We start from the raw sequence: 54852 nt of genomic DNA, 5'->3' as shown, positions 1-54852 counted from the left end.
ACCAAAGGTGTCTTCTGCAGATCATGTTCCACATTGTCATATATTTTTGTCGACATACGCCCATATCCCCCACCCACACACATATATACAAATATATATATATGCACACACTGCACATTCCATTGCTCCCACAGTACAGACATGCATACACACACATACCTCATCCTCTACACACGCACAGCTCTTCTGACACATGTGTACACTTACACACTCGGGCACAGACACACACACACAGAGGCTGCCACTGACTGGCCGCAAGAGGGGTGGGAAAAGACCTCCGATGCCAGGAATGTGCACGATGCTTTGCAAATCAAACGAATATCAGCATCATTTCCAAACCAACATTGCGCAGATTTCTTCAAAACAGAACAGAGTCTCTGTGGGCTTTTCCAAATAGACTGAGCAAGCAAACTTATGCAGATGACCTCTGACCAGCGGTCATCTCCATTGTAAAAAGTACAGTAGTACTCTGGATACCCTAATAAGTTAAATAGTCAAAATTTACAAATTCGTTAAAGAGTCAGAATCTGACATTTTTGGTCAAAGTGATCACTTTTCATTGACCACCGGTCATCAACATTGTACAAGGTACAGTAGCACACAGAAGACACAGATAAGCTGTTAAAACCAGTTTCTTTGGTTTAGCTTGGCTGGGGGTCGAACTTGAGAGCTTCCACTCCCCAGGTGATCATCTTAACCACTAGGCCACATGTGTCTGTGTGGGAGTGGTCATTGTTTATTCACCTTTTCAGACTTGACGGAAAACGGTGTATTCATGTGTGACAAATTGTACCACAGCCGACATAAATATACAGCAATGTGGAGCACAATGTTACAAATTGTAATGCTGTGACATTTTGTACTGTGCACACCTTTTGCAGGGTTGCGACATCACACCAACATCACATGCAAGTGTTCTTTAATTAAAAGATGAATTATGCAATAAAACATCAAACAAATGAGTGGAGTGTTTGGGGTTCCAGTCACACAGTGTCCTTCCACACCACAGACCAGCTTCCTCTTCCCTTGTCCTGTGCACTTGCTTTTTTTCTCTTTTCCACAGTCTATGAAGTACTGTCTGTGTTGTTTTGCTCCGGCGATTAGGTAGTAAGATTGTAAACACTGGGATGGGTACTTGCTGTCCATTCTGCAGTGTTATTTATCTTACGGTCTTTTTATGTTTTTGTTTGGCTTTGAAGAAATGTTTTTCCTTTTTTTTTTTTTTACTATTTTTAGAAATCTGGAGATGATAAATTGAGTGAAATGGCTGGCATCCTAAGCACGGCCTAATCTTATTTGCCATAAAGGGCTAAATGGTCATTTCATGAACTGTGTTTATCTTGTAGGTTTTTTGTGTGTGTATACAGCATGTGTTTTGAGTTGAAGCAGTTGAGCACTTGTATGGTTTGAGAGTCCTGATATGGCCCTGTGCGGTCGGCTGGACTTTAAGCAAGAATTAACAATTAGCCGACTGCACAGGGCATATCAGGACTGCCCAACAACACAAATGTCCAACAATTTTAAACACAAACTGTCACGTATATGAAAAATAAAACCATTAGGATAAACCTACAAAAACAATTCATGACACTTTATCCTAACCATTTAGTTCCTTAGGGCAAATAAGATCAGGCCATGCTGAGGACTTCAGCTAAATTTATCATCCCCAGATGTAAAAAAGTTAGAAAACAATACTTTTAAAGCCTAAACAAAAAAATACAGAAAAAAGCCACGCAGGCAAATAACACTGCAGAAGGGACAGATGTGCCCATCCCAGTGTTTATAATTTCACTACCTAATTACCAGAGCTTATTGGGTTTTCAGATAATCAGTGAGTTGGTCTCGTTTCATGTTTCTTTTTTTCCACAACTACCACCACAAAATCGGTTTATATCACCTCGTCAGCACCATACTTATTAAAAATGCAGCGTCTAGCCTCCTGTCTTCCTCACAGACAAAAAGTGTTTGGATAAAAATGAACACCTTTTCCCCTATCCGTATGTTTTCTTTCATGCGAGCATGGCGGTCTTGTGAAGCAGTATGAATGTAGTCTTCAAATTTACAGCAAGGCAAACATGGACCCAATGTATCATGTCAGACAAACCCCCTCCATGGCCAGCAGAACAGAGAAAAAACCTAGTCTGAAGGTCTGGCAGGTCCTCTGACAGCAGGGGAGGGGGGTGTGGGGGGAACACTGACAGTATCTGGAATCTATTCTATTTTCCTGTCATTCAATTATTCAATTACAATCCGATTAACTTGTTTCTCCACTCTGGATATACAGGTTAATGACATGCACTGACAATTTCAATCCACTATCCAAAAGAGCAGTTGTTCCAGCATAGATTACAAATATACACATCTGTCCATCATAATATAAACACTGATAAATAAATTTAAAAAAATAAAAATAAAACATGCCAAAAGCCATGCATTACAGCATCACAAAACCACTGACATTTCCAAAGTGAACCTCTGACATAAGCAGACGTACAAACTTTTACGGACATGCAAATCTTATTTCAGCAACTAAATGGAAAAATATACTTCAATAAAAATAGTATAGTAGTAAACATTTCAATTACAATACTTCTGTTTAAGTTTGACACTTCTGTCAAGTGAAACGTTTCAGTAATGGTCGCAGTTTGAATTCCAGGACATGACCAACCTCATCCAATCATAATGCAAAGGGTCAACAATTTGCATTCTGAGAAAAATGGTGGGACCCTGTTTTGTCAAACAGAAAAAGACAGATTTCAAAGGAGTCTGCTCTCATCTTGTAACATTGGCATGGATTAAATGACAAGATCCAGTGTTGCACATTATCACCAAAGCCTGACATTTTCTTTTTGGCTAACTTGGCTAACACACTGCAAAAATTCAGCACTTTGGATCTACATGGCTAATCTGAAACTTGAATAAATGAAACAAAAACCAGTAGCGCACACACACAAATTAAAGGAATATGATTCAATACATTCCTGAACTGGAAGGATGATAAATCAACAGCTGAGGTGTGATTCAGTTTGACTGATGGAACTTGGTGCCCAGAGCATTAATAGCAAGAAAAATCACACAAATACACATCAAGTCCCTAAATGTACCTGAGAGATTCAATGTAATGCCATGAGGGAACAAGTCACAGAAAACAACACTGCTGTCCTTGCCCCAACCTACTTTCTCCTTCCACAGGTCTCACTTGTGTTAAACAATTCTCCTTCCACAGGTCTCACTTGCGTTAAACAACGAAGGGAAATAGTCACAGCATCTGTATTAAAGTCATGGAACATTTCCTTGCCACCTCCATGCTTCTGTTCTTCCCTAGTATAGTGCACGATAACCTGTATTCACCAATGATACCACTTTCATCCAACACTGGTGTCTCACAGCAAAATGCCACAGCCAGCAAGCAAACCTAAAACCCAGGACTGGGTTGCACCAACAATCTTCACACTGCTAAGTCTGCTTCGTGTTGAAAATTTTCCTTACTCTTTGTAATTCTTCTTCTTTCGTGAGCTGCAACTCTCCTACGTTCACTCGTATGTACTTGAGTGGGGTTTTATGTGTCTGACTGTTTTTACCCCACCATGTAGGCTGCCATACTCTGTTTTCAGAGGGCTCTATGGAATTAATGCAGACTTAAGAAAATTCTTAATGTTAAAATACAATTGCTATGATCACTCATGTAACCCCACCCAGTATACAACACATATTGAAAGGATGCCTCTCTGAGAGCTTTCAACAAGAAAGTTGATCTTTCAACAACAAAGGTCTATTTCTATCTCTAGATACCTCACCTTACCAGCAAGAAAAACACATTTTAATGGAAAAATGCATCTCTCTGTACACTTGAAAGTGTTCATTTACACCTGGTTTTCATCACCTGCAGCTAAAACTTATGTAATCAATAATACACTCCTAAGGCACCTGCAGCATACACACTGTCATATATAAAGTGTAGACAGGAGATAATCTGCCACACAAACACCCCCTGCCCCCTCCTACCTACGATACATGTGCTTGGTGTTTGGCAAATACTATTGGCAATGCACCTGTAACCAATCAGGTTTCACACTCTGAAAAGGACACAAAATTTACACACTTTTACAAACCATTCGAACATTCTACCAGAGGACAGGTCTTATTGCTATACAGCAAAGCAAAGGTACAATTCACTTCAATCAAGAATGAGTGATTATAAATAAGATTATGCTAAAAGAAATTTACTTGCATCGTAGTGCATACATATAATAAATACAGCTGTCATAATTTCTATTGCTTTAACAAAGTACTGGGGGAAAAAAAGTTAGAATATTTCATTAAAACAAATACACTTTTGTTTGGCAGAAATAATGAAAGCAATCAACATTTCTTAACGGAATGTAGACAGAGTAACACACTGCCATTTCAGCAGAAAAGTGCACATCCTTTCTGTCCACATATAATGAGTTCAATAACATGAAAAGAAATCAATTCAAGGTATTGGGGAAAATAATCCAAATCTGCAATTTCTTTGGTGAAGATTATGAAAAAAAAGTAAACTGACATGGTTGTCGTCCTAACTGAAGACGATCATCTGACAGGCACTGACAGATCTCATATACAGTTGGTACAGAAAAAAAAAATAAACAAAAACAAACCACAATATCTTTGTGAGCAAAACCATAGTATAATCTGTGCTACAGCAGTGATCTCTAAAGAGCCCCTAAGGAAAAAAAAAGATTACAATGGGCTTTGTAAACACACACATACACAATTATGGCCCCAACAGGTTGCTCACACATTCACTGTCTTTTCGCACATAAGCAAATATGGGTCTTCTCATTTGTATCACAGCAGTCATTTCTATGTTTTACACACACACACACACACAATAAGGCACACTAGTTTCTACATAGTAGAAAAAATGTTTGAAACAATGGCAACATTATTTACCAACAGCAGCAATTATAATATTGTAAAAAAAATAAAATAAAAAAATGGAAAGAAAAAAGTTTAAAAAATGCACACATAAACTGTGACGTTTTATGAAGTGTGTATCAATAAGAGCTGTAAGCCTCACAGTGTATTCATCCAGTGTGTGAAAGCACACACACACAACACAGCCATTCATGTGCACCACTAACGTTCACACTTCACATTTACACACCACAAAAATACTGTGTAATGCAGATATTTTGTGTTCAATCAACACTTGAAGTTAGTACAAAATAGTTCATTGGGAAGATCAACCCATGACAGCATTATCTCCCCTATTCATCTGGTAATGAACAGCAGCCGTTTCATTATTTATCACTGAACAGATCAGTCAGATCAAATCAAATCATGGTGCTTAGAGCCTCGCCAACCACTAAAGACATCTCAAGGCTATCTCCACCAATCAGAGACAGCAAATCAGACAGCAGCTGTTTTATAATCAAATAGATCAAGTACAACAGCTGTTAATTATTGAATAAATCAAATACAGCAGCTGTTTATTATTGATTAGATCAAACACAGCAGCTGTTTTATTATTGAACAGATCAAATACAACAGCTGTTAATTATTGAATAAATCAAATACAGCAGCTGTTTATTATTGATTAGATCAAACACAGCAGCTGTTTTATTATTGAACAGATCAAATACAACAGCTGTTTTTATCACAGAACAGATCAAATGTTGCAGCTGTTTGTTATTGAATACAGCAACTAATTTATTGAATAAATCAACTACAACAGCTGTTTTTATTATCAAATAGATCAAATACAGCAACAAAATTATTTCTTACTGAATAAATCAAAGACTACCAGATATTGTTGTGGTTTTTTTAACTAAACAAATCAAAAACATTGTTTTTTTTTACTGAATAGATGAAAACAGCAGATATTTTATTAATGAATAGACGCTTATTATTAAATAAATCAAATAAGCAGCTGTTTTATTATTGAACAGATCAAACACAACAGCTGTTTTTATCCTTTATTACTCAACAGATCAAATACAGCAGCTGTTTATCATTCATAACTGAGCAGATCAAATACAGCAGCTGTTTATCATTCATAACTGAGCAGATCAAATACAGCAGCTGTTTATCATTCATAACTGAGCAGATCATAACTGAGCAGATCAAATACAGCAGCTGTTTATCATTCATAACTGAGCAGATCAAATACAGCAGCTGTTTTATTATTGAAGAGATCAAATACAGCAGCTGTTTCATTTGTTATTTTGTATTTGTATTTCTTTTTATCACAACAGATTTCTCTGTGTGAAATTCAGACTGCTCTCTCCAGGGAGAATGTGTCGCTACATTACAGCGCCACCCATATTATTGAATAAATCAGACTACCCACTGTTTCATTAATAAACAAATCAAACACAGCAGCTGTTTTATAACTGAACAGATCAAATATAGCAACTGTTTTATTGTTGAATAGCTCAAATACAGCAGCTGTTTCATTGTTGAATAGATCATATACAGCAACTGTTTTCTATTGAATAAATGAAATACAGCAGCTATTTTATTACTGAGTAAATCAAATACAGCAGCTGTTTTATTACTGAGTAAATCAAATACAGCAGCTGTTTTAGCTTTGAATAGACCAAATACAGCAGCTGTTTCAGTTTTGAATAGACCAAATACAGCAGCTGTTTCAGTTTTGAATAGACCAAATACAGCAGCTGTTTCAGTTTTGAATAGACCAAATACAGCAGCTGTTTCGTAATTGAACAGATAAAATACAGCAGCTGTTTTGTAATTGAACAGATAAAATACAGCAGCTGTTTTATTATTCATCATTGAACAGATCAAAGACAGCAACTATTTCAGTTCTGAACAGATCAAAGACAGCAACTGTTTTATCATTCATCATTGAACAGATCAAAGACAGCAACTATTTCATTACTGAATAGACCAAATACAGCAGCTGTTTAATTATACATTTCTGGATAAACTAAAGATTACAGACTGTTTTCTTACCTAACAGAGCAGGGAAAACAGCGGTGTTACCATTTACAGCAGCTGTTTTACCACTTATCACTGAACAGATCAGCCAGTGATACCAAACAGTCACCAGGTAACTGCAGGTCAAGTCGTCTATCACAGCATCAGGGAGACATGATGTCACCACAGTGTTTTACAACTGGAGCCCAGTTTCATCCATTGTTATGACACTTTAATCTACTTATGTATTCAGTTTGTTTATATATTCTATATCATCTTATGTTAACATTATTGTTATCATAAAGTATCTACTTATGTGTTTATTTTGTTTATAGCTTCTACTTAATTTTATGTTAACATTTTATACAAACTTTGGCTACTGTTGGCTCAAATTTTACTTTAAACTATATACTTCTGTATTTATTTTGTTTATATATTCTATCCCACGTCATGTTATTATACTATAAAGTATCTACTTCTGTATATATTTTGTTGATACATTCCATCTTATGTTAACATTATTGTTATTACACATTAAATTATCTATTTCTCTATTTATTTGGTTTATATATTCTATCTAACTTTGTGTCATTATTGTAACCATACTATAAAGTGTCTACTTCTGTATATAGTTTGTTTATATATTCTTAGTTTAACACTATTGTTATCAGACTTTAAAATATCTACTTCTGTATCTATTTAGCTTACATATTTCATTTAATTTCATGTTAACATTTTACACAAACTCTGGGTAGGCTTTCAAGGCCTGACCATCGGAAAGGGTTTACACATTGGTCAGGCATCTGCCTCTAGGTTTTTTTTCAGATGTGTGGTCTGGTACATGGATCACACTTATAATAATAATAATAATGGGCATTTGTGGCGCTTAATCTTACCAAAGCCCTAAGCGCTTACAAAAACAAAAATAGGACAAGTATACTGGGGCGAAACAGCACAGGCATCAAGGGACAGTCACCACTTCCACCACGCTTTTGCCATTCTCTTATCACGCACACACCAGACGCACACGCAGAAGGGACACACGAACTGGAGAGGAATGAAATAGGCATGCCAATCAGGATGTGAAAAGAGTAGTTTTAAGAGAAGATTTGAAGGATGACAGAGAAACCGAACTGCAGAGGGAAAGAGGAAGCTAATTCCATGAGGACGGGACCTGGAAAGAGAATGAGCGTTGGCCCGCAGTCTTGGTTATTAAAGTGCGGGATACGGAGAAGGTGAGTGTCAGATGAGGAGCGTGACTGTCGCGATGGAGTCTACACTTTGACACCACCTTGAAAATGAAACTGTAGCCTACTGATGGACACATCACCACGCTTTGTTCAATTCTTTCTGGGTCAGTTTGTTTCCATTTCAAGTGGCCTCAAACCACATGGACTGATCCATACATGCAACACCACATCTGCTTTGGAAAAACAAAAACAATCCACACTGGTCAGCCCCCCTCCCTCCCCCTGCTCCATTGCGCCTCTTTGTGTGTGACACATCCAGGGAACTCACCCCAAGGAGATCCAGCACCTCTTTAGATTCACCAACACACACACAGTGCACACACACACACATGGAGTATATACACTGAATCAGAACAGGCAGCACTGTACACCACCAGACTGACTGGGGAACAATGTGGGTGCAGGTCTCCTCTGGCAGGTGGCCTGTATGTGACCTGACACAGTTTTCCATGCACTGCCAGCACACACACTGTAACAAAAATCCTCCCAGTATCAGTATCAGTAGCTCAAGGAGGCGTCACTGCATTTGGACAAATCCATATATGCTACAACACATCTGCCAAGCAGATGCCCAACCAGCAGCGTAACCCAACGTGCTCAGTCAGGCCTTGAGATCCTCACAGTGCCACAATCCTCACGGTGCCACAATCATCCTCATGGTGCCACAATCCTCACGGTGCCACAATCCTCACAGTGCCACAATCCTCACGGTGCCACAATCCTCACGGTGCCACAATCCTCACAGTGCCACAATCCTCACGGTGCCACAATCCTCACAGTGCCACAATCCTCACGGTGCCACAATCCTCACAGTGCCACAATCCTCACAGTGCCACAATCCTCACAGTGCCACAATCCTCACGGTGCCACAATCCTCACGGTGCCACAATCCTCACAGTGCCACAATCATCCTCATGGTGCCACAATCCTCATGGTGCCACAATCCTCACGGTGCCACAATCCTCACAGTGCCACAATCCTCACGGTGCCACAATCCTCATGGTGCCACAATCCTCACAGTGCCACAATCCTCACAGTGCCACAATCCTCATGGTGCCACAATCCTCATGGTGCCACAATCCTCACAGTGCCACAATCCTCACGGTGCCACAATCATCCTCATGGTGCCACAATCCTCACAGTGCCACAATCCTCATGGTGCCACAATCCTCATGGTGCCACAATCCTCACGGTGCCACAATCATCCTCATGGTGCCACAATCCTCATGGTGCCACAATCCTCACGGTGCCACAATCCTCATGGTGCACAATCCTCATGGTGCCACAATCCTCATGGTGCCACAATCCTCACGGTGCCACAATCCTCATGGTGCCACAATCCTCACGGTGCCACAATCCTCATGGTGCCACAATCCTCATGGTGCCACAATCCTCATGGTGCCACAATCCTCACAGTGCCACAATCCTCATGGTGCCACAATCCTCACAGTGCCACAATCCTCATGGTGCCACAATCCTCATCGGTGCCACAATCCTCACAGTGCCACAATCCTCATGGTGCCACAATCCTCATGGTGCCACAATCCTCATGGTGCCACAATCCTCACAATCCTCATGGTGCCACAATCCTCATGGTGCCACAATCCTCAATCCTCATGGTGCCACAATCCTCATGGTGCCACAATCCTCACGGTGCCACAATCCTCATGGTGCCACAATCCTCACGGTGCCACAATCCTCACAATGCCACAATCCTCATGGTGCCACAATCCTCATGGTGCCACAATCCTCATGGTGCCACAATCCTCACAGTGCCACAATCATCCTCATGGTGCCACAATCCTCACGGTGCCACAATCCTCATGGTGCCACAATCCTCACAGTGCCACAATCCTCACAGTGCCACAATCCTCATGGTGCCACAATCCTCACAGTGCCACAATCCTCACAGTGCCACAATCCTCATGGTGCCACAATCCTCATGGTGCCACAATCCTCACAGTGCCACAATCCTCACAGTGCCACAATCCTCATGGTGCCACAATCCTCACAGTGCCACAATCCTCACAGTGCCACAATCCTCATGGTGCCACAATCCTCACAGTGCCACAATCCTCACGGTGCCACAATCCTCATGGTGCCACAATCCTCATGGTGCCACAATCCTCACAGTGCCACAATCCTCACGGTGCCACAATCCTCACAGTGCCACAATCCTCATGGTGCCACAATCCTCACAGTGCCACAATCCTCATGGTGCCACAATCCTCATGGTGCCACAATCCTCACAGTGCCACACAGCAGCTGGGAACAAAGCCACTGGAACTGAACACAACATGGGGCAGAAAAAAAAAAAGAGGAAAAAAAAAGGCTGTGATCTGAGCGCAGCCACATAAAGAACAACAACAGCAATAATACAAATGGTCATCCCTTGTTGGTAGGAGGACAAGATGCTGACAAAAACATGCGAACAGCCGATGCCTAATGTATCTGAACCATGAAGATGACAGTGAAGAGATGGCCCCAGTTGTCCCCCTTGTTCCCTGAGGGTCCACACACACACACACACACACACACACTGCAGGGAGGTCCTGTCTCCTGCTCCCTGTCCTCCCACTCACATCACTTCAGCTGTCCATGATTGTCAGACGACTAAAACCAACAGATGGCGGACTGCCCTGTGCCACTGACACCCCACCCCACCCACAACCTCCACACTGTGGCTGGATGTGGGTGTGGGGTGGGGGTGGGGGGGGGGGGTGGGGAGGCAGTGTTGTCTGGCTTTCATCTCCTGAACTTCCTGCTCATCTGGGAACAAAGATGGTGACAATGATGAGTGAATGTTGTTATGACAATGATGAGTGAATGTCGTTATGACAATGATGAGTGAATGTTGTTATGACGACAAAGAGTGATTGTTGTTATGACGACAAAGAGTGAATGTTGTTATGACAATGATGAGTGAATGTTGTTATGACGACAAAGAGTGAATGTTGTCATGACAATGATGAGTGAATGTTGTTATGACGACAAAGAGTGAATGTTGTTATGACAATGATGAGTGAATTTCGTTATGACGACAAAGAGTGAATGTTGTTATGACAATGATGAGTGAATGTTATTATGATGACAAAGAGTGAATGTTGTTATGACAATGATGAGTGAATGTTGTTATGACGACAAAGAGTGAATGTTGTTATGACAATGATGAGTGAATGTTGTTATGACGACAAAGAGTGAATGTTGTTATGACGACAAAGAGTGAATGTTGTTATGACGACAAAGAGTGAATGTTGTTATGACAATGATGAGTGAATGTTGTTATGACGACATAGTGAATGTTGTTATGACAATGATGAGTGAATGTTATTATGATGACAAAGAGTGAATGTTGTTATGACAATGATGAGTGAATGTTGTTATGACGACAAAGAGTGAATGTTGTTATGACAATGATGAGTGAATGTTATTATGACGACAAAGAGTGAATGTTGTTATGACAATGATGAGTGAATGTTGTTATGACGACATAGTGAATGTTGTTATGACAATGATGAGTGAATGTTATTATGACGACAAAGAGTGAATGTTGTTATGACAATGATGAGTGAATGTTATTATGATGACAAAGAGTGAATGTTGTTATGACAATGTCTGTGATGGGTTCATGGTTTATAAAACGTTACATTAATGTGACATATTCATACTGATAATATTCACTAAAGTGAAAGAAAATTCATGACAAGATGTCTACCTCAGCATGCAGGCATGTATGTGTATTTGTGTATTACGTGAGAACACACACACACACACACACACACACACAACATACACATCTCACACAAAAAACCAACAAACAAATCCTCAATTCAAACATGCACACATCATACACTCACTGTCACAGACAAAACACACACACACAAACAACACACATACTAACTCACTCTCTCTCTCACACACACACAAATGTGTAAAATACAATATTTACAGACAGAGATTCCAAATCAATATCTGTTGTCCAAAAGCCAAGCCTAGTTAACTGATCTTACTAAAAGAATTACAGCCAAGGCTAGTGAAATTTGTTCACAAATGTTTCTTTTCTTACTATGCTCATGTTTATGTTTTATTGTGTCTTATAAACCTGAAGGTTTTATGACAATAAAATGTTCTAGACTATTCTATAAAATGTTCTATTCACATGCTCACTCTCATACACACACACACACACACTCACTCTCACACACAAACACAACATAACACAACACCCCCACCCCCACACACCTTACTAAAGGCCCCTTTCTTCTGGTCCTGCTGAGCACGGAGGTCGTCGATCTCGTCTTTCTGCTGAGCCAGTCTGTCGTTCATGCCGCTCAGGTGGTCGCTCAGCATGCTCAGCTGTTGCTCGTAGCTCTGAGCCGTGGTGTGCAGCTCATCCTGACACCAACACACAGCACATCATCATCTGTGTCCCACTGCTGAAGCCTTGGTGCTGTGCTGCTATCACTAAGTGATCAACACTAACTCACACATCACTTCTTACTTCTTTAAACAGCAAGTTATATTTAGATCAATTATGACAAAAATAGCAGATTCTTGTATACAGCTCTATCTAGGAAACTACTAAAGTGCTCTTCATTAAAAAAAAAGAAAAGAAAAATGCTAAAATTAGTACATGCATAAACTACAACTCAGTATTCTAGATCTCTTCACACATGACAATATAACACATCAAAATGCACCAAACAAATTTTGTACAAATACATACATGAGCCAGTCCATCAACTAACCTGCCTGACCAGCATGTTATTTAGCTGCTGGGGTGCCCATAGATGTGTGTGTGTGTGTGTGTGTGTGTGTGTGTGTGTGTGTGTGTGTGTGTGCCAGATATAAGAACTCATGGCAACAAAAAAAAAAGAGGACTTGTCTCCGGAAAAATTGTGAAATACAGCACACACACACTAGCATACAGAAAGAGGAATACAGGTGGCCCTGCGCTGAGGTGATGTGCTCCCCCCCCCCCAGGGGAGAGCAGACTGGATTTCACACAGAGTAATCTATTGTGACAAAGATTAATGCAATACAAAAAAGCAACAACAACACAATGCAATATATTCTCTCTCAGAAGATAAACATGGTGGGTTGACAGGTTTTAGAAACATAAAACATCCAGAACACACACACACACTCGCACACACACACTCGCACACACACACACACACACACACACACACACTCGCACACACACACACACTCAAACACACTTCCACCAACTCCTCAAAGGCACGGAAACATGTAAGTATGTGGTGTGGGGTGGGGGTGTGGTGTGGGTATACCTGAAGCTGTAGTATGGTCTGGGAAACAAGTAGGTGTGTGTGTGGGGGAGGGTGGGGGGTGATGGGTGTGGGTATACCTGGAGCTGCAGAATGGTCTGGGTGGTGCTCTTCAACTCCTCCTCAGCGTGACTCCGCCCCCTCTCCACCTGCCTCAGCTGTTTGTGCAGGGCCCGCACCTGTCCACACCACACCACACCACACCACACACCTGTCTTTACCTTGTGACAGTGATGTATACTGCACACTACCAGACAGAAATGCTGACTTTCTCCGCACAAGTCTCTCTTACATCCAATCATATTTCTCCCACACGTCTCTCCTCACAAGTCTCTCTAACATCCAATCATATTCCTCCCACACGTCTCTCCGCACAAGTCTCTCTTACATCCAATCATATTTCTCCCACACGTCTCTCCGCACAAGTCTCTCTTTCATCCAATCATATTTCTCCCACACGTCTCTCCTCACAAGTCTCTCTAACATCCAATCATATTTCTCCCATACTTCTCTCCTCAAGTCTCCCTACATCCAATCATATTTCTCCCACACGTCTCTCCTCACAAGTCTCCCTACATCCAATCATATTTCTCCCACACGTCTCTCCTCACAAGTCTCTCTTACATCCAATCATATTTCTCCCACACGTCTCTCCTCACAAGTCTCTCTTACATCCAATCATATTTCTCCCACACATCTCTCCTCACAAGTCTCTCTAACATCCAATCATATTTCTCCCACACGTCTCTCCCCACACGTCTCCCTACATCCAATCATATTTCTCCCACACGTCTCTCCTCACAAGTCTCCCTACATCCAATCATATTTCTCCCACACGTCTCTCCCCACAAGTCTCCCTACATCCAATCATATTTCTCCCACACGTCTCTCCTCACAAGTCTCTCTTACATCCAATCATATTTCTCCCACACGTCTCTCCCCACAAGTCTCCCTACATCCAATCATATTTCTCCCACACGTCTCTCCTCACAAGTCTCTCTTACATCCAATCATATTTCTCCCACACGTCTCTCCCCACAAGTCTCCCTACATCCAATCATATTTCTCCCACACGTCTCTCCCCACAAGTCTTTCTTACATCCAATCATATTTCTCCCATACGTCTCTCAACACAAGTCTCCCTACATCCAATCATATTTCTCCCGCATGTCTCTCCCCACAAGTCTCCCTACATCCAATCATATTTCTCCCACACGTGTCTCTCACAAGTCTCCCTACATCCAATCATATTTCTCCCACACGTGTCTCTCACAAGTCTCCCTACATCCAATCATATTTCTCCCACACGTCTCTCCCCACAAGTCTCCCTACATCCAATCATATTTCTCCCACACGTGTCTCTCACAAGTCTCCCTACATCCAATCATATTTCTCCCACACGTCTCTCCCCACAAGTCTCTCTAACATCCAATCATATTTCTCCCACACGTGTCTCTCACAAGTCTCCCTACATCCAATCATATTTCTCCCACACGTGTCTCCCCACAAGTCTCTCTTACATCCAATCATATTTCTCCCACACGTCTCTCCTCACAAGTCTCCCTACATCCAATCATATTTCTCCCACACGTGTCTCTCACAAGTCTCCCTACATCCAATCATATTTCTCCCACACATCTCTCCCCACAAGTCTCTCTAACATCTTATCATACTTCTCCCATACTTCTCTCTAAATCCAATGACATTGCCAACTAGTTAATATCACAAACTACCTGTTCTTTTTTTTTTTCTTCCTCTTCTTCTTTTTTCCCCAGAAGAGAAAGTATCGCTGACCTTGTCACCTTTTAGAAATTAATGAAAACTTAGTCATCCACATTCATACATTACAGGGTTCTGTACGTTAAATAAAAATATATATAAAAAAATGTGCAAGAATTGCATGTGATGTTCATTTAACATGAACATAAATGTTCCCTAACATTTTGCAAAGATCACGACAAATGAATGACAACACTTCATGATTAAGTTCAACTTGTGTTCAGTCTTCCTCTCAACCTGTCTGCAAGTCTGTTTATTGATGTTCTTATGGGTGTGTGGTTTTTTCCTGTTTTCTTTTCTTTTAAATGAAGTGCTAGTTTTTCATGTGAACTCTACATATTGAAATCAAACTCAATATGGAGTTGTTTGTTTATGTTTTCCATCGCTTTCCAAATTGATTGCTTTGTAAAATTTTGACCTATCAAAATTGAATAAAAATGCTAAATAAAAATCTGGCAAATAAATCCTCTGTTGCCAAGACATGGAAGACCATACACCAAAACTCCTGTGATCCTGGGTTCAAATTCCACCTGTGTTTAGTAGATAAAGGTGGAGATTTTTCAAATCTCCCTGATCAACTGATTTTAGTGCCTAAACCCTGTTGTGTATTTTCAGATGCAGAACAACAAATACGCACGTTCAAGATCCTGTAATCCGTGTCAGCGTTCTGTGGGTTATGGAAATACCAACATACCCAGCATGCACACCCCCCAATTTTTGTTTGAGTATGTCTGCCTAAATGGTAGGATAAAAATGGCCATACACATAAAAGCCCGACTGTAGGTATGAGTCGATGTGGGAGCCAGAGCCAACAAATGGGGAAAAAAACACATACACAAAACAACATCAACAGCAAAATACTGTGCCACTGCTAAAAAAAAAAGAAAAAGAAACACCAAACAAAAAAGGAGAGACAGAAAGGAAAGCAAAGAATCAGAAGGGACAGACAGCCAGACAGAGTGCAGACAGACAGCCAGAGAATAGACCGAGAGAGGAGACAGGCAGACAGACATGAAGAGAAGAGACAGAGAGGACACACACACACACACACACACACACACACACACACACACACACAAACACACACACACACACACAGAGGAGACAGACAGACAGGAGATAGAGAGAGGAGGTTGACAGTTTCAGTTTCAGTTTCAGTAGCTCAAGGAGGCGTCACTGCGTTCGGACAAAACCATATACGCTACACCACATCTGCCAAGCAGATGCCCGACCAGCAGCGTAACCCAACGCGCTTAGTCAGGCCTTGAGAACACACACACACACACACACACAGAAAACAACAACAACAAAAAAAAAACAACAACAACAAAAAAAAACACAAAAAAAAAAACAAACAAACAAAAAAACGGGGGAATAAATAATAGATAAGCTTGCATAAATAAATAAATAAATAATAATTATAATATAGAAAAAGGTAGTAGTAATAATATTAGTAATACTAATAAAATGATAATAATAAAACATAAATAAATAAATAAATAAGACAACAATGGTGATAAATAAGCAAATAAATGTAAAATATGAAGACACACATTCACACATACACCCACACATGCATAACAGAAATGCACCAGACATGCAGTTTCACATATATGAAAGCACAGTCAAATACATATAAACGTACATGAGCTCCAACACACACACACACACACGCATTACCGTGCACCTCCTCTACCCCCCTCCTCCACACACTCATGTCTAGTCTAAGTATCGCAGCTTCCACGGCACACACACACACACACACAAACACACACTCACAGAGATGAACACTTACTTGTACAAGCACATATGAAAGCACAGTCAAATACATATAAACGTACATGAGCTCCAACACACACACACACACACACACACACACACACACATTACCTTGCACCTCCTCTACCCCCTCCTCCACACACTCATTTCTAGTCTACGTATCGCAGCTTCCACGGCACACACACACACACACACAAACACACACTCACAGAGATGAACACTTACTTGTACAAGCACACACACATACGCCCATATCTCCCACCCCCAACCCCATACACGTACATACAAAGATATATATATATATATATATACACGTTCCAATATCCTGTTGCTCCCACAGTGTAGGCATGCATACACTCACATACCTCATCCTCTACCCCACCTCCCCCCGCACTCCCACCTCCCCTCACACACACACACACACACACACACGTACACATATCTCTCCTGACACTTGTGTACAATTTCACTCTCGCGCATTCACAAACGCACTCAAAAGCACAGACCCACACATACACACAAACACACACAGCCGCCACTGACTGGCCGCAAGAGGGATGGGAAAAGATCTCTGATGCCAAGAACGTGGCGTCTAGTGTGTTGCTCGGTCTATTGTATTTGGAAAGGCCCACAGAGACTCTGTTCCGTTTTGAAGAAATTTGCGCAATGTTGGTTTGGAAATGATGCCGATATTTGTTTGATTTGCAAAGCATCGTGCTCTACCTTTCATGTTAGATTTGCGGCCGCTCCCTCTCTCTGCTTCTATTTCTTTGAGGCGATCGATGGTGTGATGGCCTTGTACCTGTTCTTTTTGGTATTCTTTGACTTTTCTGAGGATTTCCGATTTTCCTAGATGTAGGCTGCTCGTTGGTGTTGCGTTACCAGCAAGTCTGTCAGCTCGCTCATTTCCCTTAACACCTGCATGTCCCGGGCAGTATGACCATGTGAGTTTTTTAATCTGAAAGTTGCGCATTGCGTTATGCCACTCTGGGCTTCCCATTCCGTTTTCAATTTTCTGTATGAGGTTCATTGAGTCGGTTAGAATCATGGCATGTTGGTTTCCGGGCGTATGGAAGGACGATAGCCACTGGAGGGCATGTGTCACGGCTTCAACTTCCATCGTTAGGCTGGAGGTTGTGACTTTGTAGGCAGCATTCTCTTCCCAAATTGTTTTTCCATTTTGTTTCGCAGTGAATCCCCAGCCAGACTGGTCTTTGGTGACTGAGCCATCTGTGTATATGATGATGTCCTCTTCTTTACTGTTTTCTTCTATAAGCAGCTTCACTTCCGCATCAGTTTTGCCCTCTGGCCATTCCCGACAATGTCTTCCTAGAGTGGGTGAAATGACTGTGTTGAATAGATGGTTGAGGTTTTGGGGTTTTTTCTCCCATTCTTTTGTTTCTTTCAGGTCTTGAAGTCGGCATACTAGCTGGATTGTGTCTTCTGCTTGCCCCATCCATGATCTTCCTCGTCCTAGACGGCTGCCTTTTTGTTCTTTTTGTCTACACGAAGGGCCTTGCAGACTTAAACAACAATGGAATTGCTCGGGTGCTTACCCTTGCGGATGATGGCCTGGTCTTCAAAACTTCGAAAAATGCTCAGGAAAGAACTGAAGCCGTCCAGAAACAACTAAACAATATTGCTCAATGGTGCAAAGACACAGGATCTTCCATCAATCCAGCGAAAGCCCAAACGTTGCTGTGCACCCTCAACAACAAAACCGCGAGCAAATCACCACCTTCTGTGTCATTCGATGGGATTCAAATTGAGAAAACTGAATGCCTACGCTACCTAGGAATACACTTCGACAGGATGCTGACCTTCAGAAAACATACGGAAAACACTGTTCTCAAATGCAAAAAGGGCCTTTCAGTCTTAAAAGCAATGGCAACCAAAGGAATTGAACAACGCCACCTCTTCCTGCTATACCAATCACTCGTCCTCAGTGTGATCGACTACGGACTTGGGCTAACAACACCGTCTCAAAGCAACCTCCTAAAATTAGAGTCCAAAATGAAGCTATGAGGCTGATCCTTGGAACAACAAAAGACACACCCACAGAAACCATGCGATACCTGCTTGACCTTCCTTCAGTGCAGGCCAGAAACAAGTTAGAACAGGTCAAGACCTACTTCAAAGCATTAGAAAACCCTCAAAACCCACTGCATGACGCAGTCAAAGAACAAAAAAAAAAGTTGACAGACAGAGAGGAGACAGAGAAAGAAGACAGACAGACAGACAGACACAAAGAGAAGGACAGAGAGGAGTGAAAGACAGACTTACACACACACACACAGTGGAGACAGACAGAGTGGAGAGACAGACAGACAGGCAGACAGACAGAGAGGGGAAAGACAGACACACACACACACACAACACACAGAGTGGAGACAGACAGACAGAGAGTGGAGACAGCCAGCCAGCCAGACTGAATACAGACCTCAGCGTGTGAGGCGACGGCCCTGCTGTCAGCCTGCTGTATGAGGTGTGTCATGGTGTTGAGTCGCTGTGTGAAGTGCTCCTTCAGTCTCTCCTCCTCCCTCCTCTCCACGTCACCCCCTCCCTCTCCGCCCCTCCCCTCCACCTCCACCCGCCCCACCTGGGGACAAGGCACATTGTCCATGAGCAGTGCAGCACACACTGCCGGCCTCAATAACATTTACAAAGCTTATGATGATAATGACAACAAGGAGGGTTTGCAGGCCGGCTTTCGTGGTGAATCTTTCATGGCTTGCAGAGTGAGAAGTAGGTCACATGTCGTCATGGGCAGCCCACCACTGTAACTATCTTTTCTAGTTTTGCACTGCCTCTGTTCGGACAACTTTTTAGCACAGCTTATAAATGGGTCAGTTGCTAACACGTAATGGCTGAGATGTGACAAGAAACAAACTTAAGGTAAACACAGAAGACTACAGCAAATGATGGGAGTAATTATAAAACCCAATACATCTCGTAAACTTGCAAGAACAGTCACCAAAATTATTCAGAGTCCTTTTGTCAGGATACTGATTTCCACAATGAAATTTGAGCCTTTTGGGGAACTGGAAAAAAACAAGAAATGGAGACGAGCATGGGCATGCAGTTCTCACTAAAAACACTTGGGGAATCTCCAAGAAAATCAGATGAAAGTGGGTCTGAAAACCCTCCCTTTTAATCATGTACATTTGTATTGCGCACTTTCTAAGAGCTCAATGCACTTTACATGAAAGAAAATGTTACAATTTACTCATGAACACTCTCTCTCTCCACTTCCCCCCCCCCCACCTCTCTCATCCTTCATACAAGCAAAGCAAGTTGGCAGGCATGGGGAGGTGTTGTACAGGTAAGCTTTCAAACTCTTGAAGAAAAACCCCATCAAACAGTGATTAAGCGAAAAAATATTGTGAAAATGTTCAAAACCACACTCGTTTTTGACAAAGCAGTGGGTTAAACTTAAAAGTAGTATTTGTATTTGTATTCCTTTTTATCACAACAGATTTCTCTGTGTGAAATTTGGGCTGCTCTCCCCAGGGAGAGCGTGTCGCTACACTACAGCGCCACCCATTTTTTTGTATTTTTTCCTGCGTGCAGTTTTATTTGTTTTTCCTGTCGAAGTGGATTTTTCTACAGAATTTTGCCAGGAACAACCCTTTTGTTGCCGTGGGTTCTTTTACGTGCGCTAAGTGCATGCTGCACACGGGACCTCGGTTTATTGTCTCATCCGAATGACTAGTGTCCAGACCACCACTCAAGGTCTAATGGAGGGGGAGAAAATATTGGCGGCTGAGCCGTGATTCGAAACAGCGCCCTCAGATTCTCTCTCTTCCTAGGCGGACGCGTTACCTCTAGGCCATCACTCCACTGTTGACATACATATCTCTGAACATAACATATTCAGTTATCAACACAGTATCTGATAGGCACAACAGCCCAGTAGTTACACAGCACTGGACTTTCAATCTGAGGGTTCAAATTCTGGTCATGGTGTTGGGGGGTAGAAAGGAGGGGGTTGGGGGGGGGAGTGATGGTCCCAGGTCAACAGATGTGCAGATCTGCCAGTGCCTGAACCTCCTTTGTGTGTATATACACGCAGAAGACAAAATGTGCACACTAAAGATCTTGTAATCCATGTCAGCATTCGCTGGGTTATGGAAACACGAACATGCCCAGCATGCACACCCCACAAAATAAGAGTACGGCTGCCTACATGGCTGGGTGAAAATGGTCATTCATACATATGAACAAAAAAAGGAGTTGCAGCCCATGAATTCAGAAGGAAGAAGAAATTCAACACTTTAGAGCACTTCTTATAAAAAACAAAAAGTGACCCAGCCACTTCACGGTGACGACGACGAACTGAACCAAGCAGCGGGTGCAATAGCCGAGTGGTTAAAGCGTTGGACTTTCAATATGAGGGTCATGGGTTCAAATGTTGGTAACAGTGCCTGGTGGGTAAAGGGCAGAGATTTTTCCGATCTCCCAGGTCAACATATGTGCAGGCCTGTTAGTGCTTGAACCCCCTTCATGTGTATACGCACGCAGAAGATCAAATATCATGGGCAGAGATTTTTCCAATCTCCCAGGTCAACATATATGCAGGCCTGTTAGTGCCTGAACCCCCTTCATGTATATACGCACGCAGAAGATCAAATATGCACATTAAAGATCATGTCATCCATGTCGCCGTTTGCTGGGTTATGGAGACAATAACATACCCAGCATGCACACCAGAGTATGGCTACCAACATGGTGGGATAAATAAAGAAAACGGTCATAAGCGTAAAATGCTGCATGTCTGTATGAGTGTATGTGTGTGTGGCTGAAACCTGATTGAATGACACAGGAAATGAATGATGAGTGTCCAAATAGCAGCCATCAGTCAGGTCTACCCAGGTAGGCAGCCTGTTGTGTAAATGACCCCGTGTTTGTAAAGCGCTTTTTAGCTTGGTCTCCAACGGAAGATAGGCACTATATAGTATCCATATGATCATCATCATCATCACTCACAATGACAGGTTCCACAGGACCGCTGGACCAGGTTGACTGTCGACGCCGATCTGTGGAGGGGGAGGAGGAAGGGAGAGGGGGAGGGCCAAGCTCCTTGCTGACATCACCGATGTCCCCGACACCCACAGTCCCCCCGGTCACCCCACCACTGCTGTGTAGTGCTGCCAGCTCTTGTTCCAACATCTTCGCTTTCTGTCCGACACAGTACACAGCCCGAGTGTCGACTTGACACACTCCAACATAGTACACACCCTGTGTGTCAACTTGGCACACTCCACCACAGTACACACCCTGTGTGTCAACTTGGCACACTCCACCACAGTACACACCCTGTGTGTCAACTTGGCACACTCCACCACAGTACACACCCTGTGTGTCAACTTGGCACACTCCACCACAGTACACACCCTGTGTGTCAACTTGGCACACTCCACCACAGTACACACCCTGTGTGTCAACTTGGCACACTCCACCACAGTACACACCCTGTGTGTCAACTTGACACATTCAAACACATACTGTGGGCAATAACACAATTAATACAGTTTTTTAATTAAAAAAATTGAATAACTTTTTCAAAAACCTTTAAATCCCATTAAGGTCAAACTGCTGACTAAAGCGTGTTGGTTATGCTGCTGGTCACGTATCTGCCCAGCAGATGCGGTGTAACATAAACGGATTCGTCTGAATGCAGTGACGCCTCTTTGAGAAACTGATACTGATACTTCAGGAACCTGGAAGAAAGGCATGGTATTCTGAGTGCCAGCTTTTGCCTTTGGAATGAATAATCATCTACTACTACATGAGAACCTAATTTCAGTCAAACAGATCCCAGCACTGAACCTTGTGCATTAGTTTCTGGCACACGATTCCGGGATATGTAAACTGTATCATACTGCGTTACTTTTTTTCTCTGTATGAAATCTGCCAGCTCTGTGGGGAGAGCATGTCACCACAGCGCAGCACCGCCCATATTTTTTGTATTATCTTTAATATTAACATTATCAGTATGATCATTACTGGGTTTTTTGTCATCAAAAACATCACCACTTTACCCACCCCTCAGCATTAAATCACCAATCCACTTTCTCTTTCCTGGCTTCATCCTCATGGAACACACTCCCGTTTCCTGTCCACCATGCTGTTTCTTGCCCTTCTTTCAAAACCTCTTTGAAAACTATTTCCAGCCATTCAAATCAGTAACAAATTTCTTGTCTTCACTTTTATGTTTTATTCTAATTTTTACTTCTATTGTTACTATTTTTAAATGTGCACATGTTTATATACCTTGAGTGGCCAAGGTGTGCTTGTATCTGAGTGTGTGTGTGTCTACATCTTGTGTGGAGAGGGTAAGGGTTTGTGGGTTGGAGTTGGAGCAGGAGGATCTGTGCATGCAGGTATACTGTGTGTGTTTTTAGTATGCATATGTCATTGTGCTTTTCATTGTAAATGGCTAAGGATTTCGTATCATCAAATTGGGCGTACCAAATGTCTTCTCATTATTATTATTAATCCTACCCCAAGCCCCACCAGCCCCATGTATGAATGTATGATAGTCAGTCATGTTTGACAGCAGAGGAGGCAACTGCTGTCCCACTATCTGGGCCAGAATTTGATTATGGTGGAGAGTGTCTTGCCCAAGTCACATCCCCACTCTCTCAGCCAAGAAGGTGTTAGGACAGTCGGCGTTGAGGGTTGTTCCCAAAGGCCAACTAGCCCGCAAGACTGCAGCATTAAGAGCCAGTGCAATCTTGCCTACTAGTTTGAGAGTCATAGTCCTTCACAAAACACTAAACTATAAATGACTTCCCATTGCAATAGAGCAACACAGCTCTCACTTTGCTGTTGGCCCAACAGTAAACTGATGTCAATCTGTGACATAAGCTGAGTGTTGGATACCTACCTGTCGGTAAGCGTCGTACTTGACCTTGAGGAGTTGCAGCTCCAACACCAGGTGTTCCTTGTCCTGCTCCACACGACCTGCGCGACCTTGCAGCAGCGCCATCTGGCGGCCCAGACCTTCCCGGCTCTCCACAGAGTTGGCCATCACTCGCCGGTTCTCCACCGCTGTCTGGTGGGGTACTGAGTCCGGCCGGGCCTGGGGGGAAGGGATGGGGGGAAATAATGATGATGAGAATAAGAATAATTATCATGATGACAATTGTATGATACTACTACTTCAACTAGTACGATGATACTACTACTACTACAAATATTCCTAATAATAATAATCATCATCATTATAATAATAATAATAATAATGTAAATCATGATTTACTAGTAATAATTCTAATAATGATAATAACAACATTATTAACAATAAAAATAATGATTACAGCAACAATAATCATAATAATGTAACTATATTTATAATAACAAAACTACTATTACTACTACAATGATATGGAGTATTTATATTGAGCAAACTCTCCATACAGTGGGCTCTAAGCATCTCTCATGAAACAATACATGTAAAAAATACACAATAGTGCATAAAGATACATAACAGTACGAGCAGCCATGACAAAAACATATGATATGAATATACTTCAAGAGAATAATACAAACTGCTTCTGTGTTTTGTAGTAATTCTGTGTGGATAGTACATGCGTGGATATGTATGTGTGTTGGGGGGGGGGAGGTGTGTTGGGAGGGGGTGGAGGAAGATGCGCAAGAGCCACTGTTTTTTTGGTTTTTTTTAATGATTTTTAAATGTGAAATGGCTGATGATTAAATATCATTTTTAATACCACAAGCACATACCAAATTATTCTGTTTGAAGCTAACATCAGAAAAAGCACAAAATAAGCCTGTCACCCACACTTATATCACACGCAAACCCTCTGTCAATAAAATCATGATGAACAAAGTTTTTCCTGGCAATGAACTTTTCAATCATGTGTCCATCTTTCAGCTGACAACTGAAGCTGAACTTACATCTGTAGACCAGGTACAAGAATTGTTTGGCCAGCAATAAGATGAGATACAGGAGGTTCTGTGGCAGAACTGGTTAGGCACTGGACCTCTGATCCAGTCTTCACCAGTTGAAGGCCCCAATTTGGCTTGGTGCTGTATCCTTGAAAAGGAAATTGTCTTCCTAAAATTACATTTAAGTAACATACTTACCATGACCCACTAGTGCAGACTCTGGCAGGGGTCCGACGTTCCTATCCTGTGCAAACTACTATCCGCCTATGCAGAGAAAACGAAAGTAGCTACGGCCGATAACCTCCTGGAAGTAGGTAACCTCCCCTTTGCCCCCCTGACTAGCGCCCTCTTTTTCCAGCAGCCATCTTGACTCCTGTTCCTGTGCTCTTCATACGGCTATTTTTTTTTTGTATTTTCTGTCTGTCTGTCGATTCTCTGGCGTTCTTGTTTTTTGTCAAATTATGTCTTCAACCAGGTCACAAAATTATATGGCTCGACTGGGCGATCGGGCTAATATTAAGGCGCAATTGCAATCTATTCGCGGACACTCTGGGCCCTCTACTTCTGGCTCTCTCAACAACACCAACCCGCCGCCTCCTCCACTTCACTCCCACTTTACTCCCAATTTCCTCACTCCATCCAGTTGTGAAAAGGAACCCGACTTTGACTGGGGAAGGTAAATGTGGGCAAAGGAGAGGACTGGGCCCCAGCCTTCCTATGCTGTGTCCAGGACACAGTGGATGCTAATTCACTGCCCTGATGGCCATGGAAGGTTGATGGGACCTTTAACTTTCATGCTGTAACAAATGGTGGAGTGGGGGGGGATCAAAGTCTGTACTTCCAGAGATGCCAACCCCTGTCAAGTGTTTGTAGGAACAATCAGGAAATTTGGCAGGAACATTCTAAATTTGGAAGGAACACTTCGACTCCGAGTCACATCAGCAAACGTATGTTCTATCTACAAGGCATAGAATTACTTGGGCCTACCTGCACCACGGTGTAACTGCTTCGATTAAGCTGATTGGTCCATTCAATGCTGTTTCAATGTAAACACGCACACAATTAGCTGAGCATCATCACGTGAGACCAAGGTTAGTAGTGACTGCCCTGACCTTATCACCGATAGGTCTAGATCGTCTGGGTAATGTTATGACTGGAAAGCATGTGATCATGCTATGTAATTGAAAGTGAACTTGTCAGAACAATTTTGATGTTTGCTTGAAACCAGAGCTGCCATCGAGCATAACATGTGGTGAAATTGTTTACAGTTGACATCTCTGTAGATTTGTCAGACCCTACCCAAGAGTTGAGAGCAGCCAGGAAGGTAGCAGCCCTGCAGTGGAAGTGGGTGACCTGGGGATGGAAGCGAGGTCCCTCTCTGGCCGACAGGGCTCCGTCACTGCTGCTGCTGACTGGAGCCCCTCCCACGTCGCTGCTGGCCATGAAGAACTCCAGGTTTTCCGTCATGAACACCGACATCTGAAGCAGAACATCATGCACATCTGATGTTGATGTGTCTACAAAGAACTGATGAATGAATGAATGCATTTTACTTACTGGGGGTAAGACAGTACACATACATTGCTTTTTTTTTTCTCGTCCAGTCGTTGAAAGAAGCGACGTCTATAAAGACTGGATGAATATATTTCAATCACTGAAGGAAGCGATGTCTATAATGAATGAATGAATGAATGCATATACTTTGTTTACTAAGGGTAACAGAGTGAGCATACAATGCTTTTTTTTCCCCCACCCAGTCCTTGAAATGAATGAATACACTTTATCTACTGAGGGTAACAGTGAGCATACAATGCTTTTTTCCCCCACCCAGTCCTTGAAATGAATGAATACACTTTATCTACTGAGGGTAACAGTGAGCATACAATGCTTTTTTTCTTCATTTTGTCCAGTCCTTAAAGAAGCCATGTCTAATAAAGAATGAATGAATGAATACACTTTATTTACTAAGGGTAACAGAGTAAGCATACAAAGGAAATTTTCTTCATAAAATTACGTTTATGTAACATACTTAACCATGACCCACTAGTGCAGACTCCAGCAGGGGTCTAATTCCTGTCCTGTGCAAACTACTATCCACCTATGTGGAGAAAACGAAAGTAGCTACGACCGATAACCTCCCAAAGTAGGTTACCTCCCTTCGCATCCCTGACTAGCGCCCTCTTTTTCTGGCAGCCATCTTGACTCCTGCTCCTGTGCTCTGCATACAGCTAAGTTGGTTTTTTTGGGGGTTTTTTTTCTGCCTGTCTATTGATTCTTTGGCGCTCTCCTTTTGTGTCTCATCATGATTTCCCGTCCAGCCCTTGACAGAAGTGATGTCTGTAAAGAATGAATGAACGAATATATCTTATTCACTGAGGGTAACAGAATGAGTGCACAATGCTTTTTTCTTTTCTTTTCTTTTCTTCGGCCAGCCCGTACAACAATGAGAGAAGTGAGGCCTTAAAAATTCACTTGTTTCTCAATCAACTACAGAAGCAAAGTTCTGTGAATATTTATCACATTTGCGCACACGCACGCACACACACACACACACATACACACACGCCAGGCACATGCACATGTTGCACAAGCACACAAATAAACACAGACACCCCCTGTACAAGCAGAGTGATCACAGGTGGACTTAGCAGGGCACATCTGACACCATATCCAAGATATTCACAGTGACATTGTATCGTATTCTGCTCTTTAGTCATGACATATTTCTCTGTGTTAAACATGAGCTGCTCTCCCCAAGAAGAGCACATTGCTACACTGCAGGGCCACCCTTTTCTTGCGTTTTTCCTTCCTTCAGTGTATTCAATTTCCCATTAAAGTGGACTTTTCTATAAAAATTTGTCAGGGACAACCATTTTGTTGCTGTGGGTTCTTAAACACATGCTAAGTGCATGCTACACAAGGAACCTCAGTTTATTGTCTTATCCAAATAACAAGCGTCCAGATCAAGGTCTAGTGGAGGGGGATAAAATACTGGCAAGTAGGTCCTGTACACTCAGATTTTTTTTTTTTTTTTTTTTTTTTTTTTTTGCTTCCTAGGTGAAGGACTTTCAACCAGGCCAGCACTCTATGATCCAAGAGGTCAGTCTGACCCCACACATGACCCAAGTCACTGTCCCTGACTGACCTTTCCGGCTGACGTTACCATGGAGACCAGGGAGGACACCACACACTCGTCCAACATCTTCAGTTTGGGGGTTGCCGCCGGCAACTGGTGCTCCAGAGACACCTTGGCGTTGTACACCTTGGAGATCTCTGAAAAAAAAAAAATGACACAGTGCTGCTGAGAAAGCACTCAACTGTCCTGTCCTGGTTTTGCTCAAACATACTTGACTGATGTACCTGAGCAACCAAGTTTTGCTCGAATGTAATGGAGTGATAGGTCTGAGTGACAACTTTTAATTGATTTATTCATTTATTGCATTACCAACTGAATGTGCTTGAGTGTCATATTTTTGCCATTAATGCATTTACACATGTCAGTGTCAGTAACCATTAGAAAATAGTTAAAACAATGACAGCAAAAACAAAAACAAAAAAAACAAGAAATAATAACATCAACAGCTACTTAAAAAACAACAACACAAAAGCTGGTCAACAACAACAAAAAAACATGAAAAAAGTACAACAGAATAGAGAGGACACAAAGTGTTAAAGAAATAAATGTAAAAGAAAAGAAATAACAAAAAGGATCAAACTAACTTAAAAGAATGAAAAGAATCATGAAGTGAGAAAATCAAATACTTACAAAAAAACAACAAAAAAACAAAAACAGAAACAAAACAACAAAAGTTAAAAACAAAAACAAGATACAGAAAAATAGAAAGAAAACAAAAAGATGGAAAGAATGGAAACAACAGAAACAGAGGAGACAAAGAGATAGAGACAGGTGAGAGGAGACAGGTGACAACCTCTGGTGAAGTCATGCAGAACAAAGAGATAGAGACAGACAGGTGAGAGGAGACAGGTGAAGAACCTCTGGTGAAGTCATGCAGGACAAAGAGATAGAGACAGACAGGTGAGAGGAGACAGGTGAAGAACCTCTGGTGAAGTCATGCAGGACAAAGAGATAGAGACAGACAGGTGAGAGGAGACAGGTCACAACCTCTGGTGAAGTCATGCAGGACAAAGAGACAGAGACAGACAGGTGAGAGGAGACAGGTGAGAACCTCTGGTGAAGTCATGCAGGACAAAGAGACAGAGACAGACAGGTGAGAGGAGACAGGTGAGAACCTCTGGTGAAGTCATGCAGAACAAAGAGATAGAGACAGACAGGTGAGAACCTCTGGTGAAGTCATGCAGGACAAAGAGATAGAGACAGACAGGTGAGAGGAGACAGGTGAGAACCTCTGGTGAAGTCATGCAAAACAAAGAGATAGAGACAGACAGGTGAGAGGAGACAGGTGACAACCTCTGGTGAAGTCATGCAGAACAAAGAGATAGAGACAGACAGGTGAGAGGAGACAGGTGAGAACCTCTGGTGAAATCATACAGAACAAAGAGATAGAGACAGACAGGTGAGAGGAGACAGGTGAAGAACCTCTGGTGAAGTCATGCAGAACAAAGAGATAGAGACAGACAGGTGAGAGGAGACAGGTGACAACCTCTGGTGAAGTCATGCAGAACAAAGAGATAGAGACAGACAGGTGAGAGGAGACAGGTGACAACCTCTGGTGAAGTCATGCAGAACAAAGAGATAGAGACAGACAGGTGAGAGGAGACAGGTGACAACCTCTGGTGAAGTCATGCAGGACAAAGAGATAGAGACAGACAGGTGAGAGGAGACAGGTGAGAACCTCTGGTGAAATCATACAGAACAAAGAGATAGAGACAGACAGGTGAGAGGAGACAGGTGACAACCTCTGGTGAAGTCATGCAGAACAAAGAGATAGAGACAGACAGGTGAGAACCTCTGGTGAAGTCATGCAGAACAAAGAGACAGAGACAGACAGGTGAGAGGAGACAGGTGACAACCTCTGGTGAAGTCATGCAGGACAAAGAGATACAGACAGACAGGTGAGAGGAGACAGGTGAGACAGGTGAGAACCTCTGGTGAAGTCATGCAGAACAAAGAGATAGAGACAGACAGGTGAGAAACTCTGGTGAAGTCATGCAGGACAAAGAGATACAGACAGACAGGTGAGAGGAGACAGGTGACAACCTCTGGTGAAGTCATGCAGAACAAAGAGATAGAGACAGACAGGTGAGAGGAGACAGGTGACAACCTCTGGTGAAGTCATGCAGAACAAAGAGATAGAGACAGACAGGTGAGAACCTCTGGTGAAGTCATGCAGAACAAAGAGATAGAGACAGACAGGTGAGAACCTCTGGTGAAGTCATGCAGAACAAAGAGATAGAGACAGACAGGTGAGAGGAGACAGGTGACAACCTCTGGTGAAGTCATGCAGGACAAAGAGATAGAGACAGACAGGTGAGAGGAGACAGGTGACAACCTCTGGTGAAGTCATGCAGGACAAAGAGATAGAGACAGACAGGTGAGAGGAGACAGGTGAGAACCTCTGGTGAAGTCACGCAGAACAAAGAGATAGAGACAGACAGGTGAGAGGAGACAGGTGACAACCTCTGGTGAAGTCACGCAGGACAAAGAGATAGAGACAGACAGGTGAGAGGAGACAGGTGAGAACCTCTGGTGAAGTCATGCAGGACAAAGAGACAGAGACAGACAGGTGAGAGGAGACAGGTGAAGAACCTCTGGTGAAGTCATGCAGGACAAAGAGATACAGACAGACAGGTGAGAGGAGACAGGTGACAACCTCTGGTGAAGTCATGCAGGACAAAGAGATAGAGACAGACAGGTGAGAGGAGACAGGTGACAACCTCTGGTGAAGTCATGCAGGACAAAGAGATAGAGACAGACAGGTGAGAACCTCTGGTGAAGTCATGCAGAACAAAGAGATAGAGACAGACAGGTGAGAACCTCTGGTGAAGTCATGCAGAACAAAGAGATAGAGACAGACAGGTGAGAGGAGACAGGTGACAACCTCTGGTGAAGTCATGCAGGACAAAGAGATAGAGACAGACAGGTGAGAGGAGACAGGTGACAACCTCTGGTGAAGTCATGCAGGACAAAGAGATAGAGACAGACAGGTGAGAGGAGACAGGTGAGAACCTCTGGTGAAGTCACGCAGAACAAAGAGATAGAGACAGACAGGTGAGAGGAGACAGGTGACAACCTCTGGTGAAGTCACGCAGGACAAAGAGATAGAGACAGACAGGTGAGAGGAGACAGGTGACAACCTCTGGTGAAGTCATGCAGGACAAAGAGATAGAGACAGACAGGTGAGAGGAGACAGGTGACAACCTCTGGTGAAGTCATGCAGGACAAAGAGATAGAGACAGACAGGTGAGAGGAGACAGGTGAGAACCTCTGGTGAAGTCATGCAGGACAAAGAGATAGAGACAGACAGGTGAGAGGAGACAGGTGACAACCTCTGGTGAAGTCATGCAGAACAAAGAGATAGAGACAGACAGGTGAGAACCTCTGGTGAAGTCATGCAGAACAAAGAGATAGAGACAGACAGGTGAGAGGAGACAGGTGACAACCTCTGGTGAAGTCATGCAGAACAAAGAGATAGAGACAGACAGGTGAGAGGAGACAGGTGACAACCTCTGGTGAAGTCATGCAGGACAAAGAGACAGAGACAGACAGGTGAGAGGAGACAGGTGAGACAGGTGAAGAACCTCTGGTGGAGTCATGCAGCTGGTCCATCATTCTGGACAGCAGTCTGAACATCCTGCCATGACTAGACACCGGGTGACTGGCAGTCGGCCGGCCTGTAACACACACAGCACCACACTTTCACTTCACAGCCTGTAACACACACAGCACCACACTTTCACTTCACAGCCTGTAACACACACAGCACCACACTGTCACTTCACAGCCTGTAACACACAGCACCACACTGTCACTTCACAGTCTGTAACACACAGCACCACACTGTCACTTCACAGCCTGTAACACACAGCACCACACTGTCACTTCACAGTCTGTAACACACAGCACCATACTGTCACTTCACAGTCTAACACACAGCACCACACTGTCACTTCACAGCCTGTAACACACAGCACCACACTGTCACTTCACAGCATGTAACACACACAGCACCACACTTTCACTTCACAGTCTGTAACACACAGCACCACACTGTCACTTCACAGTCTGTAACACACAGCACCACACTGTCACTTCACAGTCTGTAACACACACAGCACCACACTGTCACTTCACAGCCTGTAACACACAGCATCACACTGTCACTTCACAGTCTGTAACACACAGCACCACACTGTCACTTCACAGCCTGTAACACACACAGCACTACACTGTCACTTCACAGCCTGTAACACACAGCACCACACTGTCACTTCACAGTCTGTAACACACAGCACCACACTGTCACTTCACAGCATGTAACACACACAGCACCACACTGTCACTTCACAGCCTGTAACACACAGCACCACACTGTCACTTCACAGTCTGTAACACACACATCACCACACTGTCACTTCACAGTCTGTAACACACACAGCACCACACTGTCACTTCACAGCCTGTAACACACAGCATCACACTGTCACTTCACAGTCTGTAACACACAGCACCACACTGTCACTTCACAGCCTGTAACACACACAGCACCACACTGTCACTTCACAGCCTGTAACACACAGCACCACACTGTCACTTCACAGTCTGTAACACACAGCACCACACTGTCACTTCACAGCATGTAACACACAGCACCACACTGTCACTTCACAGCCTGTAACACACAGCAACACACTGTCACTTCACAGTCTGTAACACACAGCACCACACTGTCACTTCACAGCCTGTAACAAACACAGCACCACACTGTCACTTCACATCCTGTAACACACAGCACCACACTGTCACTTCACATCCTGTAACACACACAGCACCACACTGTCACTTCACAGCCTGTAACACACAGCACCACACTGTCACTTCACAGCCTGTAACACACACAGCACCACACTGCCACTTCACAGCCTGTAACACACACAGCACCACACTGTCACTTCACAGTCTGTAACACACACAGCACCACACTGTCACTTCACAGACTGTAACACACAGCACCACACTGTCACTTCACAGCCTGTAACACACACAGCACCACACTGTCACTTCACAGCCTGTAACACACAGCACCACAATGTCACTTCACAGCCTGTAACACACAGCACCACACTGTCACTTCACAGCCTGTAACACACAGCACCACACTTTCACTTCACAGCATGTAACACACACCAGGCAAGCCTACCCCCAAATTTGCTTTTCAGGAAGAACACACATTAGAATCAGGGACATGGTATTACCCTCCCATTACAAAACAGGTTTGTGATCCACAGCATTCATAAAACAGGTTTGTGATCCACAGCGTTCACAGAACAAGTTTGCGATCCACAGCATTCATAGAACAGGTCTGCGATCCACAGCATTCATGGAACAGGTTGCAATCCACAGCACTCATGTTCTTTTGCATTCATGATACAAATGTGACTTTGTTTGCTATAAATCTCCTCCAATTACATGCTATCATCTTTCACTATTTCAAGCTATGCAGTCCGTCTAAATCTCAAGGACTTTCAAGATCTAGAAAAGATAACTAAAGTGTCAAAACGTATATACTTTAATTTTGTTTCATTTGTTATGCCTGGGATTTAAAGCACTTTCAAGGTGAACGAACACTGTTTACCAGACAAAAAACAACAACAAAAAAACAGAGAGAAAGAGAGAATGTTGGGCTTACTCTGCACGGAAAGGAGGGTGAGGTAGGAAGCGACCTTGCCGAGGATGGTGTTGAAACGTCTGAGTGACGCCACCAGGTCTCTGTTTTTGCCAGCCAGGATGGATGGACAGCTTGCCACCCCGTTCTCTTCTTCCAGACTGCACTCGTACACACACAGCGAGAAGTGGATGACAATACACTGACCTATGTGATCATACACGCACACATGCAATACAGAAATGCACATTTAGCTGTGAAAAGGTGATTATCTGTGCCTATGTGCGTTGAGGGAGGAAGTGATCAAAATCTGGATGATTCTGCTCATAAACACAATCTGGACACAGTGAGTGAATGAGTGTGAGAGACAGTGTGACAATGAGTGTGCTTGTGTTTGAGTCCAATTCAGTCCACTTGTCAAATGTCCACCTGCCACCTCCACCTGCAATCTGCAGACTGACACAACTCGTCATGTCACTAAACCCACTTACATGACAGTCCTGTTTCTGGGTGCAGAGAGAGCACAGGTGCCTGCAACTGAGTACTGACTGTAATGACAATACAGACTGACACTCACGTCACACCTAGACATGGAACTTGTGGCGTTTACAATGAAAGTCATACATATGTATGTACACACACATTCAAGTACAACATACCATACACAAACAAGTAAGCCTTGACACATACGCTGGGCACACGCACACACACACAGAGGAAGACAGAAAGAAAGAGTGTGTGTTTGTGTGTTTGTGTGTGTGTGTGTGTGTGTGTGTGTATGTGTGTGTGTGTGTGTGAGAGAGAGAGAGAGAGAGAGAGAGAGAGAGAGAGTGAATAAGCGAACACGTGTGTGGAAGTGTTGGGAATGGGGTGGGAGAATGGAGAAGAGCATTACATGTTTCTAACACAGATCACATCCACATATCAGGGATGTGTTGTGACCCAAACACACCATGTATGTATGTGCATGGTTGTGGCTGAATTTGCAAAGATTCAACATGTTTATGATTTAATACTGTACTTGATGGTCTTGCAGACATTTTGGCATCAAGACTTGTGTACTTTTATGAAAAAACAAAACAAAACACAAGCACCTAATGATGAAGTATCCACCAAGCAACCACCCATGTGTTTGTGCAGACAACTCACCTCAGCACCTGGTAGGGCAGCAGTTTGTTGCAGAAAGCCACCAGCCGAGAAAAGTCCTTGGCCAACTGCTGCAGCTCACTGGCTGTTTCCTGTCGTCACACCACACGGTAATGTTGGGGGCATCGATGACACAGAGTTGACACACATGCACGCACATACCCACCAACATTGACACTGCTTATTTCCATGAATGATGAAACAGGATCCCAATAAATTCTTTTGTTTAGAAAGTGAAGAGGAAAAAAAGCCTTGTAGGTTTAAGTGGCAGAAGCAGTTGTAAACTAAGATAAAATACAAAACTCATTAATGACAACTCACCATCCGTAGTATCCGGCCTAAAAGGCACAGCAATTTTTATTCTACTCTAATCTGGCCCTCCGTCTTACTGGCTGTATATGTCGTCTTTGAAAGCTAAACTCTGACCCCCATTTGTGCCACCTCTCACAGCAAACACATTACTTGACCACATACTTCATCACATAAAACCCACATGATAACACAGAATAGCAACACTTACAAGCTTCAATCTTAGCAATAAGCACTTCTACATTGAAGATGTTCACCATTATACCAACTGAAATGAAATCACTTACAAAGCTATATTCGAAGTGAACATGATCACAATTAACTTTAAGGGTGAGCAAAAAAGAGTAGCATATGATTTGGGGTTAAATCATGTTTAGAAAAAGAAAAAAAAAAGAGAACAGAAAAAAGAACAGAAACGAAAACCAGAAGTATTTTTGGGTTTATTTTCTAGAAAGTTCTCCAGAGAGACTTTGTATTCAGATTATACTTTTGAAGAGAAATGCAACAACCATTTTGGAATAAGAGGTGGAAAAAATGGTGACTGCTAGACCTTTTAAAACGAAGTTATAAATGCTAAAAGGTGGTGTAAAAAATCAATGGTATCTTAAGTCAGATGAAGATAAAACCACACTATTTCAACACTTAGACTCTGTGTCAAGTGAAGAGGTGTTGGCAGGCCACAGCAGTCTGTACTGAGGAGGCAAGTTCAACCCAATGACTACAAATTGCAGTTCAGCTCACTGACTTGATGTTGGAGTAGAGGGGGATGAGAGGGGAATGGTAAGGTGCAAGGCGTGGGGGGTGGGAGGGGAGGGAAGAGAGAAGTGTGTGTGTCAAGGGGGAGGGGGAAGATGAGGAGGGGAACAGAAGGGAAAGGAAGGGGAAGGGAACTAAACTGGTGTCACTCTCCGACATTCATTCCTTGAGGTTGCACTGTGCCAAGGCCAGAGATGATTTGGCTTTCCATAAATTTTCTGTATAGGCAGTCTCCAAGGCTGTTTCACCAAAGTGCTGCAACTGATAAGTGTGAAAGGTTGTGCTGTCCACAGTTGAAGTGGTTTGCAACTGGAGTGTCTTTTTTGGCAAGTATGTTGTCCCTGTGTTCTTTGAAGTTGTTATTGAGGGTTCTGAGTGTGTGTGTGTGTGTGTGTGTGAGCGTGAATGAGTGTATGTGGTGTGTGTGTGCGTGTATGTGTGTATGTGTGTGTGAGTGAGTGAGTGAGTGAAGTTTGTGTTCGTTCGTTCTTTAGTGTAACGTCTTTTCACTGTAAGTGTAAGTGTGCATGCGTGTGTGTGTGTGCATGTGTTGTGTGTGTGACTCACCAGCACAGTGACAGACTCATCCTGTAGTTCCTCAGAGAACAGTTTCAGGGACTGTTCCACCGGCCGCAAGTAGCTCAGACTGTCGTGCAGATATTTGCAATACTGAAACAGAACACCATCCACCCTGTCCATCAGCTTGTCAATCAGACACGCCCACAGTCAGCCAGGCATCACTCACACACAGTCAACAAAAATGAGACAGGATGATAAATGTGTGCAGTAACTAGTTCATGGCTTTTGCTAAAGGAACACAGGAGTGATTTCGGTTTTGTTGTTCAGTGGCGAGCAGTACTTTCTAGTAATTTTTTAAAAAAATCTAATTGCTTACTTTTTTCTTCTTTTTAAATTAAAAAAAAAAATTCATTTATTTATTTTTTTTATTTTTTATTTTTTAATCTATCTATTCACAAATTTGATGACTTATCCATTTATTTGTTTATGTATCTTTTTTTTTTCTCCTTCTCAAGGCCCGACTAAGTGCATTGGGTTATGCTGCTGATCAGGCATCTGCTTAGTAGATGTGGTGTGGTCTATATAGATTTGAACGCAGTGACGCCTCCTTGAGTAACTGAACACAACAGCACTTGTACGTTGTTCACATATGGGGTACACTGTTTCAATCAAATCCTGACAGATTCATATTGAAAACGCACGCTCGCTGTGTCAGGAATCTATCTTGATTTGATCAAAATGATATATATAACGTAAACAAACACCAAACTAAGCCCCCCCCCACCAAAAAAAAGTAAACGCCCCAAACCACTCACCTTGACATTCACAGCACTGCGAGGTGCAGACTGCCCGTCGGCAGGATAGACGCGGGAGCGCTGTTCGCTGTAGATGAAGAACTTGGACAGACTCTGGGTCATCTCCCCTACGATGGTTGCAGCCTGACCAATCAGATCGCGGGCCCGGGCCTGGTGTCGGCGGTCAAAGGTCGGCAAGTTCAGCGTGTTCAGTGTCCTGTGCTCTGCACAGTCACGGTTACATGAGTTGGTTTGGGTTTTTTCTGAGGGGGTGGGGGAGTGCGGGGGATGGGGGGGGGGGTCATCTTTTAAGTGAAATGAACATCATGGATCAGGGTCACACATGACAAAATAAAATCACAAGCACGTCACTGAGAGAACAAAAAAACTCTGGGAAATGCTGAACACTGATAATATATTCACATACAATATCTAATAACAAGACTGAAATTCTTATCTCTCTAACTCTTGTGCTTGCAAGGAAAAAAAACAACAACAACTGAATCGTTTGCATGATATAAATGAATCAAACAGTCATTATCTGCAAGGAAAAGAAAAGGTTAAGTGCTCCTTCTAATATCATGCGACCTAGTTGAAGACATAATTGGACAAACAACAAGGACGCCAAAGAATCAATAGACAGATAGAAAATACGAAAAAAAATTAGCTGTATGCAGAACACAGGAACACGAGTCGAGATGGCTGCCAGAAAAAGAGGGCGCTAGCCAGGGTGGCACAGGGGAGGTTACCTACTTCCAGGAGGTTATCGGCCGTAACTACTTTCATTTTCTCCACACATGCAAATAGTAGTTTGCAAAGGACAGGAATGTCAGACCCCTGCCGGAGTCTGCACTAGTGGGTCACGGTTAAGTATGTGTAATTAAAATCATATTTCAAAAACTGCTCCAGGGCAAAGGAGGATTAATGAAAAACAACAAAAACTAGACAGTGATTCTGCGACCATACCACATCCCCACTCACAGAGAAAGAAGACGACACAACACAAAGTTGTCCTACCCCCTTAGAGTGAACATACAATATAAAATACAATAATCATGCTCATGTTTATGTTTCACTCTATCTTATAAACCTCAAGGTTTTATGACAATAAAATATTCCATTCTATTCTACAAGACATGACAGCACCCACTTGTGTCAATGAAGGGCAGCTTGTCAGCGATGATCTTGGCAGCCCTCTTAAGGCCGGCCTGAAGGTTGTGTTGAACGGACTCCAGGTTCTGCTCCCTGCAACATGCCAGTCTGTTTTAGTTTTGACTCTTTCCTCCCTGCAACATGCCACAGTCTGTTTTAGTTTTGACTCTTTCCTCCCTGCAACATGCCACAGTCTGTTTTAGTTTTGACTCTCCTCCCTGCAACATGCCACAGTCTGTTTTAGTTTTGACTCTTTCCTCCCTGCAACATGCCAGTCTGTTTCAGTTTTGACTCTTTCCTCCCTGCAACACGCCACAGTCTGTTTTAGTTTTGACTCTTTCCTCCCTGCAACATGCCACAGTCTGTTTTAGTTTTGACTCTTTCCTCCCTGCAACATGCCACAGTCTGTTTTAGTTTTGACTCTTTCCTCCCTGCAACATGCCACAGTCTGTTTCAGTTTTGACTCTTTCCTCCCTGCAACATGCCACAGTCTGTTTTAGTTTTGACTCTTTCCTCCCTGCAACATGCCACAGTCTGTTTTAGTTTTGACTCTTTCCTCCCTGCAACATGCCAGTCTGTTTTAGTTTTGACTCTTTCCTCCCTGCAACATGCCAGTCTGTTTCAGTTTTAACCCTTTCCTCCCCACCAATGCCACAGTCTGTTTCAGTTTTAACCTTTTCCTCCCTGCAACATGCCACAGTCTGTTTCAGTTTTAACCCTTTCCCTGCTATCCCTGCAACATGCCACAGTCTGTTTCAGTTTTAACCCTTTCCCTGCTGTCCCTGCAACATGACAGTGTCTTTTTCAGTTTTGACCCTTAAGCTGCTCTCCCTGCAACGCAACACAGTGTGTTTCAGTTTTAAGGAGGTGTCAAAATGAGCAAATCGATCCATATATTATATGCTACACCATATTTGCTCCAAAGAGAGAGAGAGAGAGAGAGAGAGAGCGAGAAAGAAAAGCAGCAAAAAAGTGAAGCCTGAACAATGCACTTGACAACCTGTCATAGCTATGTAGAAAACATGAATCTAAAATGAAATAAAGTAACAAACAATATAAATAAGTAAATATGATTAAAAAAAAGAGAAAAAAAAAGAAAAAAGAATACAGATACTTAGTAAATGACTGAAGTAAAATAAAAATAAACATTAGCCAAGCTCACGTAATTTGTGCGCACCCACACATGCACACACACAGGTGAGCTCTCACACGTTCAATGACAGGTTATGTACATGCACCAGTTTGCAACCTCACAGACACCCAGGCCCAAACTTGCAAAGTGCTGCATGACAGTGCATTCTAATCACTGTATTACTGTTTTGGGACTTGATCAAAATGTGGCGGTCATGGTGTGTGATGTTTGATAAACTGTTGGCAGTGTATGATGTGATTTGATTTGAGTTGTGCAGTTACATGCCTTTGACAGGCTTCAAACCCCTAACCATCCAGCTGACTGAATTTCACTAACTCACTCCGGATGATGGAACGCTCCTGACGTAAGGTACCGTTCCGGGCAACGGAACACTGTAGCGGTTTCGAAAATTAACATTTTTTCCATGTTTTCCTCATGGGGCAGCATAACAATCGCAGCTACACTGGGCAATGCCAACGTGTCAAAGGTCGAATGGAAAGTTTCTTCATGAGATTTCGTAACAACATACTCCACAGCAAGCCAACGAGTTCAGGACCCCACACGACAAGCTAATCTGCATATGTATCAAAAATGGTGTCGCTGGCGATACATGTGGAAATTTTTGGAGCAAATTTGATCCCAACACCAGCATTTACCACTGCTGATGTGATTGAAATGCTTCAAACTGAAGGTTTCAACACTGATGTGGATGATGAAGACATTGAATAAAGTATCTGCAGTGAAGAAAGCTACCAGCAAGAAGTTACTGATAGTGACTCAGCTTCTGAGAGCAGTGAAGAGGGAGGGGGGTGGGCATTCAAACGACATGAGGAGAAGGGTCAGTGGGTCAAGTACAGTGAGTTTCATTCAGTTACTTTATGTTTTGTATTTTTTGTGTTTTTTTCCTAACCCTAACAAATGGGTTGGCTGTAGGGAAAAGCAAGGGAGAGAACTATTCGTCCAGAGTGAGTTAACCACTTCCCCACAGAGCTGGACAGAATTCAGTTTGTACCCTGGCATCTGAACAAGTCATCTGTAGACAGGACTGTTTGAAAGGGAATTAACACACTCTCTTTTTGCTGAACATTAAGTCGAAAACATTCTGCAGTTAACAGTTCACATGCAATATCCTGGCAACAGGCTGGTATTAATGATGTCAGCAACTGAAAACTTCTGGTCTATGTAGGTCAAAGGTCAATCTGGTTTGTGATATGGAGAACTGCGACACAACTCGGCAAGATATGTCCCTGAAAACACAGTATGGCTTCATGTATGGCAGGGTACAAGCTGTTAAACAGGTAAAAGCCCACAGGTAGGTTGGTATGAATGTGGGAGCCACAGCCCACGCAAGCATAAAGAAAGCCTGATAACATGTTACTGCGCACACAGATACTATAACACAACCACCAAAACAAGCACAGCACTGCACTGACTGCACACACACAACCATGTGTAGCATATCATGTAACTGTCTACAGGGCTTCAGACTGACACTACTGACATGTTTCTGCCAAAAGCACATGTGTATCAGGATCACAGATCAACAATCTGTTGTCCATCGTTCGTTTATCTTGCGCTTTAATGCATCTATCATGGCCATTGTGTATTTATCTTGTGCTTTAATGCATTTATTACATGTAGTTTGACTGACCAATAACCTTTGCTTTTTGACCCATCTTTTTCAGTTTCCTGGGTTCATGGGTACCCCTCACCTCCCCCCCACCCCCCAATCTTTTTTTCCCCCAGCACATGTAGTGTAACTTACACAGATCAGTCTGCACACTTTGACACCTCCATGAAGCAAACAGAAACACAGGTACCCTAGTCTTCCCCACCAGTCTGAAGCTGTGTGTTTTTACATCACTTTACACAAAGAGACATATCACTTGGCTGTCCACAGCAACACACGTTCATCCTCGAGACAAAGGATCATGCCACAGTTAACACAAACACGACAAGGTGAAGCAACACAGCACATTCCCCACACACCAAAGGAACAGCATGTCACTCACGTCACAGTTAAACACAAACACAACAAGTGGCGGGGTAAAGCAACACAGTGCACTCCCCACACTGCCTGCACACTAAAGGAATGACGTGTCACTCACACCACAGTTAACACAACAGCTGGGTCAGGCAACACAGCATGTTCCCCACAAACCAAAGGAACAACATGTCACTCATGCCAGAGTTGCGTGCATGTGTGATAGTCAGTCATATTCTACTATGACCATCAGAAAAGCAGAGGAGGTAACTGCTGTCCCGCTGTCTGGGCTAGAATCTATAGTGGAGAGTGTCTTGCCCAAGTTAAATCCCCACTCTCTCGTCCACGAGGGTTTCAGGACAGTCAGCGTCGGGATGGTTCCCAAAGGCCAAATAGCCCCCACGGCCGCAGCACTAAGAGCCAGTGCAATTTTGCTTCCTACCTTGAGAACAATAGTCCTTCACAAAAGACTAGGCGGTTTAAATGATTTCCCATTGCAATAGAGAAACCACTGATAATACAGCTCTCACTTATGAGTAAACTTATGTCAATCTGTGATATAAGCTGACACAAAGACGACAAGCGGCAGAAAGAAGCAATACAGCACACTCCCCACACTCCCAGCACACCAAAGAAACAACGTGTCACTCACGCCACCTCAGCACGACTGCGGTACTCTTGGATGTCGCTTTCCTGAGACTGCACTTTGCCCTCCACGGTTGCCTTCTCTTTTTGCAGGTGTTCGATATGGGAGTTGCTGCTCTGTCGCAGTGCTGCCACGATGTCTGCCTGTCGGGAGCGGTCCTGCTCACAGGTCTTCATGCGCTCTTCCAAGGCGATGATCTGATGCTCGTAGGCCATCGACACTTCTTGCAGCTGTGGAGACGTGGGACAGAAAGACAGAAAGAAATAGAAAAGATAGAGAGGCACAAACATATACATACACATACAGATTTTTAAAAATGTACTGAACATGAATGAATGTTATGGATTCAAAGGAAATTTTCTTCCTGAAATTACATTTAACTAACATACTTACAATGACTCAACGGTGCAGACTTCAGCAGGGGTCTGGATTCCTAATCTGTCTAAACTACTAGTCCGCCATGCGGAGAAATCAAAAGTAGCTGTGGCTAATAGCCGCCATTGAGAAATTACCTCCCTTGTGTTAGCAGAAGTGTGGAAGAGGGGGAATTAATATTCTTTACAGCTTTTCATTTTTTGACACATGTGCGTCTCCCTCCAGCTGAAATCCTGATCAGAAAGATCTGTACTGAAGGCAGACAAATGGCAAGTCAGCAAACTGAAGGCTGTAAAATCTATCAATATTAGTAGCGGTCAGCAATGTTTACATTTGTTTACATGCCAGTGGTTTTGTTGACTTAGTGCATGTATGTAACAGTGTATGTGAAGTTAGAAGTGGTAGGGCACATCCTTTCCATTGAGCATCTCTCCTAGAAGGCGCTGTCCCTTGTTCAGTTGAAAGGTAAAGCGAAAGCGAAAGTGAGCACGGGATAGCTAGGAAGAGTGGTCATAGGAAAGGTTTAAAGTGGCAAGAAATTCACTCCCTTCCCAGCAAGGGAAGAAAAGCCAATACTTGCCAGGATATGTGTGTATGTGTGCGTGCATGTATATGCATATGCATGTATGGTTTTGTGTTTGTGTGCATGCGTGCGTGCAAGCAATCTATATTATGAAATCTTACAAATCTTACGATATCTAAGTTGATTTTCAAATAGCAAACTGACCTTAGAAATTCTTGGAAAAAGAATAGTATGTGTTCACAGATTTACAAACTTCTATGAAAGTGACACATTACTCAAAGTTTGGTGAACATTACCTAACAGAAATTCTACTTCTGTCTCAAACTTCTTCCCTTTGGAAAGAATAAATCCACTGGCAAGATTCATTCATTCTACATTCTATTCCCAGTACAAGTATCCACATCAATCCATCAATATCAGTCACAAAACTAGGCTTGGGTTGCATAAGTGATCTTAACACAGCATGCTAAGTTGGCTAAGCTTCTGAATTTTCCTAACTCTAGGCTTATTCCATATTCTTTGGGAAATTCTTAACACGAATCAAACTGGCCAGGCACGACCGAAGAATCACCTGTGTCTGGAGGTGTGTGTTCTCCTCCATTTTGCCATGCAGCTCTTCATCGTACACACTGCTGTTCCGCACCAGTCTGGGCCCCTCGCCTCCCTTGTGCTTCTGCATGCATGCACACACACGCACACACGTGCGCGCGCACACACAAACACGCACACAGACAAAACATACCCACACAAATTATATAACACACACGTGTGCAAAACACACAGCCACATGCAACACACAACATACACAAACAAAACACACACACACACACACATTTTTTATGAGCTTTCTGAATGTTGAAACCAATTAAATGTGATTCAAAATAATTTTTTTCTTTAAATAAAAAGTGTGGAAATGGAAGGAGAAAAATGAAACACAGAGAGAGAGAGAGAGAGAATTATAAAAAAAAAAAAAAATCTTTATGAAGGAAAGAAATAAATGTAGACCAAAAGCTGGGGCGTTGGTTTTTTTTCCATCCAAAACTTCAACACAGTGCAAACAAGAAAACAGGTTAAAAAAATGCGGTGTAAAAAAAACAACAACAACAACAAAGATCAACACAACACAAGATCATGTACCTCAACCTGACACAAAGTCTGTGACCAACGAGGAAAGTGGTTAAGGAAACAGGATGAAATCAGGACGGTGCAACACACCTTGTGTTTCCGGCGCTGTGCCTCGGCAGTGACCAGGTCATCCTGCAGCAGCTCCACCCGGCGCGACAGCTGCTGGTTCCGGAACAACAGGCTGTCCACCTCCTGCTCACACTTCCTCAGCCACTGGTCCCGCTCCTTCACCTGGTCCTGGGGGTGCGGTGGGGGGGAGAGGGTGTTGGGCATGGAGATGGTATGGGGAGCAAGGAGGTGTTGAGGGCATGGGGGGAGAGGGTGTTGGGGGGGGGCGGAGGGGAGGGTTTGGGGGGGGGGGGGGAGAGAGTGTTGGGGAGGGGGGGGAGAGTGTATCGGGAGCAAGGAGGTGTTGAGGGCATGGGGGGAGAGGGTGTTGGGGGGTGCAGGAGGGGGTTTGTGGGGGGGGAGAGGGTGTTGGGGGGGTAGGGGGTTGAGGGGGTGGGGGGTGACACAACAACAACGCTCGTCAAGCCTCTCTACTGGCTTCAAAAATAAGAATTTGTTATGCGCAAGGGGTATCATACATCAAGTCTCTCTACTGGCTTCAAATAGAAGAATTTGGGGTATTAAGACATTCTTTCATCAGCCACTCTGTGTCTCAAAATCGTAACTAACAACAAAAAAACAATGTTTGCTCACACATGCTGTCTCACCACCCACCCCCACGCACATACCACAACCCTCACAAACACATACACACACACAAGGTTATAGCATTACAGAAAATAAATGATATTCATTAAAAGAAAGTCCACTTCTGTTTTTTTAATGAAGGAAAAAACAAGGTTTTGTCAGATCTGTTTTCTAAACTCTTACTAAAGTGATCTTCTTCTACCCCATTGTCTCTGACTGTAGGGGCACCACTGATAAAATGACAACCAGTTCTCTCCTTCTATCCCTGTAGCGATCATACAAACATGGGACTGACTCAAAATGAAATCTAAATGCCAGGCTTATCTCAAACACAGGACATTTCTTCTTCTTTCATGTTGTGGCCCAGACAACATCCCTGCAAATATGGAACAACTTAATCTCTTTTGTTGATACCACCTTAATTCCTTCCAGGCCCTCTCAATGTTCATCACTCTCTCACCACTCATCCTGAATCTTCATCACCCTCCTCTCCCACACTCATTCTGTCACAGTGCCAGCACTGTACAATCAATGACTGGCTGCCAAGGGCCATATCCCATAGGATGATGATATTACGGACACTTGTATAGCCCTATCCTCGGTCGGAAACCAAGCTCTAGGCAATTTACAAACACGGGGTCATTTGCACAACTGGCTGCCTACCTGGGTAGAGCCAAATGACAGCTGCCACTGGGCGCTCATCATTTGTTTCCTGTGTCATTCAATCAGATTTCAGACACGCACAAATACACACTCAGACAGACATGTAACATTTACATGTATGTCTGTTTTGTTCATTTATCCTGCCATGTAGGTAGCCATACTCCATTTTTGGGGTGTGCATGCTGGGTATATTCTTGTTTCCATAATCCACCGAAGGCTGACATGGATTACAGGATCTTTAATGTGCGTATTTAATCTTTTGTGCGCGAATACACTCGAAGGGGGTTCAGGCACTACCACATATGGTGACCCAGAAGACTGAAAAAATATCCACCCTTTACCCACCAGGTGCCTTCACCGAGATTCGAATCCGGGACCCTCAGACTGAAAGTCCAACACTTGAACCACTAGGCTACTTCGCCTGCATACACTGCATGCGCTGGTACTCAGTAACTTCAGTCATGTTTAGTAGTGCCTGTTCAGATTCAATGCACAATTGCTCTGCTACAGATTGAAGACTAGATGGCTTCTTTCTCTGGAAAGAAAAGTGCCTATGTGTCTCTCCAAAAGCAGACTCCTAGGATCTGCAAACACTGAAGGCTTAAAAACAAGATCAACACAGCTGCTCCAGTGAAGGAAATCTCAAATCTGAGATCACCTTGACTGGCAGGGTGGCCAATAGCATAGAATTTGTGACAACTGACAATGGATAATGAGAATGTAAGCAACTTTACCTTTGTTTCAGTGCATTCTGTGTGTTCATCCAGGTACGCCTTTTTCAAAACTGTTACTTGCGATTTCAACTGAAACAGAACAGCAGATATTGACCAGTAATATTTTTCTCCATGTTTGTTTAGAAGTATTGACATGCGTGAGACACATTTATCAATAAAATTAACTTACCTAAAATACCTCATCCTAAATCACCAGAAATGACCCAAAATCTTTACCACCTCTACCCTTTATAATTAGTCAGCATCATATAAAACATGAAGAAACAAGTTAATTTCAATTTCAAAATAATTTATCTCAGACTTTGGCTTCAAACTGTTGTCCTCTAAAAACAATGAGCCAAATAAGCACTGGACTTTTAAAAATACATTAGCTTGTATACAAACCCTATAAGCTTGATGTAATCAAATGGACATGCATTCACTGATTTCTTAAAAAATGTTTAAGCAACTGATGTCAATACAATATAATTATATAGCAGTTGTGTGTGATGGGCGAGGGAAGTTGATGCGAAATATCCAGACTTCACTGTTCTCTAGGCATTTTAAAGCATTCTCAATTCTCATCTGTTAAACTATTAATCCATAAAATGACTGTAGTCTTAAGTCATACTTAAAAAAATCCTCCAATATTCAATATGAAAGACTGAAAATATGGACAGTGAAATTGATAATAACTACAAGGCTGACTGGGACATTTAACTAGTGATACATTGCCATCACCAGACTTCCTTTGGGGTATGCCCATGCCACCTCATCACCATTTATGCAGAGACATGTGGCTCTAATAAGAGTGCAGAGAAGAGCAACTAGACTGCTGAAAGAAAGTAACATCTCAGCAAATTAGGATATATTCTGAAAATTGCACAACATTTAAAAAAAACAAAAAAAAAAAAAACATGCATGTAAAAGCTTTAATGCTTGGCAATATCCACATTTCTTCACCTGTACTCTTTCCATTTAGTTTCATCTTGTAGACAGAAGTTGTGAATTGGTTTAAATAACGCTGAAACTCTACATTTCTTCCCTTCTTGAATGCTGCAAAAGGGTAGAAGGGAAGAAATGTAGAGTATGTATTATATTGTTATCAACCACTTGACAACTTTTCCCATCTTCGAAACGAAAGACTACATTACTAGTGATATCAAAGTTTTTATTCCGCATTACAGAACCTACCAACGAGATATCAGATTCTGATGATTTTGGAATAAAATTCTGTCTCCTGTTAATAAAATAGTTAAAAAAATAAAATAAAATAATAAAAAAATTTAAAAAAAGCAAGAGTCGCGCAATATCCACTTTTCTTCCCCTGCACTTTTCTGTTTATAAGACAGAAAAGTTGTAAATCAGTTAATAGCATTGCATTTGTAATATATACTTGTTCCCCTCCACTCCTTGACTGGCCTTTTTTTATGGAAAGAACACAGGGGAAGAAATCTGGATATTATCATATCATATCATGTGCTAATGGGCGCAATAGCCCAGTGGCGAAAGCATTGGACTTTCAATCTGAGGGTCCCAGGTTCGAATCTTGGAAACAACACCTGGTGGGTAAGGGTGGAGATTTTTCCAATCTCAAAGACTAACATATGTGCAGACCTGCTTGTGCCTGAACCCCCCTTGTGTGTATACGCAAGCAGAAGATCAAATACGCGTGTTAAAGATCCTGTAATCCATGTCACTGTTCGGTGGGTTATGGGAACAAGAACATACCCAGCATGCACAGCCCCAAAAACAGAGTATGGCTGCCTACATGGCGGGGTAATTACATGGTCATACATGTAAAAGCCCACTCGTGTACATACAAGTGAACGTGGGAGTTGCAGCCCACAAACGATGAAGAAAATAATATCATGTGCCACAGCTTTTCAGCTTTATCAGCCTTTCCCTGATCATTAGGACTTTAATAAGATTGCACAATTACTAATGTTATGGCTTATGTTATTCTTAAAATTGTTAAGTAATCCTGCAGTGACAATGTTACTGGGCAGATTATTCCACAAGTTAACAACCCTGTTAGTAAAAAAGTTTGAAAAAAGGTTTGATATGGTTGTGTCTTCTTTAGATTTAGTGGGTGTCCCCTGGTATGAGTACGATTCTTGAGTGAAACAATTTTGTGTTGTGCTTTTATCATACTGTACATAAAGAATTTTATGTGTCTCGATCATATCTCCCCTTAACCCGTGATATTCAAAGCATGGGAGTTTCCAACTACACAGTCTCTTTTCATAGGACATACTAACCATCTCTGTACATTTTTTTTTTTATCAAGTCAATGTTTTCTAAGGTAGAGGGGACCATACCACATTCCCATATTCCAGGATGATTTAAATAATATTGACAAATGAAATATTTTGATAAACTGCATGCATAACACTACAGGCCCATTAAGAGTGATGAAGAAGTCTTATCAAGGGGCATGCAAAGCTTTACTGCCTGCAGACATTGTATTATACTGTTAGTTGTAACACTTGGGGTATTCTGACCTGTGCCAGATTTGTGGGAACTAATCCTTACTCACACGTGCTTATGTTGTTGAAAACACGACTCATCGTGTCTTTGTGGATAACGGCGAAAAAAATTCTTTCATTTTGAGAAGTTGGTCACGCATGGCAGAACTGCTGGGAGAGTCAGTCTTTGAGTAAATGAGCATTCTTAAATAGAGGTTGGGTTCTGAATATGATAAAGTAAATAATAAATAATAGTTTCAACAAATTACAGGTCAGTTTCGGACCGAGTACTTTCATATCCGTGGGGCGTGAGTTCTACTGCGGGCATGCAATGACGAAAACATTGCCACGCCATTAGCACCGTGATAGATAATGATGAAATACAGCAGTATCAAAACTAACTATTCAATACAAAATATGGAATGCTAGTCAGCATTCACCTTCGCATATTCTGCAGCAAGCTTTTCATACTTTTCTTCCGTCACTGTTGCCATCTCAATGACTTTAAAACGGAAGAAGCGACTGAGAACTCGATGTCTTCTATTGGCCCGTTTCTCATTTCGGACAGTTGGTTTTGAACTGTTTGAGGACAGATCGAACACAGTGAGCACAATCCGTCAACACAGAACGCTGGGTTTGGGCATCGCTTTCAGGATGTCGACACGAAAAACTGATAAGTTTATTGCCTTAACTCCAGTTCGGTTGGAGGATTTTAAAGCTAGCTATACCCAGAATAATCTGACGCCAATGCAGGTTGTGAGACATTTATCTCAGGTTGATCAGACAAATCGTTACGCTTCCAATGCAAATTCTGCAGCTGCAAACGCTTTGTCGGCGAGTGGTTCTTTGCAGAATCAGAATGTAAGTTTTCACTCATCATTTTACATTCGTAAACCTTCCATGTCTCCCGTTTCGTTTTTTTTTCTCTGTTTGTCAAACCCAGTCTCTTGGACGTTCATAATTTGTGAAAGCTTGTCGTCTTGAATCGGGAGTGGGTTTCGAAATTTTATCGAACGATTTTGTCGGATGTGATTGTTTGCGGTGGTGTACTGTGTCACCCTGTCTGACGCGTTCCAGATCTCTCTGTGTGTGTAAAAGAGAAGAGAGAGAGAGAGGATTGTTTGCCATGTATTGCTGAGGATTTAGAATCTGAAGTTATTATATTTTTGTTTGTAATATTTTCACTGTATAATAGTTTGATACCCTTAATAAGTTAAATGCATTGATTCCTTACCGAAATATGGAAAGCTGTTCATCATGTAGGTTCACAGTGTTTTGAATCTGTTAGTGTTTGGCCTTCATGATGGCTCACATGGCATACAAGACTGGGTCAATTCTGATGTTGTCCACTGGTGCGGGCAGTGGGGTATGCACACAGGTCAGGGAGCCGGAGGTGAGGAAGAGAGTGACACAGCATGTGTAGGAGAAAGACTGTACATTTCCAGGGAACAGATTTGCTGTTTTAATGATGTATGATTTAACAAAGTACATGTCAAGCTTTCATGTATGAGTTCTGATACAGACTGCTTTCTTTCAGTTGTCGGATGAGAACTCTCCAGCATTCGCGAACCCTGACTGGCACATGCTGACTGAGAGCAGCGAAGAGGGGGACTTCATGTTCCCCTGGCTTCCCTCACGTCCGCAGGCCGTGCTGCAAGTGTCGGACGGTTCTGAAAACTTCCAGATCCCCCACAGCGATGATGAGGTGATCTCTCCCGTCAAGCCCTCCCCCATCATTGAGAACAACACAGCCAGCAACCACAGCAGCGAGGACACCAGCGGCGCTGGGGGGAAGGTTGAGAAGCGGCAGTTCATCTGCTCGGTGTGCAAGAAGACATACCGTCTGCAGAGCTCCTTGGAGAAGCACCAGCAGGTGCCGTGCGAGGTGCGGCCCTACAAGTGTGACATCTGCCAGAAGGCCTTCAAGCGCCTGGACCACCTCAAGGCACACAGCCGCATGCACACCGGGGAGCGCCCCTACTCCTGCTCCCTGTGCAGCAAGACCTTCCGCCAGAAGAACCACCTGCAGCGACACATCGAACGCAAGCACGGCAAGGGGCAGGAGGAGGAGGAGGAGGTGGAGCAGGATGAGAACTCTTCCGACGTGTGTGGCGTGGAAGACATGGAGGACGACGAGACGAGAAGCGGGGATCAGGACTGACTAGGAGCCCCTGTGGTGTGCCCTAAGGAGGGTGGCAAGACGTTCAGACAAGGCACAGAGCAGCAGGGTGTGGGCTGACCTAGGGTGGTTTCTTGTGCATGGAGTTGATCTCTTTGTCTCCATCTTATCTTTTTTTGTTGTCAGCGGCGTGCAGAAAGACAGGTGGACACAGACATCACTCACACAATGGGAAGACTATCAAAAGGGAGGAGATGAGTATCTCACTTTATGTGTCCTCTTTCAGTACTTACAGTAGATCTGTTTGAGAGGTGAAGAGACATGTGGATAGTGCTAACAGTCATTAGCTAGCAGTGTTTTATGTCTTGCACTTTGTTGACCCATCTGTCTAGAGCAATAATGTCCTTTCTTTTCTGTGTTTCTACTCACAGGGAACAGGTAAAATCATTCTGGTAATCTGACTGACCATTGTATTGTGCTAACAACATTCTTGCTTCTTCTTCTTTTAAATATTTGATTAGATATTGTCACTTTACTTTAAAATCGTACCTGTAACAATCTTTTGACTCGTTCTAGCAGCTTATCCAAATTGTTTGGTTCATACCTGGTAATTTCAGCATCACAGTTCACATCCAGCAGTTCTGACAAAAAGCCAGACACATCTCAGCATCATTGTAGCAAGGAAACTTTAACACACAAACACACACACACACACACACACACACACACACCACTCAAAACACACACACACACACACACACACACACAAATAGATATACACAGATGTTCACAGTCATATACACTGTACCCTGACCAATGAGTTTTATTAAGCAACAGCTTAGCTTTACTTTCCATGCTTAAAATTGTGTTCGGTGTTGAAATTTTACAATTTCATAGATGTTGCCATTTGCTTTCGAATGCCCAGCCTCCAGATTGTTGAGCTGCAAGTGGAAATGGGACCAAGTTATGAGTACTCATAATTCTGATAGGTTATGTGGGCATTTGCTATTTGAAACAGACCACCATCATCGGCATCATATCCTTATTAATATTGAAACAGTAACAAAGTGTTGATAATTTTAGAGAGCATATTATAGTGATACTTTTAAATTGTGTTTAATATTGTTTCAGAGACCAGCAAAAACACCTAATTCACATGAATCATATCAACAATAAATTGCACTCTAAACTTCATACTCAGTTTCTTCCTTTTAATGCACATTTTAAATGGGATTATATTGACCAGTGTCATGACCAGCAAGTCAGTATCAGAATTGATCGGTGCAATAGCTGACTGGTTCAAGTGTTGGACTTTCACTGTTTCACTTTGAGGGTCCGGTTTAGACCCCAGTATCAGTGTCTGGTGGGGGGAGGGGAGGGCGGGGCGTGGAGAAGGTGGTGGGGGGGGGGCGGGGGGGGGGGGGGGTCAAGGTTTGTTTATTCTCCTTGATCAAGATGAGAGCAGACCTGTTGGTACCTTAATCCCTGTTGTTATGTGTGCACATGTAGAACTGAGATCAAACACATGTTTACATTGAAGATCCTGTGATTCAAGGCTGCATTTGATGGGCCATGGAAACATGAACGCCTGGTGAGCATACCCCTGAAAATACAGTATAGCTGGCTGAACTCTGGGATTAAAAAAAAAAAAAAAAGTCACTCAGGTAAAAGCCCTCACAATGTGTACATACTGTCTATATGAGTAAACATAGGAGTTGCATCTCTTCATTTCAAATGCAGAAATGGATTCAGTGAAATATTGCTCCAAAGACAGTGTGATATAAATTTATCATACATCTGAACAGATTTTGATCAGCTGAAGTTGAACTCTCTTGAGCCAAGTAAAGCTGATGAAAATCAACATTCACAGAAAACATGTATAACACACACACACATGCACACATATATGTACACAAACACTTATCATTAACAGTGACAATGGTCATGAACTGAGATCAGTGTACTTTGTTACTATCAGTAGCACTAGTAAAAAGTAATATTGAATTATGTTAATGATCAGTAGTTTTGAATGACATGAAATGTATTCATGATCAAAGTTTTGATATGGAGGTGACAAGCTGTCATGTGTGTTGATGGTGTCATCTGTGTTAGGTTTTCACAGTTATGGTGGATGGTGTAACTATTCACATGTGTTCATTCATGTTGCCATGGAATGGGTAGAAATGAAACAGTTCACCCTTAGTCTTGGTATATATAACTAATCAGAAAGTGAGGAAAGAGCATGTGTCATGCATTCAATGGTTATGATGAAATGATTACAGGATAGGTTAGATTAATTAAAACTAATTAAAGCCTAAGCTGGAATATATCACACATTTTCTTCAAATGTTTGGTGCCATTTGTGTTTGGACTTAAATGAACACAGTGATTTTGAACTTCAGAATGACGTAATTTGTGAATGGTGTCTGCGTACTTAACTGGATTTTTCTGTTATGCAAAAGAGCCAAGTTCTGGGTTAGTGTGTGTGTGTCATTTTTAATTACATAGTGTTAGAATGTGTGCATATTTTTTTTTATGCAACATCTTTTCATGATAATGGATTGAAAAAGTATATTAATGAAAGTCATCTACTGAGTTAGCATGATGAAAGTCATACATGTATGAGAAGACTGGTTTGATATTTGTGATTGAAGTCCTGTCTGTTAAGTGTTCTTGACCAAGATCAAATAATTGTGGAAATGTATTGTGAAAGGAAGTAGTTGTGATTAGGGATGACCACATATCGGTTCTGTTCAAATGTTGCCATTGTGCGCACAGCACAAGTTCTGAAGGTTGTGTATCCTCTTGGATTTTGGTTGTTGCCATGTCGTCGTTTGGCATCGACTTCCCCACGGACATCATCAGAATCAGATTTAGATGTTGTTACTGTTGGATGCTGATGAGTGGGGGAGACCAATTCTAGGTCTTCAGTGCTGGACAATTAATTGTGCTTTCTGGGAAAAGACACACTGCTACTTTTCTTGTTCTCCAGTGTATATATAATGTGTACATTTATGTAGTTCCATGCAGGAAGATAAACTGGTACCATTTGCTTGCTCGTTTTTTTTTCAGTGGGATGAGTTCATTGACTTTAATTTCAACCAAGATATTCAGCTGTGTTGCAGATTGTTGCAGTTGTTAGTGGATGACAGTTAGTGACTGTTTCATGGTTGAAGGATTCTTGTCATTAAGCCCAAGAATAAATCATACTGAAATACATTTTTTGTCTGGGGGAGGTCTTGAGCATTGAAAAAGATTTTCTCATTACAGAATATTTCCATTGTGTTATGCCTGTGACAGGGTCACAAAACTGTCCACATTTTTCTTGTTGGAAATGAAAAGCTGATCAGATATATATAATTTGCACTTTTACCATGCTGGGTAAGTGTAGTATGCAGAATTTTCTTTTTCTTTGTTAATTGTTATCTGCTGTACACCAGTTTTGAGTTGAGATTTTTCTTCCTATCTTTTTATCATTGTTAATATATGATTTTTGTAGGTTACTGTCATGTTTCCTGTTGCTTCAGTTTTCGGTTTTTGTTTTTTTTGTTTTGTTGTTGTGAATTGACTGTTTACATCAGTGTTGGTTGTGCTTGGGTAGGTTGTCAAGGCCTCACCAGGGTGTCAGAGAAAATGGTTATATGAAGATCGGGCATCTGTTTCTTTAAAAAAGTTTTTTTTTTTTTTTTTTAATAAATCTTAAACACACAGGATGTAGTGTTGCGTATATATGGACCAGTCCACTTGCTTTCAACACCACCTTAAAGCTTGCTGTAACATGCAGTTGTGTCAGTGTGGGTTTGTGACCCTTGGCAGACAGGCAGGTAAAGTGACAGGTGTACACAGCCACACAGCAGCCAGTTAGGGAGGCTGGACACTTGCCAACTTGTCAGCACCCCTCCCCCACCCCCTCCCTGCACACCTCTCCCCTCCCACTCTCCGCCTTCCCCCTCTTGTGGCTGCTGTTTGACTTGACAACTGCTGCTTCAGT

General features: G+C 42.6%; 2 protein-coding genes across 2 annotated transcripts; one reads left to right on the top strand and one right to left on the bottom strand.

Moving 5' to 3' along the window:
* Positions 1-10886: 10886 nt before the first annotated feature.
* Positions 10887-49296, bottom strand: LOC143281684 (protein phosphatase 1 regulatory subunit 21-like). The gene is made up of 19 exons (XM_076586933.1): positions 49183-49296; positions 46296-46364; positions 44293-44439; positions 43649-43750; positions 42186-42409; positions 38416-38510; positions 37287-37489; positions 36520-36621; positions 34891-34979; positions 33766-33902; positions 31658-31750; positions 28083-28210; positions 26237-26416; positions 23913-24107; positions 22010-22201; positions 19464-19622; positions 13546-13644; positions 12417-12569; positions 10887-10943 (listed from the first exon to the last, which is right to left on the bottom strand). Exons 1-19 carry the CDS (start codon positions 49234-49236, stop codon positions 10920-10922), a joined length of 2445 nt encoding a protein of 814 aa, XP_076443048.1. The 5' UTR covers positions 49237-49296; the 3' UTR covers positions 10887-10919.
* A 59-nt stretch (positions 49297-49355) lies between these two features.
* Positions 49356-51623, top strand: LOC143281683 (uncharacterized). Its single transcript, XM_076586932.1, has 2 exons — positions 49356-49603; positions 50280-51623. Exons 1-2 carry the CDS (start codon positions 49397-49399, stop codon positions 50901-50903), a joined length of 831 nt encoding a protein of 276 aa, XP_076443047.1. The 5' UTR covers positions 49356-49396; the 3' UTR covers positions 50904-51623.
* Positions 51624-54852: the final 3229 nt, after the last annotated feature.

The sequence above is a fragment of the Babylonia areolata genome, chromosome 4, assembly GCF_041734735.1.
Source record: "Babylonia areolata isolate BAREFJ2019XMU chromosome 4, ASM4173473v1, whole genome shotgun sequence".
In the NCBI taxonomy this organism is placed as follows: Eukaryota; Metazoa; Mollusca; class Gastropoda; order Neogastropoda; family Buccinidae; genus Babylonia; species Babylonia areolata.
Note: the sequence above shows the minus strand (reverse complement) of the source record. Positions and strands in the feature narration are given on the sequence as shown.

Bases quoted from the DNA above. Each gene is read 5' to 3' on its own strand.
- LOC143281683 (XM_076586932.1), top strand. From the start codon at position 49,397: ATGTCGACACGAAAAACTGATAAGTTTATTGCCTTAACTCCAGTTCGG. The intron at 49,604-50,279 runs GTAAGTTTTCAC...GCTTTCTTTCAG, and splicing joins GTTCTTTGCAGAATCAGAAT to TTGTCGGATGAGAACTCTCC.
- LOC143281684 (XM_076586933.1), bottom strand. From the start codon at position 49,236: ATGGCAACAGTGACGGAAGAAAAGTATGAAAAGCTTGCTGCAGAATAT. The intron at 46,365-49,182 runs GTGAATGCTGAC...GTTCTGTTTCAG, and splicing joins TTGCTGCAGAATATGCGAAG to TTGAAATCGCAAGTAACAGT. The intron at 38,511-42,185 runs GTGAGTGACACG...GGCATGTTGCAG, and splicing joins CGCAGTCGTGCTGAGGTGGC to GGAGCAGAACCTGGAGTCCG.